This window comes from Macaca thibetana, chromosome 2 (assembly GCF_024542745.1).
Source record: "Macaca thibetana thibetana isolate TM-01 chromosome 2, ASM2454274v1, whole genome shotgun sequence".
In the NCBI taxonomy this organism is placed as follows: domain Eukaryota; kingdom Metazoa; phylum Chordata; class Mammalia; order Primates; family Cercopithecidae; genus Macaca; species Macaca thibetana.
The window spans coordinates 121,127,294-121,199,382 of NC_065579.1; the positions used below are offsets into that span (position 1 = coordinate 121,127,294).

The window sequence follows — 72,089 nt, forward strand, 5'->3', positions numbered from 1 at the left end:
AGTCTTGGTTTTCATACTTCACTGTGGTCTGGGAAATTCCTCAGAAAAATTTATTAAGACAATGTTTCTGTCAGTGGATCATATCAGAAAGTAGGCAATTCTCATTTCAGGGATGAACAAGACAAATGGAGCTTTCCTTACCCAGGGCAGGAATAAAATAGGCAACTTATTATTCAGTAACAAGGCTCAGATTAGAAAAATTGGTTATTATTTTATGGCCCTTAATGAACCAGGTCAAGCAAACTCGATGCCCCCAAGTAACCCTGAAACCAGGTGGTTCCAGCTCTTTAGGCTCCCTTCCCAAAAATTTGTACAGCAGCTTCCTGGAGCTGGCTGGAAGGAGTTGAGACTGTTGGAATTTGGCCTGGGTCTGTAAATCTTTAGCTAACAGGGGCCTAATTCAATACTTTTTTAAAAAATCAAAAGACAATGAGTGTACTCTTAAATCACCCTGGGGTTTGCAATCTTTTTCACGTCTTACTCTCTCTGCAGAAGAAGACCTCCATTTTTCTCACCATCTGCAGCACCTCTCTAGGTGAGCTATAGAATGTGCTGTGCCTTAAAAAAAAGTCTCATTGTCTGAGCCTCTCATACTTGTCTTTCAGCATGCTGATTTGCTCTGGCTACACTTCTGGAAACTGGCAGCCTTAGGGAGGATTTTGTGACCAGTATTATGATTTTGTTGTGAGCTTGCCAGTCCTCTTCTGATTCCGGTTGAGTCAGTCTTGTTGGGTCTTGATGCTTATTCTCTTTTTGTTTACTCCACAGGAGATTTCATCACAGTGCCTCCGGGAATGGACTACATACAATTTTCTGTATAGATGATGGGACTCGATCTTAAAATGTATTCCAAGTATTGGGCAATCCCTCTTCAACCTCCTTCCAAAATAGTACTTTTTAAAAATTATTATTATACTTTAAGTTCTGGGATACATGTGCAGAAAGTGCAGGTCTGTTACATAGGTATACATGTGCTATGGTGGTTTGTTGCACCCTTCAACCCATCATCTAGATTAGGTATTTCTCCTAATGCTGTCCCTCCCCTAGCCTCCCACCCCCTGACAGGCCCCAGTGTGTGATGTTCCCCTCCCTGTGTCCACATGTTCTCATTGTCCCACTCCCACTTATGAGTAAGAACATGCAGTGTTTGGTTTTCTGTTCTTGTGTTAGTTTGCTGAGAATGATGGTTTCCAGCTTCATCCATGTCCCTGCAAAGGATACGAACTCATCCTTTTTTATGGCTGCATAGTATTCCATGGTATATATGTGCCACATTTTCTCTATCCAGTCTGTCATTGATGGGCATTTGGGTTGGTTCCAAGTCTTTGCTATTGTGAACAGTGCTGCAATAAACATACGTGTTCATGCGTCTTTATAGTAGAATGATTTATAATCCTTTGGGTATATACCCAGTAATGGGATTGCTGGGTCAAATGGTATTTCTGGTTCTAGATCCTTAAGAAATTGCCATACTGTCTTCCATAATGGTTGAACTAATTTACACTCCCACAAACAGCGTAAAAGCATTCCTATTTCTCTACATCCTCTCCAGCATCTGTTGTTTCCTGACTTTTTAATGATTGTCATTCTAACTGGCATGAGATGGTATCTCATTGTGGTTTTGATTTGCATCTTCCTAATGACCAGTGATGATGGACTTTTTTTCATACAGTTGTTGGCCACATAAAGGTCTTCTTTTGAGAAGTGTCTGTTCGTATCCTTCACCCATTTTTTGATGGGGTTGTTTTCTTCTTCTAAATTTAAGTTCCTTGTAGATTCTGGATATTAGCCCTTTGTCAGATGGATAGATTGCAAAATTTTTCTCCCATTCTGTAAGTTGCCTGTCCACTCTGATGATAGTTTCTTTTGCTGGGCAGAAGGTCCTTAGTTTAATTAGATCCCATTTGTCAATGTTGGCTTTTGTTGTTATTGCTTTTGGTGTTTTAGTCATGAAGACTTTGCCCATGCCTATGTCCTGAATGGTATTGCCTAGGTTTTCTTCTAGGGTTTTCAAGGTTTTAGGTCTTACATTTAAGCCTTTTATTGACCTTGAGTTAATTTTTGTATAAGGTGTAAAGAAGGGGTCCAGTTTCAGTTTTCTGCATACAGCTAGCCAATTTTCCCAATGCCATTTATTAAATAGGGAATCCTTTCTCTATTGCTTTTGTCAGGTTTGTCAAAGATCAGATGGTTGTAGATGTGTGGCGTTATTTCTGAGGCCTCTGTTCTGTTCCATTGGTCTACATACCTGTTTTGGTACCAGTACCATGCTGTTTTGGTTACTGTAGCCTTGTAGTATAGTTTGAAGTCAAGTAGCACAATGCCTCCAGCTTTGTTCTTTTCGCTCAGGATTGTTTTGGCTATATGGTCTTTTTTTTGTTTCCATATGAAATTTAAAGTAGTTTTTTCTAATTCTGTGAAGAAAGTCAAAGCTAGCTTGATGGGGATAGCATTGAATCTATAAATTACTTTGGGCAGTATGGCCATTTTCACGATATTGATTCTTTCTATCCATGAGCATGGAATGTTTTTCCATTTGTGTCCTCTCTTATTTCGTTGAGCAGTGGTTTGTAGTTCTCCTTGAAGAGGTCCTTCATATCCCTTGTAAGTTGTATTCCTAGGTATGTTATTCTCTTTGTAGTAATTATGAATGGGAGTTCACACAAGATTTGGCTCTCTGTTTGTCTATTATTGGTGTATAGGAATGCTTGTGATTTTTGCACATTGATTTTGTATCCTGAGACTCGGCTGAAGTTGCTTATCAGCTTAAGGAGTTTTTGGGCTGAGATGATGGGATTTTCTAAATATACGATCATGTCTTCTGCAAACAGAGACAATTTGACTTCCTCTCTTCCTATTTTAATACCTTTATTTGTTTCTCTTGCCTGATTGTCCTGGCCAGAACTTCCAATACTATGTTGAATAGGAGTGGTGACAGAGGGCATCTTTGTCTTGTGCCAGTTTTCAAAGGGAATGCTTCCAGCTTTTGCCCATCCAGTATGATATCGGCTGTGGGTTTGTCATTAATAGCTCTTATTATTTTGAGATATGTTCCATCAATATCTAGTTTTATGGAGAGTTTTTAGCATGAAGGGCTGTTGAATTTTATCAAAGGCCTTTTCTACATCTATTGAGATAATCATGTGGTTTTTGTCATTGGTTCTGTTTATGTGATGGATTAAGTTCATTGATTTGTGTATGTTGAACCAGCCTTGCATCCCAGGGATGAAGCTGACTTGATCATGGTGGATAATCGTCTTGATGTGCTGCTGGATTTGGTTTGCCAGTATTTTATTGAGGATTGTTGCATTGATGTTCATCAGGGATACTGGCCTGAAAGTTTCTTTTTTTTGTTGTGTCTCTTCCCATTTTTGGTGTCAGAATGATGCTGGCCTCATAAAATGAGTTAGGGAGGAGTCCCTCTTTTTCAATTGATTGGAAAATTTCAGAAGGAATGGTACCAGTTCCTCTTTGTACATCCGGTAGAATTCAGCTGTCAATCCGTCTGGTCCTGGAATTTTTTTTTTTTTTTTTTTTTTTTTTTTTTTTTTTTTTTTTTTGGTTGGTAGGCTATTAATTGCTGCCTCAGTTTCAGAACTTGTTATTGGTATATTCAGGAATTCAACTTCTTCCTGGTTTAGTCTTGGGAGGTGTATGTGTCCAATAATTTATCAGTTTCTTCTAGATTGTCTATTTGCATAGAGGTGTTTATAGTATTCTCTGACGGTAGTTTGTATTTCTGTGGCATCAGTGGTGATATCCCCTTTTTCATTTTTATTGTGTCTATTTGATTCTTCTCTCTTTTCTTCTTTAATAGTCTGGCTAGTGGTCTATCTATTTTGTTGACGTTTTCTAAAAACCTGCCCCTGGATTCATTGATTTTTTTTCAGGGTTTTTCATGTCTCTATCTCCTGTTCTGCCCTGATCTTAGTTATTGCTTGTCTTTTGGTAGCTTTTGAATTTTTTGTTTTTGCTTCTCTACTTCTTTTAATTGTGATGTTAGGGTGTTGATTTTAGATCTTTTCCACTTAGTCCTGTGGGCAATTAGTGCTATAAATTTCCCTCTAAACCGTGCTTTAGCTGTGTCCCAGAGATTCTGGTACGTTGTGTTTGTTCTCATTGGTTCCAAAGAACTTATTTATTTTTGCCTAATTTTGTTATTTACCCAATAGTCATGCAGGACCAGGTTGTTCAGTTTCCATGTAGTTGTGCAGTTTTGAGTGAGTTTCTTAATCCTGAGTTCTAATTTTATTGCACTGTAGTCTGAGAGACTGTTTGTTATGATTTCCGTTCTTTTGCATTTGCTGAGGAGTGGTATACTTCCAATTATGTGGTCAATTTTAGACTAAGTGTGATGTGCTGAGAAGAATGTGTATTCTATTGATTTGGGGTGGAGAGTTCTGTAGATGTGTATCAGGTTCACTTGGTCCAGAGCTGAGTTCAAGTCCTAAATATCATTGTTAATTTTCTGTCTCATTGATCTAATATTGACAGTGGGGTGTTAAAGTCTCCCACTGATACTGTGTGGGAGTCTAATTCTCTTTGTAGGTCTCTAAGAACTTGCTTTATGAATATGGGTGCTCCTGTATTGGGTGCATATATATTTAGGATAGTTAGCTCTTCTTGCATTGATCCTTTTCCCATTATGTAATGGTTTTCTTTGTCTTTTTTTTTATCTTTGTTGGTTTAAAGTCTGTTTTATCAGAGACTAGGATTGCAACCCCTGCTTTTTTTTTTGCTTTCCATTTGCTTGGTAAACATTCCTCCATCCATTTATTTTGAGCCTATATGTGTCTTTGCATGTGAGATGGGTCTCCTGAATGCAGCACACTGATGGGTCTTGATTCTTTATTCAATATGCCAGTCTGTGTCTTTTAACTGGGATATTTAGCCCATTTACATTTAAGGTTAATATTGCTATGTTTAAATTTGATCTTGTCATTATGATGTTAGCTGGTTATTTTCCCCGTTAGTTGATGCAATTTCTTCATAGCGTTGATGGTCTTTACCATTTGGCATGTTTTTACAGTGGCTGGTACCGGTTGTTCCTTTCCATGTTTAGTGCTTCATTCAGGAGCTCTTGTAAGGCAGGTCTGGTGGTGACAAAATTTCCAGCATTTGCTTCTCTGTAAAGGATTTTATTTCTCCTTCACGTATGAAGCTTAGTTTGGCTGGATATGAAATTCTGGGTTGAAAATTCTTTTATGAATGTTGAATATTGGTCCCCACTCTCTTCTGCCTTGTAGGGTTTCTGCAGAGAGATCTGCTGTTAGTCTGATGGGCTTCCCTTTGAGGGTAACCCAACTTTCTGACTGCCCTTAACATATTTCTTGTCATTTCAACCTGGTGAATCTGACAATTGTGTGTTTTGGGGTTGCTCTTCTCGAGGAGTATCTTTGTGGTGTTCTTTGTATTTCCTGAATTTGAATGTTGTCCTGTCATGCTAGGTTGGGGAAGTTCTCCTGAATAATATCCTGAAGAGTGTTTTCCCACTTGTTTCTATTCTCCCCGTCACTTTCAGGTACACAAATCAAATGTAGGTTTGGCCTTTTCACATAGTCCCATATTTCTTGGAGGCTTTGTTTGTTCTTTTTCATTCTTTTTTCTCTAATCTTGTCTTCATGCTTTATTTCATTAAGTTGATCTTCAATCTCTGATATGCTTTCTTCCACTTGATCGATTCTGCTATTGGTACTTGTGTATGGTTCATGGAGTTCTCATGCTGTGTTTTTCAGCTCCATCAGGTCATTTATGTTCTTCTCTAAACTGGTTATTCTACTTAGCAATTCCTCTAACCTTTTCCCAAGGTTTTTAGCTTCCCTGCATTGGGTTAGAACATGCTCCTTTAGCTCAGAGGAGTTTGTTATTATCCACCTTCTGAAGCCTACTTTGGTTAGTTTGTCAAACTTATTCTCCGTCCAGTTTTGTTCCCTTGCTAGTGAGGAGTTGTGATCCTTTGGAGGAGAAGAGCCATTCCGGTTTTTGGAATTTTCAGCCTTTTTGCGCTGGTTTTTCCTTATCTTCATGAATTTACCTACCTTTGGTCTTTGATGTTGGTAACCTTCGGATGGGGTTTTTGTGTGGACGTCTTTTTTGTTGATGTTGATGTTATTCCTTTCTGTTTGTTAATTTTCCTTCTAACATTCAGGCCCCTCTGCTGTGGATCTGCTGGAGTTTGCTGGAGGTCCACTCCAGACCCTGTTTGTCTGGGTATCACCAGCAGAAGCTGCAGAACAGCAAAGATTGCTGCCTGTTTCTACTTCTGGAAGCTTTGTCCCAGAGTGGCACCCACCAGATGCCAGCCAGAGTTCTCCTGTACGAGGTGTCTGTCGACTCCTGCTGGGAGGTGTCTCCAAGTTAGGAAGCACGGGGGTCAGGGACCCACTTGAGGAGGCAGTCTGTCCCCTAGCAGAGCTTGAGCACTATGCTTGGAGATCCACTGCTCTCTTCAGAGCCAGCAGGCAGGAACATTTAAGTCTGCTGAAGCTGCACCCAGAGCTGCCTCTTCCCCCAGGTGCTCTGTGCCAGGGAGATGGGAGTTTTATCTATAAGTGCCTGACTGGAGTGCCTGCCTTTCTTTCAGGGATGCCCTTCCCAGAGAGGAGGAATCTAGAGAGGCAGTCTGGCTACAGCAGCGTTGCCACGCTGCAGTGGGCTCTGTCCAGTACGAATTTCCCAGTGGCTTTGTTTACACTGTGAGGGGAAAACTGCCTACTCAAGCCTCAGTAATGGCAGGCGTATCTCCCCCCATCAAGCTCCAACATGCCAGGTTGACTTCAGACTGCTGTGCTGGCAGTGAGAATTTCAAGCCGGTGGATCTTAGCTGGCTAGGCTCCATGGGGGTGGGATCTGCTGAACTAGACCACTTGGCTCCTTGGCTTCCAACACCTTTCCAGGGGAGTGAACAGTTTTGTTTCGCTGGCATTGCAGGCACCACTGGGTTATGAAAACTAATTCTTGCAGCCAGCTTGGTGTCTGCCCAAACGGCCACCCAGGTTTGTGCTTGAAACCCAGGGCCGTGGTGGTGTAGGCACCAAAGGAATCTCCTGGTCTGTGGGTTGTGAAGACCATGGGGAAAACATAGTATCTGGGCCGGAGTGCACTGTTCCTCACAGCACAGTCCCTCGTGGTTTCCCTTGTCTAGGGGAGGGAGTTCCCCAACCCCTTGCACTTCCCAAGTAAGGTGACACCCCACCCTGTTTTGGCTCGCCCCCCCGTGGGCTGCACCCACCGTCTAACCAGTCCCAATGAGATGAGCTGGGCACCTCAGTTGGAAATGCAGAAATCACCAGCCTTCTGTGTTGATCTCCCTGGGAACTGCAGACCTGAGCTGTTCCTATTAGGCCATCTTGCCAGCCCAGTAATCCAAAATAGTACTTATATATACATATGTATTTTTTTAACCTGCTTTCAATGGCAGGTTTTACCTCCCCTGCATATAAAAGAAGTTTGTGCTGGATCTTCTGGCCCTGAATTAAGAGTGACGTGATTGGAGAGGTAGTGAGTGCCTTTCTTGGGAAGTTTGTTTCCCATCCTTTGGGTGAGTTGGTTCCATCATGAAGATGGTAGTCTTGTAACCAATTTGAGAAGGAACCATTCCGGTTTAACAGCTGGACTCAAACAGTACGGATTTGGTGACGTGACTGCCATTGGCTAGCCCTTGGGTTAGATTCTCCAATCCAGGTCTCCATGAGAGCTGGAATCTTTTACCACTTGAGGGTCTGCAGTATAATAAAGAATAACTCTTCCAGCCAGCAGATCAGATCTCCAGAGATAGGGGTTTTCCTACTCAGAGGAACAGAACAGGGAGGCCTTTTATCATTAATCAACATCAAGTGTATTGTGGGAAGTCCCAGTCAGTGTTTCGGGGCCTACAAATACCAAGTCTGGGCGAATTCCAAGCCCCAAGGGATCCTGGAGCAAGGTTGCTTCAGTCCATTTGAAATCTTTTCCAAGAACATGAAGAACGTCTTCAGGTGAGCCTAGTCCCCCTTTCTTGAGTTGCAGTTGTGAAGATTGATATCTTGGTCTTGGCTCATGCTCCCATTTTTCTTTTCTGCTGTTACTATTCCTCTAGGAGAGATTCAAGTTTTCTTATCTGGTTTTGGAAACAATGAGTTCAGGCTATCTCTGCATTTTAGTTCAAAAATATAGTATCTGAGAATGAATTTACAGGATGAAATTCCTAGCATGTGTCAACAGTGAGATGCCCTTTTCTCAGTTCTAAATTTTGTGACCCTGTGATGGCTCCCTATTCCACTCAGGGTAAAAGCTAAAGTCCTTACAGGGACTTCAAGACTCAAAACTCCTGACCTTGTGCATTCTGACCTCATCTATGGATTCCCGCCCCTGCACCCCCGCTTATCCTTGCTGTTTCTTGAGCATACCAGGGATGTGCCTGCCTCAGAGCCTTTGCTTTAGCAGTTCCCTCTGCCCCCAGATATCCACATGGCCCACTCCTTTATCTCTAACAGCTCACGTTTCAGTGAGGCCTTCCCTGACTCTGTTTAACACTGCAACCTGCCTTTCCAGTCCTCCCAGCACTCCTGACTGCCCTACTGTGGTGTGCTTATTATTTTCCAAAGTACTTAGAAATATTATGTTACCTAATTATTTTCACGCCATTGTTTTTCTCCCATATGCCAGAATGGAAACTCCATAAGAGAAGCAATTTTTGTCTGCTGTGTTCACTGATAAATCCCACATGCCTAGAACAGTGTCATTGTGCAGGGTACACAGAAGGGTCTCAACAAATATATGGTAAGTCTTCCATTCACATCATTGATAGGTTCTTAGGAAATGACTTGAGATAATTTTATCATAGGCCAATTGATAAACAAGAATTAAGTTTCTACAGCATATTTCTGGTCACAAAAACCTCACCAAACTTCTAAATAAAGACCAAGACACCTCTGATATTAAACATTGAAATAAATGTGAGTTATACATACATTTAGGAAAGATTCATAAAAACAAGTAAGATAATGATTTACCCACTTATTCCAGTTGAGGGTCTTGGGTGGCCAGAGCCCATCCTGGCAGCTCAGAGCAAATGACAGAAACCCACTCTGGACAGGTTGCCCTCCCATTGTGGGGCACACTCACACACCCACACTCACACACCCACACTGGGAGTGTAGATATGCCACTTAACCTAACATGTACAGGTTTGGGATGTGGGAGGAAACTGGAGGGCCCGGAGAAAACCTACACAGAAACGAGAATGTGTAGACCCCACACAGTGGCCCTGGCTGGGATGTGATATTTTCTTATTGACATCCTAACTAAATGACATCGAACTAAATGACATTCGAGGATTTGGTGTGTGCATGTATGTATGTGTATATAAATACACAGATATGTGTGTATATTTATGTGTATGTATATTGACATGTATGTAAATATACACAAATGTAGATAATATCTCTACATATATGTAACTATACACATATGTAAATATATGTGGATATATGTGTGTATAAATATAAACATATTTAAAATAATTCAGTTTCTTCAAGCTAGGTCTTTTACCTTAAAGCAGCCTCTTCGGTGGTAGGAAAATTCAGAACCCTGGAGATTTATAAGGACAGAGTTCTGTGGTTCATATTGGGGCTAGCCTGGTTAAAAAAGAGAAAAGAAAAATAAAAACCTTCTGCATTTGTTAAGAGGATAATGTGTCAAGAACACATAGTAAATACTGTTCTTAATAAGGGAATTGGCATTAGGGGCACCCACTGAAGACCCAGTCCACTTTAGGGATAGTGTGGATTATGGTAATTCATCTATGGAGTGTGTATTGGCATATAAGCAACCGAAAACTCAACTCACACTAGTCTTTAGAAATAAAAAGATTTAACCACTGGCCCATTTCATCTGTAGGTATCTACCCAAGAGAAATAAAAACACATGTCCACAAAAGACTTATACAAGAATCTTCATAGCAGTTTTCTTCATAGAACACAAAAACTGGAAACATCCCAGGTATCTATCAGTAGAAGAACAGCTGAACTGTAGTCTCTTCATAAATGGAATACTTCTCAGCAACAAAAAGAAATAAGCTACATGTAACAATATGAACGAATCCAAAAACTATTATGCTAAGAGAAACCTTACACAAAAAATACATACTATGTGATTCCACACATATGAAATTTAAAAATGGACAAAACTATGTGGAAAAATATTGGAAAAGTAGTTGCCTCTAAAGGTTTCGGATGGGGGATGATCAAGAAGAAACATTCCAAGGTGACGGTAATGTTCTATATCTTTGTAGGGGTTTGGGTTACATAGATGTATACATTTGTCAAAACGTAGAAACTTGTCGGCCCGGTGTAGTGGCTCACACCTGTAATCCTAGCACTTTGAGAGGCCAAGGTAGGAGGATTGCTTGAGCCCAGGAGTTCAAGACCAGTTTAGGCACTAGACCCTGTCTCTTCAAAAAAATTTTAAAGAATTAGCCAAGCATGATGGTGTACACCTGTAGTCCCAGCTACTTGGGAGGCTGAGGCAGGAGGATCACTTGAGCCTGGGAGGCTGATGATGCAGTGAGCTGTGATCTTGCCACTGCACTCCAGCCTGGGCAACAGAGAGAGACACTGTCTCAAAAACAAAAACAAAAATGTTAGCAAATTGCAACTAAGTTTTGTGCATTTCATGGCATACAAATTTTACTTCAAAAGATAAAATTATAAATAAATATTGATCTCCACTTAATAACATGGATGCTAAAGTATTTAGTTAGTGATGTGGATGCTGTAGTATTCTTGTCAGACACACCATCTGAAGCACAATAGCATATAGCATATAATTTTTTTTCTTGAATTATTAGTCTTTATTTTGCCTTCATTTTTAAAAAAATTTATTTTTTATTATACTTTAAGTTCTAGGATACATGTGCACAACGTGCAGATTTATTACATATGTATACATGTGCCATGTTGGTGTGCTGCACCCATTAACTCATCATTTACACTAGGTATATCTCCTAATAATATAGCATAATAATTTTCAAATGCATCCATGCTGTTACATGGAGCTCATTCCTTTTTTTTGCTGAGAAGGATTCCATTGTATATACAGTAAACTGCATGCAATTTACTTTGAAATGTATCAAAAATAAGTTGAATTGATGGACTGAGAGAAGGATGGACATATGGATAGATATATGATCATGAAAGTATGGCAAAATATAAAAGATAGCCTTTAAGTATTCACTGAAAAAGTCTTTAGACTGCTGTATGTTGAAACGATTCATGATATAATATTGAAAAAAAGATGAAGTGAAATTACTTGCTCTTGTAACCAAGAAGCTGAGAGGATAGCCAGGCTGCTGGCAGGAATTCAAACCAGACCTTTTCAGAGAGCTATAGGTGCCCCAGCAAGCCCCAATTTCTCCCGACAATATGAACAAGCTCACCACTGCACCGGCCTGAAGAACCATCAGGACTAATTTCATCATATCCCGTATATCATTCTCTGTCAGAGACACCATATGAAGCTCACTAACCACAGAATAGCTATTATCATCTGGGTCCTGCCCACCCCTCCCCTACAAGTAAACTCTTCTGTGCCCCTGGAACTCATGGTGTGTTCTCAGCAAAGCCCCCACATCTTCCACCTCTTCTCTGAATGTCTTTTCACCTTCTTGCTCCAACTGAAAACTGATTCTCCCTTAAGGATGCTGCTTCCCGGACAACCCTCTCGAATGTGGCTGCTTTTTTCACAGCTGCTGGACCTGGAGGGTACAGGTATCCTCCTTGCTTGTTGCCTCTTCCTGGTCATTCTTCTCTCCCCAAGCTTTGCAGCTCATGCCATCACACCAGACCATTTTCCCCCAAGAGGAGTAACCTAGACAACTAGTTAATACCTTCCTCTCTTGCCAACATGCATTCCTTGCTTGTCACTGTTAGCTGAAGACCGTGAGTCCAGTTTGACTGAGAAAATATTTACTCACCTATGTTTTTGCTCTGTGCTATTACTTCTGTCCTGTTACTATGGATAAACCATTCCTGTTCTTTTCTAGGATGGATTTTTCCACTTTGTACTGAATTCCACCTACTCTCATCATTCACAAACATTGCTCAAGAAAATTGCTCCCTGTCTATTGCTCCCTCTCCCCACACTTGGCTCTCTCTTTCCCCTTTGCGTTATTTTCCTATATTACATTTACCACCACCCACACGTGGCTCTCTCTATCCCCCTTTGCGTTATTTTCCTATATTACATTTACCACCACCTTGTATGTTATTTATTTACTACCAACTTTTCCACAAGGGGCATTTACCTGGAGTTAACCTGGGATTTCAGGAGGTCTTTGGCTAGGAAAATAATCGTATCATTGTTTTGACTATCTTCTAACTGAAATTGAGCATTTCCTTTAATTATGAGTAGAGATGGAAAACTCCATGACTTAGCAGTGCCTGTGACCTGTTATCAACAAGAAGTCGCAGATGTGTTTCCTATCACATTACAATTGTTGACAATACCTTGAAATATAAATTGTGCTGATTGCTTTGAAATTGTGGTAGTCGTTAGGCACATGCAGGTAGATGGCGTGTGACTGCAGCCTTCCTTTTTAGAGATCCTCATGAGGTGCAGCTGGCAGATTAGAGCGCAGCTCTATGCCTGGTTGTCATTCAGTCACCAAATTGTGTTGGTGTTAGTGACCCAGACACCTCATTGCTTTTTAGTATTTCCTACTTACAATGTTTATCAATACATTGAAGGAATGAGTTGTGTCTATTGTTTGTTTAAACTGAAGTAAGACTGGGCAGTTCAAATGAGAATTCTTAATTCTCCATAAGGGCACATGGCATTTTACAACAAGGATAGTGTGCAGGCTAAGAATAAACATTCAAATATATTTGATGGTTGAAATAATTACTGAAGTATGCTCTTTAACATTGCTAACAGACTGCACAGTCACACAGGTCAAGCACAGTGTGGCAAGTTACTGAATTTGAATATAATTTGTTTTCTTTGAATTCTACATATTTTATTTTACGCATTTGAAAATATTGTTTTAAGAAAGGATCTACAGACTGTATGAAACTGCCATGGGAGTCCATGGCACAAGAAGAGGTTAAAATCCCGTACTAGAACGCAAGCTCCAAGACTTTTTCTCTTATGTTCTTGGAAATTGCTCATCTCTTCTGCTCAAGAGTCTACCACATGGTGGAATTTGATTAATTTCAAGAATAACCTAAGGCCAGATAGGACTCGGTTATTTACATCCTCTCCTCACCCTAGCATTCAGCTCCTCGCTTTCCCTGAGAGCCACCTTTCCTTTACTCACCATAGGTGGCATATTCATTAAAGGAATTGCATCCCTTTGAATGACTGAAGATAACATTCCTGAAAATCCTGCCAGCAGGTAAGGGATTCTAGACACAATGCCAGACCTTCAATACGTCCCTGTTAGGAGGCAACAGCATTAAAAAGCCAAAACCTCAAACTGAAACATTCTAACAAGAAACAAACCTGACAATAACAACTCATACTTTGGAGACTTGCATGTAGTTTTTATACCCCCCATGAAAGAAACATCACATTGTATTCTGAATTGACATTTTTGCCGTTTGAAAAACACTGAGACAAACTACGTTCTCAGAACAAATCTCAAGACTTCCGAAATGATGAATTTTTCTCTACTGAAAAGTCCTCCCTTCTGGCACCAGAGGAAGGCTCTTAGGGCGCCCCTTGCTCTTCTATTTGGATTTTAAAAATGTGACTTCTTCCTCTGTTGAGAGAAAAAGTCATAGAAAAAACAGTTTTAAACACTGTGGTTCATTTCAAGAATTACAACCAAAATGCACGCATTAATATGCTACAGCAAGACTTAAGTGGTGACTACACCACTACTCCAGTTATGTGTAGGCTTTCCAATGTACAATGTCATCTTCCCAACCACAATAAGCAGTTCCAAACAGATCAAAAGGACCCAGTAATGGCAGTACTTTCTTTTTCTTTTTCTTTTTTCTTTTTTCTTTTTTTTTTTTGAGACAGTTTCACTCTGTTGTCCAGGCTGGAGTGCAGTGGTATGATCTTGGCTCACTGCGGCAACCTCTGCCTCCCAGGTTCAAGCAATTCTCCTGCCTCAGCCTCCCGAGTAGCTTACAGGTACTTGCCACCACGCCTGGCTAATTTTTGTATTTTTAGTAGAGATGGGGTTTCTCCATGTTGGCCAGGCTGGTCTTGAACTCCTGACTTCAAGTGATCTGCTCACTTTGGCCTCCCAAAGTGCTGGGATTACAGGCACGAGCCACTATGCCCAGCTGACAGTACCTAGTTTCTTATGATGGGAAAAAATGATGGGAAAGGAGCTTTTCTAAAGAAAATCACATTAAACCTGATAAATATCTGATTAATAGCGTCCTGATATCTGATTAATAAACTCCCTAGGGTCTATTTTTAAAAATACCTATATTTTCTTATAAACATTTCAAGAACAGAGAACTAACATCTACTGATTTTGTATTACTTCCAGGTGGAGGGCTTGTTGCCTGACAAATATCCCATTTGAATTTTCCCAACAACCCAATGAAGGGTTGCAACATTAGGGAGGGTCAAGCTTAGAGGGGTTAGGTGATCTCCCCAAAATTTCCATCATAACACGTAGCTCGTGAGCTCATGGAATTTCCCCAAATTTAGCATTTCATACCATCTTTGTGGTTCTATTATTTGCTCAATATTATTCTTTAAATTGACTGGCTTAAAAGATGAAATAAATTTATTCAAAAAGCTAACTTTGCATTGTTGCTGGTAATGAAGAAATAATATCACTTGCCATAGGTTGAAGGTGATTGGAAAAATAAATACAATGAAAAGAGGAACGTGTCAGCACATTGCAGCCAAATGTGGTTGTCAGTAAACATCCAGGGCCCAAGTCTGACTCTCTGCTTAAACTGGAAGCTTGCAAGGATTGGAGGTATAATAAAGCCATAATTAGTAGCAAAAAGAGAGGTTGTCCTTGGATAGTCAGAAGGAATGAGAGAGAAGTGAAAAGAAAAGAACTCCCCAACCATGTAATTCAATGTTATTTAATTCCATGACCCAGAACCATCTAAAATCATCTCCTGAACCACTGGCGGTACTTGTCTCCTGCTTGGGAAAACATGATACAACATACTCTATTGTAGATAGCTTTGACAGATGTTGTTGGCAGATTCCTTTGGCCCATGCAGGATGCCATCTGAAATTTTTATACCATTCCTTTGCATGCAGCTGGCTTCTGAACTCAGCCTGAGGTCTTTCTATGGCCCATAGGATCCTGCATGGCTAGCATGCAGGAGGGCCAGGCCTGGAGTGCAGAGTTAAATCCCCAAGAATAGCCATCAAATCATGAATTGGTGGATAAATACCCCTGCTTCCTTATACTTTGTCTGGCCGAGTGTAAGGATTGTTCTATGCAGTCTCTCAAAGAGTCTTCTGCACAAATGAGCCCCCGATGCCCACAGCAGCAACCTGCTCATTCACATTTTCTACATTACTTTTCCTCATTTCCTAGTCTCATTCTCCGACTTCTTCATTGTCTTGCCTGGGATTTCCTCCCCAGATGAATTGCTTTCACCTAAATCCTTTCCTAAGAGTTTGCTTTTAGAGAATACAACCAAAGAGTATATCTTCCGGCTTTGCATCTAAAAATGAAAAAACAAAGAAAGAAAGAAATAACATAAAACAAAGCTATCTACTTGGTATTGTTTCCTGATAATCACGTCCAATCCTGTACTACTCTTATTCTTAAAACGGTGAGGCAAATCCAGATGTAGAAGCAGCCAGGGAGAAGGACTAACCTCTTAGAAACTTTCCAATAATGAAGACTTTGTAGACTCTTAGTGCAAGCCCCCATAGTCATCTTTGATGATTCAACCTTTCTTCTCATTGTGGAAAATCGAAAATTGATGTTTAATATGGCCTAGTAACCACAGTGGATATGCTGAGATCTTCTTTTCATTCTGGTCTTTAGACAGTTTAGGGGAGAGTTTGATTACATCCTATCTTTCTTATGGAGATTGAACTGGTTGTTGAGTGGATTTTCTGATGATAAATTTCAAAGAAACTCCTCTGTCAGGAAAGGGAGAATAACCGATTATTCATTTTAACTAAAATGGAAGAGCTTTGCTGACAATGTGTAGACTTGACTTTAGAGTACAATATGAAAAGAATTTCATACATACCTTTAGAATATTGTCTGCAGAAGTTATATAACAAATGTATTACTAGATCCACACATAAGCCCATTTTGAGATGGCACCCCTTTTCCTTTTAAAGAAACAAAACAACACAAATATGCTTGAAACTCTCTTTTACTTCTTCCATTCCTATTCCCTTTGTTTCCCAGATGGACTTTGTTTTTCTCCTGGATTTTATTTTTGTCATTCTTAAGGATGTTTTAATACTTTTACTTACACAGATGGTATCACAGACTATAGTATTGCTTTGAATGTCTTTAAACTTTATAGAAGTGGATTATTCTGTTTACATCAGTCTGCAACTTGATTTTTTACTTGATATTATAGAGACTTATCCATGTTTATATGTAGCTAAATGCTCCCTCATCTTAACTGCTATAAAACATTCCACTATATGAACAAACCAAAATTTGTTTTTCCATTTTCCAGTCGATGAACATGTAGATTGTTTCCAGTGTTTTCTTATAACAAACAATGCCTCTACAAGATATTCTTGAACATGAAAATTTGTGCATGTATGCAGAAATTTATCATAAGGTACATGCCTAGAAGTAGAAATACTAGGTTATATACCATGTGCAGCTTCAACTTTATTAGAGACTGCCAAGTTGCTCTTTAAAGACCTATTTATAATCCATTAGCATATTTGAAATTTCTCTTTCTTCTACATTCTTGCCCACATTTGGTGTGGACAGACTAAAATTTTTTGCCAACCTGAGGGCTCTGAATAGTATTTTATCTTTGTTTCAATTTGCATTTTCCTAATTCCTAGTGATGAAAAGGGATTATTTATATGTCTTGGATGATAATTATTTGTGGGTTTTCATATACATTGCAAATATTTCCTCCTAGTCAGTGAGCTTCTCTGCATCTTATTTTTGGTGTCCTTGGATGACTGGAAGTTCTGAATTTTAGTGTAGTCAATTTAATCAGTCTCTTTATAATTAGTGCATTTTGTGTATTGTTTAGGAAATCCTTCCCTACCCCGAAGTCATTCATACATCCTTCTACATAATATCCTGAAAATGTTATAATTTTACCTACAGTTAGTTCTAAAATCCACCTGGAATTAGAATAGAGAATTTGTATTTAAATTTTTTCCTTATGGATACCCAAATGTCCCAACACTATTTATTGAAAAGATTGCCATTTCCCTACTGCTCTGTATGGCCACATTTATCATAAATCAAGTATGCATATGTCCAAGGGAATATCTCCAGATTCTCAAGTCTGTTTTGTTGATCTATCTATCTGTGTCCTAATTCCACAATGTTTTTTTACTCTAGCTGTATAATCTTATTATTTGCCAGTGCAAATAGCTCCCTCCACATCCCACTTTCTTCTTATTTGTGACTGCCCTGACTTTACGTAGCGGTTTCCTTTAGGATGAATGAACTTTAGGATGAGCTCGGTTTGTTCTACGAAAAGTCCTGTTAAAATGGTACTCAAAATTTTTGAATTTATAATTTGGGGATAATTTACATTTGTATGACATTGAGGCATCCTATCCATAAATATTTCTTCATTTATTTCAGTGTTCTTTTAAGCATTTCAACAGCAGTTTATCATTGCTTTTCTATGGGTATCATGTTTCTCAAGTTCTGTCCAAAGGGAGGAGAAATAGACCCCACCTCTTAATGGCAAGTGGCAGGCTTCTGGCAAAGTATGCGGCTCCAGAAATACTTCTGTGGCTATTCTTGGAAAATACACTTTGCTACTGCCTATCCTCTGGCCACAGTAATTTATGTCCTTGTCATATGCAAAAGAAAACCCCTACCTTCTCCCCTACAGTCTGCAAAGCTCAGGCTCACAGTCTAAGATCTTGCCAGTAAGATCACGTTCACGTCCACCTGAAGCTCCTTAAGCTTGGTTCCTCAAAGAGAGCTTCTGGAGACAGTTCTTGTTTATCTTAAGATTTGTCACCTCAAGAAATAATTTGCAGCCGGGCGTGGGGGCTCACTCCTGTAATCCCGGCATTTTGGGAGGCTGAGATGGGTGGATCCCCTGAGGTCAGGAGTTCGAGACGAGTCTGGCCAATGTGGTGAAACCCTGTCTCTACTAAAAATTTTTTAAAAATTAGCTGGGCATGGTGGCGGGCGCCTGTAATCCCAGCTACTCGGGAGGCTGAGGCAGGAGAATGGCGTGAAACCGGCAGGCAGACCTTGCAGTGAGCCGAGATTGCGCCACTGCACTCCAGCTTGGGTGACAGAGCAAGACTCCATTTAAAAAAAAAATAAAAATTAGCTGGGTGTGATGGTGAGCACCTGTAATCCCAGCTACTTGGGAGCCTGAGGCAGGAGAATCACTTGGACCTGGGAGGCGGAGGTTGCAGTGAGCCGAGATCGTGCCATTGCACTCCAGCCTGGGGGACAAGAGTGAAACTCTGTCTCAAAAAAAAAAGAAGAAAAAAAAAAGGAACAATTTGCTTGTTCCCTAGAGATGCAACATGTAATGGTGAAACAAGCATAACTACCATCGAGCATCCTTTTCAAAAAAGGCGAAACAGGAGGCACTCAGGAATCTGTAACCATTTTGAAATCCAGCCAGGTTCCTGTTGCCAGTTCCTTGGTGAGGGTACAGTCCTACTGCCTGTATATAATTCACTGTGGCTCTGCGTTATGCCCTCCATATCCTCTTTCCTTCTCCATAAAAAGTGGCCCATTTTGCAGTTGAATAGTTTTCTCAGTCAGCTTCCTGCATGTAAAATGTTGATTAAAGCATCTTTTTTGTGTAAGCTGATATAATTATTTTAAAAACCTTGTGGATTTCTTATGAATTGATTTCTGATACACTCCATCAGACAAAAGCTACATCCACAAATCTTGCAAAGATTTTCCACCTTGGGCTTGCTATAAAGCTGCAGAAGGACTCCTTAAATTCTTAAGAGTTCTAGTGGTTAACAGAGAAAATCTATGAAGCACTTCTTGACGATCTTTATAGGTCCCTTCGTCTGAACTAAACAGTTCTTGAGGCACTGCCCTAGGTATTTCTGAGGTTTTAACAAATAATATTATGGGTATAATCTTTAATCTTTGCTCGGAAGCCCTCTCTTAATTTCAGAATATTAGAGAGGCTGGGATTAAATAAGAGTTTATTTTTGAACACTGCAAGTCCTGGTTCCTATATTTTCTCTAAATTTTACTTGAAGAGTAAATAATTCCTTTTATAAAAGGTCATCTTTTTCCTCTCGTATTTAGTATAGACAATGTGAAGAAGCCAAGAAGAAACTTCTTTAGCTAGATCATCTGATTAATTAGCTATGTCTTCGATTTTCTCAATGATTGTGGGAACAGTGTTGCTAAACTTTCTCCCACTACTAACAAGGATTTCCTTTCTCCCAGTTTCCAATAACATTTTCCTCACTTTTAGTTAAGCCCTAATTAACAGCTTCATCAAGGGTTATGAGGCTTCCTCTAACAACCTCTTTAAGATCCTTTAGACTTTCACTAACACTCTCCTTAGAGTTCTTTTCTGCCCACTACTTTGTCCCAAAGCCACTCTCACATGGTTTTTTATTGCCACCACATCTTACTTTGACACAAAAAATATGATCCAATGCTATGGCTGTATACAAATTACTCCAGAAAACGGTGCCATAAATATTCATTTATTTCACTCATGAATCTGTAACACAGATAGGTCTTGGTAGAGGTAGCTTCTGTCTACTCCATTGGCCTTGGCTGGGGTTGCTTGAAGGCTGTGGGCTGGAACCACTTGATGGCTCACTCACTTCCATGTCTGCTGATTGATGCTGGCTATTCCTGAGACCTTAGCGAGGGTTGCTGAAGGAAAGATCTATGTGCGGTCTGTTCATGTGGCCTTGGCGTCTTTACAAAATGGTGGGTGAGTTCCAAGAGCCAATTTCCCAAAAAAGAGAGCATCAGAAAGAAGCCATATCACCTCCTATGACCTAGTTTCGGAAGTCCACAGCATTATTTATACCACATTCTACTTGTTGAGATAGTTGCAAGTCTTTCCCCAGGGGAAGGAAGACAGACTCCACCTGTTAATGGCAAGTGCAAGTTTCCAAAACATCATGTGGGACCGGAAATATTGGTATGGCCATTTTTGGAAAGACATTTGTTATAGTTACTATTGTATACAGTGTTGTCAGACAGGCTTCTCTAAAGGTGGCATTTGAATACCCATGAAAGTGAGGGAGTGAGTCACATTGTATTTGGGAAAGAATGGTGAAAACAAGTGCAAAGGCCCAGGGGCAGATTATAATGAATGTGTTTGAACTAGTGTGGCTGGAGTCAAGAAGGCAAGAGAGAGAATAGCAGTAGTGGTAAGTACAGAGAAATAGCCAGGGGCTTATTATCAAGGGTCTTGTAAGCCATTGTAAAGACTATAATTTTTATTCCAAGCCATGAGGGAGGGTGGTTAAGAGAAAAGAAATTTTATTGGACTTATATCTTAAAACGATCACTTACCGAGGCACAATGCCCAGGACTTTATAGGGTAGTTGCTATCACTGTGAAGATCAACCACACGGAGATAAATCAGAATGGAGTTTATTGCTACACACCCAGAGTACTCAATTATATTTGAGCCAAGGGATGAGTGATAAACCTTGGGCTCTTGTAAATGTCTTTCTAGAATCTGTATTTGGTTTAAAGTTGCGTTTGTACTTTTTAGGCATTCTTAATAGTGTTTAGCGCTGTCTCCAAGCAAGCATTCTCTGCTTTTGAAAAACCTTTTCTATGTATGGGGTGGCAATTGTACTGGATTGTTCCCTTTTAGCCCCCAGGCTCCACTCTCCCTGCATATCCTGCTGTCTGCCCCAGGAACTATTTCTATGTGTTAGTTCAATAGCCTCCTGGCCCTCTGGCTTTCAGGTAGGTGGCCGAAGGAAAGTTCCAGAAGATAAAAGGGAGAGAAGATAGTAAGATCAGGGTACTACTCATTCCCCAGGTTCCCTCTTTTCTCAACTATATCTTGACAGAAGGTCAAAGCAGCCTGTTCTATGTGACTCTTTTTTAAGTCCTGGTAGCCTCCGTGTCCCCTTCAGGCCTATGGGTGATGACAACTTCACTAGTGCCAGTACCCAGTTTATGCACTATCCCCTGTGGTTTCCTACACTCACACCACTGTAAACAGACTCTTCGCAAATAAAACCTCCTCCTCAAATTATCTTATTTTGTGTGTGCCATCTGCCCCTATTGGGACCCTGAGCTAGTACAGTGATACTGAATCTTTAAAAACTTAAACCAGGGTATTTATGCATTTAATTTTGGTCTGCTTTCTTTTTCTAGTTGTCCTCTTCCCCTCCCCTCCAGTCTTATGAACTGTGAGGGTGTAGGAATATGTATACAGAGCCATATACAGGATTTCAGGAGGTAACTTATCAGGGAGTACAACTCTCCAACCTGGGATATAAAATAAACAAATAGATGTACACCTAGAGGTGCCAATTTGGGCATTAAAATCCATGTGAAACTGGCACACAGATTTTCCTTATGTTAGTGGGAGAAGATTATCTGCTACCACCTTTACTCCCTATTTCCCCACAAAACCATTGAAAGTATATCATCACCTATCAACATTTCATAAAGAAATCTGAGCAGAGGGCTAAAAGAAGTGAACCTTACTTATATCTAATGACAAAACTCTAAAGATGTACGAAAGCTCTGGAACTGGGGTGGGGGCTGGGGAACAAGCTTACAGTCCAAAGCCTTGAAATAAACATTCTGAATCTCCTGCAATCCAGTTTAACATTAGCAGATTGCTCTCACCTGGTTCTTGGGCCTTTACATTTTTCTTTTGGTTTGCTAATTCCCCACCTACCACCTCCATCTTTCTTTTTCTCTTTTCAGAACAGGGCAGTATAGAGAAGATCTAATGGTCAAGTTTTTAAGCACCTGGCACATTTCTACTTTTTATAAAAAGAATATTATTGTACAGCTTTCCTCTTGCCTGAAAAACTGACTTGGACAAAGCCCAGCACTGGTCTCAGTAAGTCCTTACTCAACAATTATTGAAGGAAGGGCTACACTTTCCTAATAGAGGCCAATTTAACATCTGTCTTAAAATAGCATTTGGCTTGCAGGATCTGAGGCAACCTCTTCTCATTCCCCAAGAAAAGACCTGTGAAGACTAATGAAAATGCAAAGACTTAAACAATAAAAAGTCTAATGGGACTAATTCCCTGGAAGGAGTTGGACCAAGAAAAATCTATGCAAAATTTCTCTCATGGCAACCTTAAGCTTGGTGATGCCTGAGCCAGCCAGGATAAAGGTGGGGATGGAGAGCTGCTGAGAGCGTATGCTAGTCTTACTGTAATAGTTAGGAGTACCATTCCCATACTCTGGCTATGTAACAAATTAGTCCAAAACCTAGTGGTTTCGAGCAATGGTAATCCTTTATTATCTCTCATAATTTTTGTAGATAAGGAATTCAAACAGGGCATAGTAACTTCAGCTTGTGTCTGCTCGCTAGTGTCTAGAGCCTCAGGGGAAAGACTCAAAAACTAGAGCCTGGAATCATCTAAAAGCCCATTTACTCACTTTTCTGGTGGTTGATGCTGGCTCTTGATTGGAAGCCTCATTGGGGCTGTCAGCCAGAACACACCTTGTAGGGCCTCTCTGTGTGGCCTGAGCTTCCTTACAACATGGTGGCTAGATTCTAAAAGGGAAGCGTTTGAAGACAGAGGAGAGCTGGGCTGAAATCTTATTGCCTTTTATAATCTGTCCTTGGAAGTCACACAGTGTCACTTCCTTCAAACTCTTGGTCAAGACAGTTAGCAGAGTCTACCCAGGTTCAAAGAGAGGAAACAGACTCCCTGCTGGATGAAGAGGTGTCACAATACTTTGTAAAATGTCATGTGGGATGAGATATATGTTTTGATGCCGCCATCTTTGGAAAAGACAATATGCCAAGATAGGGGCTCTCAGGGTGAGCTGGCCCGGGTTGGAATTCTTGCTGTGCTACTTGCTAACCTTGGGTGAGTATGACCTTGGGCTAGTAAAGACTTGAACTCCCTGTACCTCAATTTCCTCATAGTATTGATGTGAAGATTCAGTGAGGTACATATCAAACAATTAGAATAGTACTTGGCACATGTTAACTGCCTAAAAAGTCAGGTTTTATTATATAATGTAGCTGGGGGATGCTCTGTTCTCACCACCCACTTCCATCTTTTCCTTTCTCTAGTGGGAACGAAGGGTCTTTTAGCATAATAATAAGTTAGATTACACTGTAAGAGATGACTGATACTGGAATAAAAGGGAAGGGATTATTAGTCTCGTACCTTTTCTCATCCAAAGAATCTGAAACCCTTCGCCTGGTCCTGGTCCCTTGGAGGAAACTGCTGACTACAGGGAAAATATGGTCTGCTGCAGATAAGGGCTCCCAAATTAGAGGATCTAGGTTAGAATTTGTGCTCTGTTACTAAGTCTCTGACAATAACAGTTTGCAGGATAGAAGATGAAGTTGAGAAGCTATGGAGAGGCGAGCAGAGGAAGAGAGGGGAAACAGAAAGAAGGAAGACCTCCTGTAACATCTGTGAACCTGGCTGGATGCAGTGGCTCACGCCTGTAATCCAACACTTTGGGAGGCCAAGGTGGGTGAATCACCTGAGGTCAGGAGTTTGAGACCAGCCTGGCCAACATGGTGAAGTCCCATCTCTACTAAGAATACAAAAATCAGCCGGGTGTGGTGGCATGCACCTGTAATCCCAGCTACTCTGGAGGCTGAGGCAGGAGAATCAGCTTGAAGCCAGGAGGTGGAGGTTTCAGTGAGCCGAGATTGCGCCACTGCACTGCAGCCTGGGCAACAGAGCGAGACTCCATCTCAAAATAAAATAAAATAAATCTGTAACCTGATTTGGCCTGGCACAAAAGGCAACGTAGTAGGACTCTGTGTTCATTATAGCCTACTAATGAGAATTTTAAAAATAGATCTAATGGTTGTACTTGCCTGCTTTCTAAACATTATGGGCATAGGGAGGTTGCCTCTCTGCATGTCTGTCCAGAAAAAAACGCACCAAAATAGTAATACTGGCTTTCCTGGGTAAGATTAAAAGTGATTTTTATTTTTGTTTTTTTAAAAAACTTTCCCAAATCTTCTATCATTTCATAATTCAAATAAATGTTAGGGAAAACAATGACCTCCTGATCCACAGCAGCTGTGCCTCCACATCAATAATGCTTCTGAATATCAATTACCAACATGCTCTTGCCAGCATTTCAATGGGAAGAAATGAACTGAACCAACCTCTGTAGCTTGCTTGCTTCCTTCAAGAGAAAGGAAAGTTGGCAGAATTGCTCGTGAACTGGAATCTGCAGAATCACTGTGATGGGGTGACTTACAGAGTGGGGAAGAGGTCTGCTCATGGCCCAGATTAGAGTGACCCTACTGAAATGACTGCCTCAAAAACCCAAGGCCCACCATGTCCACCTATTGAAATTATCTAAAGAATTCAATGAGTTTCCCAGTGACCCAGCTCCCTGTGACTTGAACATGGTTTCTGCTATTTCAATTGAAAGTACCATAGCTCACAGAGCTGGAGGAGGGGTGCGTGAGAGATTGCAGAGCCCAGCCCAGCCACACCCCCACCCCTTCTCTCTGTTGCTAACTGCACACACAGAGGTCCTTAGGGAAGGGGAAATGCAATAAGAAAACACCTGTGAATTCCTTGCAGAACTCCCCCATGGCTACATTCCACCCTTTCCTCTCTTATAAAAGATTCCATTTGCTCCATTTCTGACCCCAGGGCATGGACAAATGGATGGTGGCCTGGTGTGGCTTCTCTGCTCTTGGCTGTGTTCCCCCGCACCAATTAATCACCATACCCCAGCGTGACAGGCCCGGCTCTTTGCTGCAGCTCATCCTCCGGCTGTTCCGGTGATTACTCTAAAGCCTTCCCCAGATGCAAGAATTTCTCAATGTTTTTTTCTTCCCTATTGCTCCATGTGCTGGCTACTGCACCGAAAGGGGCTGTGGTTCCCTCCCACAGAGCTAACTGGTCAGTAAGGAACCCTGAGGACCTAATTTGAGTTCAGGCCCTGTCACCCACTAGTTTTACCATCTTGGACATGTCAGTTGAGATTTGCCTAAGCTTCCTCATCTTTGGAGAGAAGATAATAGCAAGTACTTGGCCATCTTCAAGAAATAATTGTAATAATCTGATGAGGGATTTTAAATTATTTTTTTAAAATCCCTTCTCAGAATTGTGTTTTTAAATAAATAAAATATATAGGACTGCCAGCAAAACCAATTGTATTAAAACACAATTATCAAAGTATTAAATCAATTAATATAAAAATAAATTTCTATTAGTGCATTAAATAAGAAGATTTAGCAGTGGGTCTAAAAACCACAGTGTTTTCAAGCTGGTGATGAGTCTAAATGATACTTTGAGGTATCTACAACAGTAGTGATGTGATATGAAAGTATCTGATTTCATTTGGTGACAAAGTCAAAGTCACAGGTACTGCCAGGACTGTGACTTGTTACTTATGTTCATAATTTTAAAAAATGCTAAGTTTTAGTTAGAGTTCAGTGGGAAAAAAAAAGTTCTCATCCAAGTTTAGTCTCCCTGAAATTGATTCACATATTCCTGTGAGTCCACAGACTCCAGGAATCAAGAAACTCTAATAAAAATGAGATAATGTATGTGAAAATGCTTTGTAAACTGTGTGGTTTGATGAATTTGAAAGATAGAGGAAGATTCTCAAGCCATCTGGTTCAAGTTTCTTTGTGTCTTTAGATTCCTCCTATGTTAGTTTCCTTGAGGAAGTTTTGGGAGTTGTTAGGTTTTGGCAAGAACCATCCTTACAACACAGGCCATTAATACCCACTTGAGGTCTAAAGAATCAGGTCTCAGAGTTAGCCTGTCGTTTTCCCCATCCTCAGGTAAAGCAAGCACGTCTCTAACTGTGGTTCCTAACTCACCACATTAAGATGACCTAGGTGAGTGAGAGGGTGGACAGAGTACATGTTGAAGATGGGGTTCCTCAGGCTCTCCCCCAGTCCTAACAAAGGTGGGCCCAGTGACTTTCTTTTGTCTTTCTTCTATTCCAGATACATTCCGGATTATTCTAATGCACACTCAAGTCTGAAAACCTCTTGATTATGGAAAATTGCTTCTATTATTATCATTTTTGTGTGCAGAAGCAGAGCTTTTGTCTGGGCAGCCCAGAGGGTGGGCATATAAACTTCTGGAAATTTCTCAGCTTGATTATTACCTGAGCTCACATCAGATAAACCGGAATCCATGCTCCCATGGGGACCCGTCATCTTTTAATCAAACATCTACCCCAGTTAGGAGAGTTGGAAAATAAACATCTCCACTCAAGGCGGAATCCCAGTTCCATTATCAGCTTAGTACCACAGGGACCCTTCCAAGAGTCACACACAAGTAAGCAAACCACCAAGAGCCTGTGCCCTGCATGCCACCACAGAGATACCTTCTGGAGTGTCAGAAGAGTGACACCAAAAACCTGAGCTATGCCAGATGTTGAGGGTTAGTGGGGGAGATCAACAGGGACCAAAGGTGGGAGGGAGGTAGAGAAGCCTTACTTCATTTTGGAGATCCTTCCCCAAACATGAAGATCCCATTTCAGGGATCTGTGACACACCAGGCACTCGGCACTTCCAGATGTTTTCTGGTCTCAAAGGCAGGGCAGATGAAAAGAAGAGCACTGGAGGTAGTGCCACTTCTAAGGAGAAGCTGTCTGGTTCATCCTGTGAAAGTATTTCTTTCTCTACTCAAGAGCTTGAAGGGGGCAGGTTGTGGGGGGCAGCGAGAAAAGATTTTTCTCCTTCCAGAGAAAAATGGAAACAGAGCAGGCATAAATGATTTCCATCACGGGGAACTGATGATTTGAGAAGATATTTGCCCTATGCAGATAATGTCGGAGGAAGTCAAAGGTATAGGGTTATTAGAGAGGGACACAAACAAATACTAGGAAGTATTTTTCTCAAATGCCCATTTCTTAAAGATTTCAGCAGGCTTCTGGGAATGTCTGGCACCTTCTCCATATAGCAAAACCAAGAGCGTTTTGAGGGGATTGTTCTGGAACCCTTTCAAAGCTCCTGTTGATGCAGACACTTGCAGATGTCTCCTCCATCTGCCAGGGATTTTGAACACTGGGGAATGTAGCACCATATGCTAGGAGCATGGAGCCCTGTGAGCAGAGTCTAAGAGTTTGGTGTCTGATGTGCACCAAACATCACTTCCACTTTCCCTGCCCCAACGGCCCCTGTCTTTCCACTTGGAGACTGTTCTGCTCTGCAGAGAGAGTCTAGGTGACTTTTTTGCTGGGAGAGAGGTCTCAATTTCTCCCTTTAAAAAAATTTCACACAAGTTACTCTCATTTCCCTGGTTCCTTTGGAAGAAAATGTGCTGAACACTTGGTTCTCTCAAGTGGCCTCCTGACTGCTTTTGGCATATTTCGGGGAGAAACAGAGCTTAAATCAGCCAAATCCTACTGCTACCTGTTTTGGTAAATAAAGTTTTATTAGAACATAGCCATACCCATTGATTTACTTGTTGACCCTAGCTGCTTTTTAGCTACAAAGGCGGAGTTGAGTAGTTGCAACAGGGACTGTATGGAATACAAAGGTGAAAACATTTTCTATTTGGCCCCTTACGGAAAACATTTTCTAACTCCCTGCTTAAATAAAGGAGACAGAGCAGCTAAATAAATGGATCAAAGCTGCTGAAACATGGGTCAGAGTAGCTGAAAAATAGGAACTTCAAAGAATTAAACGAGGACAACTAGATTTCTGATCCTGAGAGCAGAAGAGCAAGAGAAACGGCTGGTTTGCAACACATGAAGGGATACATACTGGGTACTTTTCATGCGCCTGACTACTTTGCCAAGCACTCTACATACATTCTCTCTTTTAAACTCCACAAGTGAGGTACTATGATTGTAATCATTTTACAGCTGTGAAAATGGAGGCCTGAGGCCGGGCGCGGTGGCTCAAGCCTGTAATCCCAGCACTTTGGGAGGCCGAGACGGGCAGATCACGAGGTCAGGAGATGGAGACCATCCTGTCTAACACGGTGAAACCCCGTCTCTATTAAAAAATACAAAAAACTAGCCGGGCGAGGTGGCGGGCGCCTGTAGTCCCAGCTACTAGGGAGGCTGAGGCAGGAGAATGGCGTAAACCCGGGAGGCGGAGCTTGCAGTGAGCTGAGATCCGGCCACTGCACTCCAGCCTGGGCGACAGAGCGAGACTCCGTCTCAAAAAAAAAAAAAAAAAAAAAAAAAAATGGAGGCCTGGAGATGTTGAATCACTTGCTCTGGTCATCCAGCTGACAAGTGGTAGGGTGAAAATTGGAACACAGGGGTGACTTCAGAGCCGAAAGTCTCGACCATGAGGCTATCCTGTTGACAGGTTCCATGTCATAGGAAGCATGCAATGCCTGCTTTTTCAACTTATCAAAGCAGTGGCACCCAAAGTCTTAGCATGGGCTGCAGCTACAGCAGGATCCCAAGAAACCGGGATTCCCTCAGTCTTTGGGAGGCCCCCGAAGCTGCACTGAAAATGTTCTGGTGCAAGGTGGGGAGGGGAAGGCTTCACTGCCCAGTCATAATTGCTTCCCTTGGCTTCATTACTAGGTTTTAAGAGGAGGAAAACCTAATATTGCCAGTCACACTGCTGCTTGCTATTTTGAAAATTTGGTAGGGGATAAGGTTGAAACATCCAACATTTAACCCTGAAACTGGCACACTAAATAACACTTTTTCATGTTTCTGCATGGTCTTTCATCCAAAACTCTCAGACGACTTCACAAGAGGTTACTATTTACTATTATATTACTCCCTTGGGAACTATAATGGAATGTGGCTGCTTCGAGACTCGAAGAGTCCCTTTAAATTGTATAATTTTCTCCTGGCTCTTTCTGGCTAAAGCACGCACTTCACTAATATTTGAAAGAAAAAAATATGGTGAACCTATTTTTTGTTTGTTTGTTTAGATTGGCGTTTGCCTAAATTAGTATTTCAGGCACGGCCTGGGTTCAAAAAACTATTGTTTATGCTACTGGGCATAGTTAAAAGAAAGAAAAAAATACCCTCCAGGGCAAACTAAAAGCCAAATAGCACTCAATCCACAATCTCCTTGTAAGGACTGATGAGTGCCAAAACACAAGACCCAAGTTCAGTGTCAGCAGCAGGGGTGGTGGTCGCAGGCTTAGCTTTTCATTTTAATGGGGAAGTTGGACATCCTCAGATCCCATCAACCAAGAATTACATGTAACTATAATAATTTAATGAGCCCCAACTCTGTATGAGGAGCTGTACCAGTGGCCTCTAAAGGGTGAAGCGTGAAGAGTAAAACTTCTGATTTATGCTTATTTTTCATCTCATCTTGTTAAATTATTCTTGGTTAAATTATTCTTTATAATGTACATATCATGTTCAATAATGCATGACTATGATATAAAAAGCAGATATTCAACAATTTTTAAATGCAGGGGTGTGTAGATAAAACTCACCCTTTTTTTTTTTTTTCTTTTTTTTTTGAGACAGAGTCTCACTCTGTCACCCAGGCTGGAGTGCAGTGGTACGATTTCGGCTTGCTGCAACCTCTGCCTCCCAGGCTCAAGCAATCCTTCCACATCGGCCTCCTGAGTAGCTAGGACTACACGCACGTGCCACCATACCTGGCACATTTTTGTATTTTTTATAGAGATGGGGTCTCACCATGTTGCCCAGGCTGATCGCGAACTCCTGAGCTCAAGGAATTCACCTGACTCAGCCTCCCAAAGTGCTGGGATTACAGACGTAAGCCACCATGCCCGGCCAAAACTCACCCTTTTACATGTCTTATCTCAGCATTTGAGCAGTACTAGACCCTCGGAGTGGCAAACTGGATGCCTGGGTGGACCATCCACTATGGTTAAGTGTCACCGCGTGAAAATGAGGACGCAGCTTGTTCTAATCTTTAGGTTTTTCAAGAGAAGCTGAAAGTTAATTTTTATGTGAAATCTTGTGATGTGTGTGTGAAATCTCACTATATTTAAATACGGGAAACTTTTGAAGGCAACACTGTGCTGGCCAAAAAAACTTCACATCTGTGGACCAGATTTGGCCCGCGGACCACTGGCTTTCAATCTCTACATTGGATGTTATATCAAGATTTCTGTGGTTAGATTTGCAAAATGCAACACAATGGCATCCTTCTTCAATATTCTTGATGAAGGTCAATATTAAATGCTCGGAGAGTAGTGTCAGAATGGAAGCTATTTAGCTTGGTTTAAATGACTACTCGCCCAAATCACCAGCCTGTGGGCCTTCTGTGCTCCTCACATTACAATAACCTATAGAAGTGTGGTTGCTAAGAACATACACTGGGGAAAGCTGCATAGGTCCATTTGATCATGCGCCAGAAACTGTAAAAGGCAGGTATTGCTGTTATTCCCATTTTATGTGTGAAAACAATTGAGGATCTGCAAGGTTAAGAAAATTGCTCAGGGTCATATAGCCAGTGGGGGGACAGGTGCTGTCACTGACTTTAAAACTGAAATGGGCTCAAGCCTGTAATCCCAGCACTTTGGGAGGCCGAGACGGGCAGATCACGAGGTCAGGAGATCAAGACCATCCTGGCTAACACGGTGAAACCCCGTCTCTACTAAAAAATACAAAAAACTAGCCGGGCGAGGTGACGGGCGCCTGTAGTCCCAGCTACTTGGGAGGCTGAGACGGGAGAATGGCGTGAACCCGGGAGGCGGAGCTTGCAGTGAGTTGAGATCCGGCCACTGCACTCCAGCCTGGGCGACAGAGCAAGACTCCGTCTCAAACAAACAAACAAAAAAAAAAAAGACTCCGTCTCAAAAAAAACAAAAAAACAAACAAAAACAAAAAAACTGAAATGGTTTCTACCACATTTCATGACTAGGTCCACATCACCCCTACATCAAAAAACAAAAACAAAAACAAAAAAAAACTGTAGATTTCGCTTTTTCTATGACGGGTACAACAACAATTTTAGGATTCAAGATGTTTATGGTAGGACTCTTTTTTTAAAAACCCCATGCTCTGTTGAAATATTTCAAACGGCACTGGTTTCATCAGCCACATAGGCACAGAGGTCTCATTTTATAATCATGTGCTCTGATAAACAGCATCTCCCCTGAGGAGGCACTGTGGCTTCTCTCCCGATTCCCTGTCCTGCCCTGGGTAATCTGAGGCTTCTGGGCCCTTTTGGGCCCTCCCACTCATCCCTCCCTCCCTGCACTCCATCATCTTTCTCCCCCACCAACACCCAACCCTAGCCCTGGTTTAGCTGGACCTTGGCCATCTCCCTTTGTTGCCTCCACAGTGGGAGGGAACTGGAAGGTGGGGCAGGTCAGGGATCCAGCTGTATGGGAAGGAGGTTTGGGGGACCTTGTATAGAGACAAGACCCTGGACACAGGCTTGGGGGGCTGGGGTGGTTGGGGTGGGGTGAGGGTGAGAAGCAGTGAGGGAGGCCTGAAATGCAGCCTGGCCCCTCTCATACCATTTGGACACCTGATGCAGAATGAGGGCTGCCATTTGGACAGGCTTGAGCCAAACCCCATTCCTGGGAGTGAGGCATCCCTGCTGTGTCTGAACCACCCCACAGAGGATCTTTCATCCCCAAAAGGGAATTCACTACTTTCTTGGCAATCACTTCCAGGCTTAACTAACTACCCTTAACAGGAGCAGGTTCATTCTCAGCTCCAGCAGAAACTCTTCCTGCTTTGTTTTTCTTCAGTATCTCTTGAGAGACCCAGGAGGGATAGGAGTCTCTGCCCTCCACATACTAACCTTTGATAAAATGGAGGGCAACAGAGCAGAGTAACTACGAGCATCACACAGAGCTAAGTTTGAGTCTCAGAGCCTTCACACGCTGTGTGACCTTGGGCAAGTTACATAGCATCTCTGAACCTCAATTTCCTCATCTGTAAAATGGGGTGAAACACAGTATGTTTAAGAGAAACAGAAGCATACATCCATATAAAAACTTGCTCATAAGTACTTATAGCAGCATTATTCATGATAGCCCCAAAGTGTAAACAACTCAAATGTCTATTAAGTGATGAGTGGATAAACAAAATGTGGTATGTCCATACAATGACTACCATGCAGCTATCAAAAAGATGAAGTACTGATACATGTTCCAACATAGATGAATTTTGGAAACATTATGCTCAGTGAAAGAAGTCACATTGTATCTATACATAATATAGACAGGACCCCGATCCCCACAACTTGAGACAGTCAGTGTGGTTTTCAGAAACAGAAGGAAGGGGGCATATTTTCCTGGAGGCACGTTGGCTGGACCTGAAACTCCCCTGTAGCCTCAGTTTCCCTCAAGACCTGCTAACCAGAGACACGAAGGTGGATTACTATCCAATTTCATTTGCTACTGGCTGGACAAATCTCCCTGTTCATTTGTTGTATCAATAAATTAGGGTGGAGTATTAGACACATTATGTGTCTATACACAATATATAACATACTATGATAATGATGATATATCTTTATGGGATTATTACTATACATTGTCATAAGTAATAATATATGTTACATGCCATATAATACATTCAGTTGTATAATATATAATTATTATGAAATATGATATTAGTAGTAGTGTTCACCCTATGACTGGTCTTCCTTTTAACCTTTCTGAATTTGGAATGGTTTCTCCAATTCTTTGAACGTTTGCCGGCCCCTGATATATTTGGAAAGAAAATAGCTCTGAATTTGGAGAAATTAAATTACAGTAATGACTCTAATTCAACTGCCTCGTGTAGCTCAAGCCAGAAGATAGAAAAAATACCCCAGGGCGCTCCTACGGCTGCTCCTGGGAGCCCCGCAAGGGGGCCGGGAGGAAGCGGTGGACACGCTGCTGAGGGTCCCGGCGACACGCCAGGGGGCCCCCGGGGCAGGGCCCTGGCCCGATGCAGATAAAGGGACGTTTCTTCCCAGCCTCTCTGGAATGCCCGGCTGCCTTTTGAAAGGGGATCCCCCGGACTCCGGTCCATATCTGGGGCTTCTCCCTCCTTGCTGTTGATCCGAGAGCGCTGCCGCAGGTGTCCCATTTTCATTAAAATGCACATCAGAGCGCCTACTGGAGCTGGTAACAAAGACAACATTGAAACCGGGTGTCCGCCTTCCGTGGCCAAGCAGGGGGCAGGACAATGATTTCCCCAGGATGTGTTCGCTGCCTGGCGTCCCTACACAGCGCTCCGTCAGGACTCAGTCATGGGTGAATGCCGGGCTTCTGAGAAACCCCAGCTGAGCCGCGTTGCTGCAACTTCAGAACTGTTTCTCCAAGTGAGGGAGGAGGCCTTCTGGAAGGAGGCAACAACAGTTCCCCGATCCCCACAGCTTGAGACCGTCAGTGTGGTTTTCAGAAACAGAACTAAAAGAGCATATTTTTCTGAAGACCCGTTGGCTGGACCTGAAACTCCCCTGTAGCCTCTGTTTCCCTCAAGGCCTGCTAACCAGAGACCTGAAGGTGGATTACTATCCAATTTCATTTGCTATTGACTGGACAAATCTCCCTGTTCATTTGTTGTATCAAGAAATTAGGGTGGGGAAAAAAAGGAAATAGTCTTACTTTGCAGGTATCTTTAGGGTGCCTGGAGGTTGTACCTGACATGGTAACAACTTTCTTATAATGAAATTTGTGTGTCCCAGAACACAGGGCTGATGAGTAGAGGATGGGCTGGACTTCTGGGCTTGTTTTTTTCTGTGCTCCCTTGACTGGGCATTCTTTTTTTTTTTTTTTTTTTTTTTTTTTTTTGAGACAGAGTCTCACTCTGTTGTGGTGCAGTGGCACTATCTCACTGCAACCTCTGCCTCCCAGGTTCAAGTGATTCTCCTGCCTCAACCTCCCAAGTAGCTGAGATTATAGTCATACGCAACCACGCCTGGCTAGTTTTTGTATTTTTAGTAGAGATGGGGTTCCACCATGTTGGCCAGGCTGGTCTTCAACTCCTGACCTCAAGTGATCCGCCTGCGTCAGCCTCCCAAAGTGCTGGGAATACAGGTGTGAGCCACCGTGCTTGCAAAGCATGGTTTGCCCAACCATTCGTGGCAGCTCCGGGTGTATGGTTCACCTCCTCCTCTCCACTGATTTTGAAAACTGAGGCTTAGAGATATTAAGTGACTTTTTCCAAGGTCACATAGCCAGATAGCCACAAAGCTTTACCATTGTCGTCATCCACGGAGGCTGGTTCCAAAGATTGTGGATGCTTTGATGTGAAGTTTGAGGACTAGAACTCCTTTGCTGTGTTGCCTGAGATGTTCCATGGAGCCATTTTTCTCTGGGATTCTGCCATCTTCTCAGGGTGCTGCCAGGAAGTTGAACCCTGGTCCTTGTTCCTGCTGGCCCCATAGGACTCTTCTTCATGCCTCTTCAAGCCTACTCTCAACTGCTACCCTCTTTGCCTCTGCCCTTAAAAAGATAGGCTACCCTGCTTTCTGCTCTGCCACAAAATTTAGTTGGGGCTCCCAAGCCCAGAACTGGCTATCTGCTTAAATGAGGGGAAGAGTAAGGGGAAAATGTATATATAGATTAAAAAATAATGAATATGTAAAACTATTCTTCCCTAGGACAGGAATGGCTGGGTCATACTGTTAGTGTATGTGTAACTTTCTAGAAAACTGCCAAAGTGTTTGCCAAAGTGGCTGTGCCATTTTGCATTCCCATCCACATATACGAGAGTTCCAGTTGCTCTGTATCCTTGTCAGCAGTATTGTCAGCTTTTTAAAAAGGCACTTCAGTACCTGTGTGGTGGAATCTCATTGTGGTTTTTATTTCATTTCCCTAATGTCTAATAGAGTTGTGCCTCTTTTTATGGGCTTATTTGCCATCTGTAGATCTGCTTTGATGCAGTGTCTCTTCAAACCTTTTGCCCATTTTTAAACTGGATTGTTTTCTTATGATTGAGTTTTGACAGTTCTTTATATATAGTCATGTGCCACATGACAACATTTCAGTCAATGACGGACTGCCTATACGATGGTGGTCCGGTAAGAATATAATGAAGCTGAAGAATTCCTATTGCCTAGTTAGGTCATGGCCATCCTAGCATTGTAGTGCAGTGCATTGTTCATGTGTTTGTGGTGAGGCTGGTGTAAACAAAGCTACTGAGCTGCCACTTGTATAAAGTCTAGCACATAAAATTAAGTGCAGTACATAATACTTGATAATAAATGACTATGTTACTGGTTTATATATTTAATATACTATACTTTTTATTATTATTTTAGAGTATACTCCTACTTTAAAAAAATTTAATTGTGAAACACTTTCAGGCAGGTCCTTCAGGAGGTATTCCAGAAGGCATTGTCATCACAGGAGACGACAGCTCCCTGCATGTTATTGCCACTGAAGACCTTCCAGAGGGACAAGATGTGGAGGTGGAAGACAATGATATTGATGATCTTGACCCTGGGTAGGCCTAGGGTGTGTTTGTGTCTTAGTTTTTAATTAAAAAAAATTTAAAGAGTACAAATGTAGTTTTTAAAATAGAAAAAAAGCTTATAGAATAAGGATATAAAGAAAGAAAATATCTTTGTATAGCTTTACAAAAAGCCAAAAGGTTACAGTAAGCTAAGGTTAATTTATTACTGAAGAATGAAAAACAATTTAAATAAGTTTAGTGTAGCCTTAGTGTGCGGTGTTTATAAAGTCTACAGTGTACAAAGTGTACAGTCATGTCCGAGGCCTTCACATTCATTCACCGCTCACTCACTGACTCATCCAGAGAAACTTTAGTCCTGCAAGCTCCTTTCATGGTAAGTGCACGATACAGGTGTACCATTGTTTCTCCTTTATACTATAGTTTTAGTGTGTCTTTTCTATCTTTAGGTGTGTTCAGGTACACAAATGCTTACCATTGTGTTACAGTTGTCTAGGGTATTCAGGATAGTAACATGCTGTACAGGTTTGAGCCAAGGAACAATGGGCTATACCATATAGCCTTGGTGTGTAGCAGGCTATACCATGTAGGTTTGTGGAAGTGCACTCTACGATGCCTGCACATTGACAAAACTGCCTAGCAGCCTGTTTCTCAGATGTAGCCCCCTTGTTAAGTGGCACATGACTGTTCTAGATACAAGTCCTTTATCAGTTATGTGTTTCATATATAGTTTCTCCCAGTCTGTGGCTTGTCTTTTCATTGTTGTCTGAAGTTTGGCTACTTTCTTCTCTGCATCTCTCAGCTGCAGGACTGTTTTATTCTCTCCTCACCACCTATCACTTTCTGAAATGATTTTGTTTACTACAGACCACCCCTAACCAGAATGCAAGTTCCACAAGGCCAGTGACCTCATCTATCTGAATCACCACTGTATTCTCAAGGCTTAGATCTGTGCCTGGCACGTAGTAGGCACACAAGAAATAATTGTTGAATAAATAGTGATAACATCTACTAACAGGAAAGCAGTTTGGAGATTTCTCAAAGGACTAAAACTAGAACCACCATTCGACCCAGCAATCCCACTACTGGGTATATGCCCAAAGGAAAAGAAATCATTCTATAAGAAAGACATGCTCTCGTATGTTAATCACAGCGCTATTCACAATAACAAAGACATATGGAATCAACCTGGGTGCCCATCAGTGGTGGACTGGATAAAGAAAATATGGTACATATACACCATGGAATACCTCATGGCCATAAAAAAGAATGAAATAATGACCTTTGCAGCAACATGGATACAAGCTGGAGCCATTATCCTAAGAGATTAATGCAGAAACAGAAAACCAAATATAACATGCTCTCATAAGTGGAAGCTAAACACTGGGCCAGGGACATACACATGAACAATTGATACTGAGTACTATAAGTATCTATTGACAGGAGAGAGGGAGGAAGACAAGGACTGAAAAACTATCTACTGGGTACTATGTTCACTATCTGAGAGACCCAAACCTTAGCATTATGCAATATACCTAGGTAACAAACCTGTATATGTACCCCTGAATCTAAAATAAAAGTTGAAATGTTTAAAAGGATGCAGTTTAAAAAAATAGTGTAAAAGTAATATGAGAACTTTTAGCACTACCTCTTCAATTTTTATGTTAATTCAAAACTGTTCTACGCAATGTCTATTAATTTTTTAAAATCTGGCAGCACTGTTTCAGAAAAAGATCCATTTTAGCTAACGTCTAACAATTAAATTTCTGAACTAATATTATACTGAGATGTTTACTATTAAAAGTGAACCACATATTAAAAATTGTCAGTATAGCTATATGTCTGTAGTTGTAGCACTACTGATTGACTTAATAAACTTAAATTTGCATGCATGAAATAAAAGAAGAATACAGTATAGCAAAAAACAAAACAACAACAACAAAACCAAAACATCTGCTAATACTTCCTGAGTGCTTATTAGGCTGTAGGTACTCAGCTGTTTACTTCTCATGGTTTACATCATTTAACCCTCAGAATAACACTATGAGGTAACTTCTATTATTACTTCTACTTAATAAGGATGTGATAATAATAATAAAGGCTGTGCTGTTTGGAGCTCTTAGCTCTAAATCTTCCATCCTCTGCCATCACGTGATGCTGCAGCTGATACCAACAAACCTAATTTCTGTTTTGCCAGCTGCTCTTTGTTAGGTCACCAATAGGAGGCACTAGAGGGAGCTTGCAGGTGGAGAGGAAAGGGACTCATCCCTCTTGGTCTGGCTTGCTGTTGCAGTCGGGATCTCTCCAGCATCAGGGGTTTAAAGCTGGCAAGTCCTTGGTTCCAGGAGCAGTAGCTCGTTCCAAGTTGCAGTTTTTCCCACTATCAGAACCAGGTGCATCAAACTCTCTCAGAGATGCTGGCACCAGCAGGTATCCCCTCCTCCGAGATCCAGCATTGTCGGGTCCCTCTCCCAAGCCTTTTACCTTCTCTCCCCGTTTCTACCCTCATTTCTCTTTTAAGGTTTTCCGTTAAGTTTTAACAATCCTGACCTCTTTGTTCCTCCAACAGCTGGGGTGGTAGCAGCTTCCTGCGATTACTTCCCGTGTAATACTCTGGGCTCCTTTTTTGCCTTTTCAGTTTTCTAAGACATGTTTAATAATACTTGGTGTTAAACTCTAATACAATAAGTGGGATCTTGACTAACACAGGAAACTAAGCACAGAGAATTAACAATGTCAAACGGACAGCACAGCAGGAGTGAGATGCTTACACAATTAGCTTCAATAAAAGGAAGAAAGCGAGAAATGCCCCTAGAGAGGAACAAACAAAAGAAAACGGTAATTTGGCAGGATCTATTAAAATCTATTACAATGTATCCCCAGAGAATGGGAACATACTATATGGTTTGGGCAGCTCCTACTTACACTGGGGAGACAATCTAATAAATGTCCTTTTCATCACTGTTTAAGACCCAACCCAGCTATGGCTTCCTCCACGTAAGCTGCGGTGGCAGACACTCTTGGATGCTTCCCAGTACCAAGAGGCTCCTTCTTCCTAGCTGGTGTTTAATGACAGAGGGTAGGAAAGCCAGAATCCTGCTGTCACTGTCACTGTCAGTGTCCCATCAGGAAGTACACAGGGGAGGGCAAGGACTTATGACCCAGTTCTGGGCAATGAAATATAAGAGGAAATCTCTGGAGGAGGCATCTGAGAAAAAATTATTTTCAGACATGCAGAGTGTCCTTCATTAAGCTCCCCAACCTTTTTTGCTTCCCTGGCTACCTTCTGCTTCCTGCCCTTGAATGTGGTTGAGACACCAGAAACTGTGGCTGCCATGTTGGACTATGACAAGCCCAAAGATGAAGGATGACTGGAAAGGACAGGGGGAATCTGTATTAGTCACAGTTCTTCAGAGAAACAGAACCATTAGGAGATTATCTATCTATCTATCTTTGAGTTTTGTTGTTGTTTTTTCACAGATGGGGTCTCTCTGTCACCCAGGCTGAAGTGCAGTAACTTGAGCATAGCTCCTATCAGCCTCAAACTTCCGGACTCAAGCGATCCTCCCATCTCAGCCTCCCAAGTTGCTAGGACTACAGGTGCATGCCACCATGCCTAGCTAATTTATTTTAATTTTTGTAGAGTTGAGGTGTCACTATGTTGCCCAGGCTGGCCTCAAACTCTTGGCCTCAAGCAATCCTCCTCCTCTGCCTCCCAAAGTGCTGGGATTACAGGTGTAAGCCACTGCCCCTGATCTGAGAGATATTTATTAAAAGGCATGGCTCACACGATTATGGTGGCTGAGAGTCCCAAGATCTGCCATCTGTAAGGTAGAGACCCAGGAAAGCCCGTGGTGTACATAGTTCAAAGGCCTGAGGGGCAGGTAGCTGATGGTATAGATTCCAGTCGGAATCTGAAGGCCTGAGAACCAGCACACCAAGGGCAGGAGACGATTCATGTCCCAGCTCAAGTCGTCAGGCAGAGGAAGGGTAAATCTAGCCCTTGTCTGTCTTTTTATTCTATTCAGGCCCTCAGCAGATTGGTGATACCCATTCACATTGGGGAGGGCCACCGGCTTTACTCAGTCCAATACAAATGCTTATTTCTCACAGACATGCCCCAAAATAACATTTATATCTGGGCATCCTTTGGCCTAGCCAAGGTAACCCATAAAATTAACCATCACAGAACTATATCCTCAGTGACATTGTTGAGATGAATGCGGTACATCATTGTACCATTAACATTTGATTTTTTGCTAAGAAACGAAACCTTATGGTTTAAGTCACTGTTACTTCATTTGTTTCTTGCAGCTGAATGCATTATACCCGGTACAGCTTCTAGCCCCTCAGCTGGGAGTATCTTAATTTTCTCTTGATTTACCAATCCTTTTTTGAATTTCCCTATGATTTTGCTTTACAGCCTCACTAACTTTCTTTCATATATTAAAAAGATTTGTAAATACATCTTCTTTGCTCTACTAGACTTGAAGCTATTAAGGCCAGGTGCTCTAATTCATCTGGGTATTCCACAGGATTTCTAGGAGAGTACCTAACATACCTAAAAAATCCATGTGTACATCGTGTAACTACATATGTGAGTTACAGCTACAACTTATATTCAGTTTACAATTGTGTTGTGAGAAGAATCTTAGTTAAAAGCACCAACTCTGGATTCAGATAGAACTGACTTCAAATGTTGACTCTACCCCTTATTAGCAAGGTAACCTAGGGTAAATCCTGACCATCTCTACATTTCACCATCCTCCAACGCCCAATTCAAATATTTTCTCTACGTGAAACTACCTGTGCTCTCTCCCTCCCAAATTTGAAAGTATTATTTCCCTCTTAACCCATCACTCCCTTTTCTGAAATATAGACTTTTAAATTAATTTTTACATAAGTATGATCATTCTATATGTATTTTTCTGCTACTTGATTTTTTTCCGCGTAATATGTCTTGAAAATCCTTTTTTAGTTCAACATGTATGGATCTACCTTATCTCCATAGTATTCAATACTACAGATTTATCAAAATTTATTTATTTTTCCATTAATGAATATTTCTGTTGTTTCTAATTTGTGCACATTAGGTACAATTTCACTATTAATGTGCATGCTTCTTTCTACCAATGTGCAAGTATTTCTCTCAGGGAGACACAAAGATGTAGAATGACTGGTAGAGATAAGCACATTTAGAAATTTAACAGACTGTACTAATGCCTTCTAATTTGGTTGTTAACAATAGTCAAATGTTAAAATCATTTGACTACTCTTTCTTTGATTTTACTTAACTTTTCAGATTCTGTAACAATAAGAATAAGAGGCCTTTCAACTGGTCAGAACCACTTGTCCTGGTTTTTCACCCATCATCCTCCACGCTCCACTCCCCATCTGTGGGGCAGTTTCGTAGATGAGATGGAAGAGTCTGGGCACAGTGGCTCATGCTGTAATCCCAGCACTTTGGGAGGCCAAGGCGGGCAGATCACTTGAGCCCAGGAGTTCAAGACCAGCCTGTGCAACATGGTGAAACCTCGTCTCTACTAAAAATACAAAACTTAGCTAGGCATGGTGGTGCACGCCTGTAATCCCAGCTACTTGGGAGGCTGAGGCAAGAGAATCGCTTGAACCCAGGAGGCAGGGGTTGCAGTGAGTCAAGATCAGGCCTCTGCACTCTAGCCTGGGCAACAGAGTGAGACTTGGTCTCAAAAAAAAAAAAGATGAGATGAGATGTAAGGGCATAGGCTTTGCAGTCCACCAAGTGGCTCCGACTGGCTGTGTGACCAGGGAAATGTTGCCAGACTTCTTTAAGCTGATGTTTCCATTATCTGTGACACTGCAAGAGAAGAATTCCAGAGGACTGAGGAGACTGAAATAACGCTTAACCAGCCTCTTTGCCTTACGACCATCTTCTCTTTTCCCTCCTTTCCTCCACCCTCTCCTGTCACCTCGGAGACCTTGGGACACTTACATTTATACTCAAAATCATGACTGGTAAAGTGAGTCTGAAATAAAAAATGATCTTCTATAGAGAATTTTATTCTCTGAGCTTCTACAACAGGGGTGGACATGCTACATTCATCTCTAAATCAGGCTAACATCTGAGTCAATCCTACCCATAGTAAGTCCCCAATTAACAACTCTGGCAAGACGAATGGATTCTATTTTAACTACAGCAGTTCCTGGGTAACGCTTTTGGTGGGGATCTAGGACTTTTTAAAAACTAAAAACAACTAATTCCTATTTACCACTTTGACAATATGATATTCGAGGTTAATCTAGGGATGCAAATTTCTGACCAAATCCAAAGAAATTGATACCAGTATTAAGAACAGACAGAACAGGTCGCGGTGGCTCAGGCCTATAATCCCAGCACTTTGGGAGGCCGAGGCGGGCAGATCACAAGGTCAGGAGATCGAGACCATCCTGGCTAACACAGTGAAACTCCATCTCTACTAAAAACACACACACACAAAATAGCTGGGTGTGTTGGCATGCACCTGTAGTCCCAGCTACTAGGAGGCTGAGGGAGGAGAATTGCTTGAACCCGAGAGGCGGAGGTTGCAGTGAGCCCAGATTGCACCACTGCACTCCAGCCTGGGCAACAGAGGGAGGCTCCATCTCAAAAAAAAAAAAAAAAAAAAAAAAAAAAAGAGAACAGACAGGATGAGGGTCAAAAGAATTCTGTGCAATGCCAAGGAGAAGGAAGTGCTGAGAAAACATAATGCCATGTGTTGGAGAGGTCAGACTCGGGAATCAAACTGATTAATGGGTATGCTAAAGAAGAGCAGATAGAGTTCTTTAGAAATTCAACTAGAGTAGAATCATCTCAGTGTCAAGTGCCATATTAACATCAAGTAAAAGGGTTTGGATAAAAATACTACTTTATAGTTCTTCCAATTCTGTGGACCATGTACTTGGTCTGGGAAGGATTACCTTCAAGCAGATGAAACGCATAGATTCTTCATGAAAGAAACCATGACATAAAAAAAGAAATCAACAACGTTTCAGTTAAGTAAAGATTGCTTAGGTAGAGGTAAAAACAATTTAGCATATTATAAAAAACTCCTTGTTGGCATTTTAATAGCCTTCATATTAAAAATCATTACTTCCCCTAAGGAGAAAGGTTTTAGCATGTGTTATGAACATGAAACTGTAAGAGGTTTCTGGATTTTGGACAGAGGCAAACCCAAGGATAGATGAAAGGGATCAATATAGTTCTCAAAAGAATTTAAGTGCCACTAAGTCTCCCTTGACTTTAGTAAACTTCTAGCAAATGCCTCCCAATGATGATAATAAGTATAGAACAAGTCTATCATTTTGGGAACGTTTTCTTTTTAAAGATTATTATGGCACTAGAACTAATGCTTATGAAATTTTAGATGATGATCCAGGCAGAACGATAATGTTGGGTAAACGATTTTCTTCCCATCTTTGAGTCTCTGCCACTCTAGCATCACATGTATTTTATGGATCCGTCAACAGTACCTTCCTTTTCTTTCAGAGTACAAAGATTAAATGAACTTCTTCCTTGAACACACACAGATGGCTTACCAGTTGGCGGTTTTGATTGTATCTTTAAGTCTCTACTTGCAACTCCTCAGAACTTATCTAAAAATCATCACCAAAGCTGCAAATTCAGATTTTCAGATCAGGAAATATTACCTGACTTACGAGTCGTACACATGGGGTATAACTGACAAAGCCTCATCACTCATCATAGGTTCACCCATTCTCCTTCCCTGTTCACAGCTCAAAAACCTCATTTAAGATGAGATTAGAACAACACAGCTTCATTAACCTTGGCAACCTGGCAGACTGCATTGGCCTTCAACCCAGGACCAGCCAGTGAGCCTGGTGCTGGCTGCTGTAGTGATCCATGTGTCATTCTCCTGAACGCAAAGCCGCAGACTGAATTTCTTTTGGCGAAATTCCATTCCAGGCAAACACCTGGATTCACCCCAGTGATTGGACCTGTGCAGGCATTTGTCTATCCTCTGAGAATTACTCTGCAAATGCTGGAAGAATCAGGGTTTAGGAAGCTCCAAATCCAAAATGAAAAATGAGACCTGGTTTATGTGCTACAAATTGGAAAGACTTTACTACTTGTGATATCTGTGGGTCCTTAATCAGAATACTTTAATTTCCCCCTTCCCTTTTTTCTTCTGTTTGACTTTGAATTCTGTTTCAAAGTTTCTAAGTCAACAATAAAATCAACTGAACTTAGAACAACTTCCTGTTCCTGACAGGAAGAAAAAAAGAAATCTCTTTTGTTTCTCCAGTGGTGGGGGAGGAAATGAACCTCCCAGGGAAAGAAAAATCCTCTGGCTATATTTCTCTGGCTTGAGAAAGAGCAGAACAAGAAGGAGGGTCTTCTGATTTTGAATCCATTGCAAATACTGGAGTTACAAGTCCAGTTGTCTATAGCAGCCAGGCAGATAAACGGTTACTGCTCACCAGTCTATAAGCTCCCCTGTATTTTCCAGTCTCCGTTGCATTTAGGTTAGGACCATGTGACTAGTTATGGCCAATGGGCTGTTAGGGGAAGCTGCTTGTATCACTTCCAGCGGGCATGCCTTCTCCATCTCCTTCCTCTGCTGTGGTGCCTTTGGAGGTCACATCTTCCACGTAAGAGGGAGCTATCTGGCCTTTGACCTATAGTCCACATTACATAAAGTAGAAATAAATCTTTAGCATAAGGCCACCGAGATTTTCGAGATTTGTCTAGAGCAGCTGCTACTCAAATACAACATCTTGGATAAGACACACTTTATCAAATATAAAGACACGTTCTTCACTGTCTCAAGAAAATATTCTGTCTGCTATATTTCTTAAATAAACTAACAATGATAGTGGCTAATATTTATTTTATACTCACAATGTTCCTTTATTATCCCCAGTTTACACATGAGGAAACTGAGACACAGAGAGGCTAACTCTTGCCTGATGTCACATAGTAAGTACAAGTAGGGTTCTCAGATTTGGTAAATAAAAATACATGAGATATAATTATACTAAACATTATTCATTGTTTATCTGAAATTCATATTTAACTGTGTTTTCTATATTTTATCAGGCAACTCAACTGACAGGCTACCAGATTTGGGCCGAGATAGTCTGACTTTTGAATCCACAAGCTTAATTGTATGTTACCAGCTACTTCTCAGATTATTTTTAATTTTACATTTTTATTAAAAATATGGGTAAAATAAATATTTTATTTTTCTTTCAATTCTATTTTTTGAAAACAGACATAAACAGAACAAGCACAAAGATAAATAGCTACTGTGTTGGAGCTACAACATCAGACATACAATAGGGATTGGTGGGGACTGTGGCAAGTTGGAGATCATATACTTCATACACAGAGAGCAGTCACTACTATGCTATTATAGATAGTCGCCACGTGGGAACCCAGGCTTCTTCTAAAAGAAGTCAGAAATCTAGATTTTTGTACTAAATCTTCCCATTTTAAAATGCTGGTAACTAAAAAAAAAAAAAAAAAAAAAAAAAAAAAAAAAATTTATAACCCTGCATTGGTCTACACAATTCTAGAGAAAAAGAACAGCTCTGGAGACCGAAATAAACTTGTGGGTCATCAGGTTGTGATCTCTGTATTCACATGAAGAATCTCTTTAAGCCACTGTTGCATTTGTCTTTAGGTTGCTGGGAAGCCTCTATTTCTGCATAGCCTTCTTCCTATGGAGGAGCCAGTCCTAGGATTGCAATTGAAAACTCCAAATCATGATTAGGTATATATTTGATTTCAATCAATGGCTTATAGTTTGTGGTTTGGATTGTGTTTTCAAGTCCCTACTTGCAACTCAAAGCCTCTGCTAGGACAAGACATTGTGCTAAGCACTATAGAACTATAGATATGAGCAAGTTTCAGTGCTCATCTTCTCTCCTATCTCATAAGTCAGAACAAGACAAACTAGTACAATGCCATAACAGATTGGGGACAGGCAGTTAAGAAAGGGACAGACTTAGCATGAAGTATATATGAACAAAGGAGAGGCATCTGGGTGAGTCCATTTGGAAAGTCTTCATTAAGAAGGTGACACTTATAAAAGACCATAATAGAGCAGGATTTTAGTAAACTGAAGGAAGGGGGTGGTGAGAGAAAAGGGAACAGTATAAATGAGGGTCTACACTTGAGACAGTTTTCAGCTTGGCTTCTGTAGAAAATACTTTTAGAAGGTGGAGCAGTATCAGGTTGGAAAAGTAGGTTGAGGGCTTCAAATGCTAGAAAAAAGGAAGATTAAAATCAAAATAGCATACTCTCATGATATACCTTCATATCATCTACTAGCATGTTACTTTTTTTTTTTTTTTTTTTTTTGAGACAGAGTCTCGCTGTCACCCAGGCTGGAGTGCAGTGGCGAGAGCTTGGCTCACTGCAAGCTCCGCCTCCCAGGTTCACACCATTCTCCTGCCTTAGCCTCCCGAGTAGGTGGGACTACAGGCACCTGCCACCACAGGCATCAGCCACATGCTAATTTTTTGCATTTTTAGTAGAGACAGGGTTTCACCGTGTTAGCCGAGATGGTCTCGATCTTCTGACCTCATGATCTGCCTGCCTTGGCCTCCCAAAGTGCTGGGATTACAGGCCTGAGCCACCGCACCCAGCCTAGCATGTTAGATTTTTATATTCCAAAGCCCTCGCTGATATTTTCTCAATTTGTTCACATGGACAAATAACATAGGTATTACTAGCTCTATTTTACATCTAGGAAAATTGAGTCAGAGAGGTTACCTAGCTTTCCCAAGTTATCAGGAAATCAGAGTGAAGGATAAGATTAACATGCAGATTATCTAAGTTAAAGGTTCACAAACTGTCTGTAAAGGTCCAGATGGTAAATGCTTTCATCTTTGTGGGTCATGTAGTCTCCATTGCAACTTCTTAACTCTGACATTTCCAGGAGAAAGTAGTCAAACAATATGTGAATGAATGGGCATGGCTGCGTTCCAATAAAACTTTATTTACAAAAACAGGCAGCAGACCAACTTTGGTCATGACTGTAGTTCACTGACATCTGGTCTAAGTTTTGTCATAACGTGGTTCCATAGGTGCTATGGGAATTTCCTTTGTTCATTGTAGTGTTCTCTGTGCCTAAAATAGGGCCTGAATTATAACAAGGGCTTAATATGTGTTTCTTGACTTTACAAAGTCACATTCCTGAAACTTTACACATGAACAACCAGATTTAATACATTTGGTCTGGAAGTCATCCTTTCTACAGCCGTCCCCCTCTATTATTCAATTGCACCCAGTCCTAGTGATGTTACTTTTAAATACCATTCTCCACATCCACTTCTGCCACTGTCACTTCTTGCCTGAATTATTTCAGCAGACTCTTGGTCTCCACATATAGTCACCCTTTCACCATCTAATTCAGACTCATCAGGGGAGCCCAATCTGCACAGCAGGTACTCCCTACTGAAAACTCCTCAATGGACTCTCACTTTATTTTGAATAAAAGCCAAACTGTTAGTCTGAGGAGTCCACTTACAATCCAAAGAGCTCCTGATAACTCTCTAGTCTCATCTGTGACATACCCTGTACCCACCATCACTCTAATCTCTGTGGTCTGTTCTCAGAGAATATGGATCTCTTTCCTGCCACAGGGCCTTTGCACAGACCATTCCTCTCCTTCATTTCACCTTCCTCCATTTATCTAGTTGATTCTCCTTTAGTGTCCAAAGCTCAGCTGCCTTCTTCCCTCTCTCAGATGGGACACCTTGTCTATCACAATCTCACAATAACCTCACTTACTACATTGTAACCAATTACGAATTATCTGATGCATTGTTTGATGCCTATCTTCCTGTCACTTTGCTCACTAGTATACAGACTATTACCAGCACAGTGTCTTCCATGTAGTAGGTACCCAATACGTACTTGTTGAGTGGAAGCATAACATGACAAAATTTTAGTTTTGGAGAAAATCTTAGAAGCCATCTACTTGACTCTTCTGCCTCACGCAACATTCTCAACAATTTAAGGGTGTCGATAAGGTGCAGGGCTTGTCCTGGGCTTCAGCAATCTAAAGCAGCCCTATTTTTCTGTACTTGCTACACCCTAACAAGCACTGTTTTGAAAAATGCTACTCGCAATTCCCAAAAGTATTCAAGTTTACAGTAACTGTGTATATCTCTCCTCTGGTGAGTGATTCCCCCCACCCCATCTTCCACTTCATAATTTCCCAAATTTCTTATAACGATCAGGTGTTGCTTTTATGAATAAAAGTTCTATAAAGTTACTTTTACTTTGAATGTATATAGGGTCTTTTCAGTGATTTCTATATTGTCTTTCAGTGATGCTTATTAAAAAATTAATGATTGGCTAGGTGTGGTGGCTTATGCCTGTAATCCCAGAACTTTGGGAGGCCGAGGTGGGTGGATCACTTAAGTCAAAAGTTTGAGACCAGCCTGGCCAACATGGTGAAACCTCGTCTCTACTAAAAATGCAAAAATTATCCGGGCATGGTGGTGCATTCTCGTAATCCCAGCTACTTGGGAGACTGAGGCAGGAGAACCTGGGAGGTTAAACCTGGGAGGCAGAGGTTGCAGTGAGCCAAGATTGCACCATTGCACTCTAGCCTGGGAGACAAGAGCGAAACTTCATCTCAAAAAAAAAAAAAAAAGAAAATTAACGATTTAATGTTTGATTATGAAATACATCAAATGTAAAAAACAGTATTTTAAAGAGATATTGGAGGAAAACAATCCCACCAAAGTATTTTCTCTATTCTCATATAGCCAATACACAACACTTCATCTCTGGTCACCAAAATGTGTTCTCCCCACCAGAACTAATTAGTTCTCCAGTGGACTCTGTGGGAATTCTCTTGCAGACACCAGTGGGATGTTCTCCAATTCAATTCAATTCTGACACTATCTACCTGGAGATAGCATCAGATCCCATTCATTGAGGGCTCAGCCCACAAGACTGCCCCCAACTTCCAGTGCCAATGGCAAACCTCAAGTTGTTTTACCTGTGCCTCTGACCAACTGGCTATCAGTCAGTGTTCCCATGACCCTGCCTGGGGGTTCCCTTAATTTGCTAGAGCAGCTTACAGAACTCAGGAAAATACTTACATGCATTGGTTTATTATAGAAGATTTCACAACGGATATAGATGAAGAGATGCATAGGTCAAGGCATGCCGGAAGGGGCATGGAGTTTTTATGCCCTCCCATGGCGAGCCGCCTTTTAGGAACTTCCAGGTATTAGCTATCCAGAAGCTCTCTGAACCCTGTCCTTTTGGGTTTTTAAGAAGACTTCATTATATAGTCAGGATTGATTAAACCACTGGACAATTTAACCTTCAGCCCTTTTCTCTCCCTGGAGATTGGGGGGTGGGGCTGACCCTCTAATTGTGGCTTGGTCTGCCTGATGACCATCTCCCATCCTGAAGCTACCCAGCAAGCCCCAGACCGCCAATCATCTCATTAGCATACAAAAGACACTCATCACTCTGGAGAGTCTGAGGATTTTAGGAGCTACATGACAGAAAACTGGGTGAAGACCAGATATATATTTCACAATATTACATCTATGAAAAAATAAGACCGTATCCACAACTCAAGCCTGAAGATTTGAAAAGACCTGGCTTTTTGTTTTACTCTTAATAACAAAAGGAGGCCACGCGCGGTGGCTCATGCCTGTAATCCCAGCACTTTGGGAGGGCGAGGCAGGTGGATCACGAGGTCAGGAGTTTGAGACCACCCTGGCCAAGATGGTGAAACCCCATTTCTACTAAAATACAAAAATTAGCCGGGCGCGGTGGCAGGTGCCTGTAATCCCAGCTACGCAGGAGGCTGAGGCAGGAGAATTGCTTGGACCCAGGAAGCAGAGGTTGCAGTGAGCCGACATCATACCACTATACTTTAGCCTGGGTGACAGAGCAAGACTCCATTTCGAAAAAATATATATATAATAATAATAATAAAATAAGTTGTTATATTGAATTCCATTTTTCAGATGGACAGTAAGCAAAGAGTTTATATAACTCTTCCATGGTGATACAGTCAGAAAAGGGAAGAAACTAGGATTGTACTCAACACAACCCACATGGTGTATCGTTTTATATTCTCCCAGACTCTGTGATGCACAGAGTAGCTCTAATTTTCCCTTTACAATATTGCTGAAAGGTGGTGGAGGCTAAAGTCTTTTTGAGAGCATCATATAAATTGACCTTGAATGGAGTGCATTCTTGATGTCTTCTCTTGAGACATCATCAAATATAATGATTCTTTGGGGAAAGACACTATTACTTTTTTCTCACAAATGGAAAATCTGAAACAGAAGCAAAGTGCATGGCTCTCTTTGGATGTTCGTGTTAAGTAGCTGACTTCTAGGCCTGCTAGCCTTTTAGTATTTCATCAGTGTTTAGTTGTATGTACAGGGAAAATGTCAGTTCTGGACTTTAAATTTCAGATATTAATACTTCCTTAAATGAACTAAAGGGCAAAGGGAATATTCTTCATTGGCGATCCATTCTCCCCTTTCTGTAATCTATTTTTCATTAGCCACAAGTCAAGGGCCAGTTTGTGAAATGCTTGTTTGGGTATCTTGCAATCTCATTGGAAGTGCTGAGAAGTCAAGACAGCCTCTAGGAGTGTATGGGAAAGGTGCTGATAAGTGCTAAGTGCAGCTACTTTGAACTGCACAATTCCCCTCACTGGGCATGCATTGCTAAACACACTAGTGCCACCTATTGGAAAAAATATATTTTAATTAAAATAAAGTTGCAGGCTTAAAGTCTGCAATACTGAAAGATGCCTCTCTAGGATGGCAATTTCCTCTGCCAAAGTAAAACAAAGTTAAGCCAGCTCACTGAAGGAAACTTAGGTGATCTCTAGGTATTTTGTTTTGGAAAGAAAGGCTTTCATTTTTCAACCTGATAGCAAAGAAAATATTAAATATTCATGAAATACTAGACCAACAAACACCATAGATCAGGAATGGGCTTTTCTACAGTTGTTGCAGGACTACCCCTGATGGGGCTGAGTTTCCTGGAGTCTGAGCATAGAGGGTCCTTCACACGGGCTGAGTGGGTTTTCTTTTCTCATGTCTGTTATAGAAGAACCCAGAAATCTGGAGAAGAGAAAGGAATTGCCACAGGGAACTTAGTTCACTTTTTTGTTTGTTTTTTGAAACAGGGTCTTGCTCTGTTGCCCAGGCTAGAGTGCAGTAGTGTGATAATAGCTCATTGCAGACTCAAGCAATCTTCTCACTTCAGCTTCCCAAGCAGCTGGGGCTACAGGTGTGCACCACCATGCCTGGCTAATTTTTAGATTTTTTTGTACAGATGAGGTCTTTCTGCATTGCCCAGGCTGGTCTCAAATCCTGGCCTCAAGCAATCCTCCCGCCTCAGCCTCCTGAAGTACTGAGATTACAGATGTGAGCCACTGTTTGCCTTTTTACAGAAGGGGACAAAAAGGTATCTTTTAAAATTTTTCTTCTACTATTCAAGAACATAATTTATTTGGTTACAAAACATGAAATGTTGCTCCTCCCTGTCTCCCAAAGTATTTACTGAAACATTGTTAACAGAGTAGTATGAAATTTGTACAAACAGCCCTCGATGAGGAAAAGTGGTACAAAGAAGGTAAGCAACTAATAGGACAATACATATATATGATGTGCTGTGTGTAAAGTAAAAGAACAAGGAGGAGGAGGAGGAGGAAGAGGAAGGGGAGGGGAGAGAAGGAGGAGGGCAGGAGGAGAAAGAGAAGAAGACATAATAATGTTAGCAAACAGCATACACATTTCCCTGGAAAAAGGCAAAAATAAAACAAAACAAAAAGTCTATTAATGGAAGTTGCATTGAGGGACAAGGAGGTAAGAAGAAAGGGAGGGCTTTGCTTTCAAGTTTATATTTCTGTATTTCTAAGTTTCTCTGATTACACAGAACTGTATTATTTGTGTTGATTAAGGGAAAAAAAATGCCAAGGCAAAACTAATCTATGCTGTGAGTTCAGCTCAAGATTGCCCTTGGAGGTGGGTCATGCCTAGAAGGCACCAAAGAGACTTGGAGGAGGGTTGATGATGTTTTCTCTTGATCTGGGAGCTGGTACCAGCAACAAAGGTGTGTTCAGTGTGTGAAGATTCATCAAGCTCTACGCTTTTGATTTGTACATATTTCTGCATGTGTTAAGCTGGGGAAAAAAGGTCCAAAAATGATGCCAAGAGAAATTCTTGGGCAGTAAGATTATAGCCCATTTGTTTTCTCTTTCTCTGTATTAAATTAATACATGTTATAAAAATAAATAAAAATAGAATAAACTCCATATTTTTTTTCTCCAAATGTGTGTTTCAAATACATCTGTTTTTACATTGCTGTAGTCGACGGCGTTAGAAAAACTAAATAACATCTGTGCTGAAGGTTTCCTTTGCAAGAGCAGAAGGAGGTCTCCTTGGAGGAAGCCTGGGATCCAGCTTTGCTGGCTTAGTCTGGTCTCAGATGTCTTCGTAGGAAGATACCTCAGGCCCCAGCCGGGCTCAATGCCCATATGCCCAAGCTTTCGATACCAATGCAAAAGCTTCTGTGTTCTTTAATGGGAGGCTATTCAGCAGCCAGCAGGCCCAGCACCTACATTCTGAATCAGGCAAATTCTTCTTTCCCTCTCTGGCAAGAGGACCTCAATTGCTCCCTGTCTGCAGGAATTCACCAGTTCAGATTACCTGTTTACCAGCGAACATTTGATGGGCTGCCAGATACCTTGGCAGATAAGTATTCAAATGACTATGCCTGTCATTACCTTTATTTGGAGGAGCCACAGTATCCCCCTGCAGCTGGTAAACAAGTGCCCTGAATTTCCCATCAGCTTCTGATAAGGTTGCGGGATCACTGAAGACCCAGGTAGGGTTATAAGGCAACCGTTGTGCTTGACAAATAGCACGCTCCCACTAGTGGTTTTTTGTTTTTGTTTTTTTGTTTTTTTGGTTTTTTTGCATTTACAGAATTATCAGTTGTGCTAAATGCATAGATGAGAACTTTAATCTTGTTTCACTTAGATGGCAGATAAAGTTTGTGTGAAACCAGTAAGGGCTTTTTCTGTCACCTCAAAGAAAGAAGTATTAGGGGCTAAGTGCTTTGCTTTTGTAATTTTCCATTATGTTATCCTTTTCTTTTAAAAACCAACTGAATCAAGAACACATGATTAAATTATCATGTGTCCTTATTGATGTCAATGAGCATTCCACAGGGGTTTAAAGATTTACATATCTGAAAACCTGGGGTAGAAAAGGAAAAAAAAAAAAAGCTAGAATTTAAATAGAATAATGATCTATTTCCTGGGATGGTTTCCTAATTTTCTCTTGAAAACCATGTGGAAAATTGACTTTATTTTAGTAATAGAAAGGAGTCATAGCAGAGACTATAACAATAGTAATTATAGCAGCTGTCATTTGTTGAACACCTACTACGCTCCATGTGTTAAGTTCTGCTTTAGTATGTGTTAGTTCAATTTCCACCATGTGTTGTCCTTACTATACAAGAGAGAAATAAGTCCTGAGACATTTCTTTGCAATATCATACAGGTTATATGCAAGTAGCAGAAAAAGAATGCAACCTCAGATCTTTTCTAGTCTGACACCTGCTTTCTTTCTCTGTACGTTATGTTGATGTATTGGTATGTCCCTTGCATTTGCAGATAAACAATTTGAGGCTAACAATGGGCTTATCAGCTACACACTTGTGGTAAACATAGGGACTGACTACTTCACAGCCAACTGTAGGAGGTTAACCTAGGAGACAGAGTCTAGCTCTAGTTCAAGGGGTCTTGATGAATCTTGGTTGTTAGTGAAGTCATTCTAGATTCTCATGGGCACAAAGAGACTGAAGAATGGATTCTAACAGTCTGATGATAATCTCTGTGATGATGGCGGTGGGCTGTTTTACAGAATGCAAACCTACTAGCTAAGATGGGAAGAGCTGGCTCAAGCCATATCAGAGAGGTTAGGGAAGCCATGTGAGGAGAGAATTCCATCTTTAGGGGGACTGGGGAGATGGTGATTTTGGTGGGAACCTACCTTAAATATCCAACATAAAAACACACAATCCCAGGCCAAACTATTTATGTTCTCCAAGGCACTCAATTTATTCATTTTATACATTTAGAAGAGACAGAGATCTGAAGTGAACAGAAGTGTGTTAATCTAGAAATGGTGTATTTTTAGGGTTGTGGTCATTTTTGATAGAGGCTGGCTATTTATGAAAAGGCGAAGTGGGAAAACAAATATTCATTCCACTTAATCATTTCTTGGGGAATGGGACTTGTATGTGTACATATTTTACAGTATTTTCATCTTTGCTTAGCTTGGCATCCAACCCAGCAGCGGGGCAGATTTTGAAGTCAAGTAGTAATGTGGTCCCATAAGTGGCCAGAGGAATACTGCTGTCCACAGAAAGATGACAGTTTTGAACAGTGGATTCCCCAAACGCAAGAGGTCATATGAGGCAGACTTTACAAAGTTTACATAACAAAGAGCAATTCTGTTAACTAAAATGATTAATTCCCGTCAGTACACATCAAACAGAACTGTTACAAAACATTATTGTCTGAGTTCCCATTGCATAGTAAGGGTTTTTCACAAGTTCTATTTCCAATAACTCTTTTCACAAAGCCAGAGCTTCTTTTTTTTTTTTTTTTTTTCTTTTTGAGGGGGTGGAGGTAGCAGACATTAATTTCCAGAGGAATCTATGAATGGGGACTGAGTAGGCTGCCGTCTTAAGTGTGAGATATGTCGCGCTGATGTTGTGGCAGGAAAAAGACAACAGCCCTTCTGAGGAACGGGGGCCTTCCAGGGATCCGGGATGGATGAAGAATGCCCCGGCAGTACAAAGGCTGATTGTCCTTCTCTTCAGAGACAATGGGGTATTTAAAAGGCTCACGGCATCAAAATGCTAACTTAGTCCTTTAAGACATTTTCAGTTTTATGTCTCACCGCTGACAGTAAGCATGAGTAGAAAAAGCCTTTTTTTGTGAAATCTCTTGCAAAGAAGTAGGCAGTTTTATTGTGGAGACACTATTTGCCTGCAAGTATAGTTACTCTTGAAAGGCCTCACAATCAAATGAGCCTGTTTTCTGCTTCTTAAGAAGTAGCAGCAAGAATACAAAAAAAGCAGTGAACTTTCAAATTCAGAAAGAAGGTCTGGACTTGAGGGCTGATTCTGCCAGTTATTTGGGTGACTGAGTCTGACATCTACAATTTTCTTATTTGTAAAGAATAATAACTGCCCTCGAGCCAGTTTCTCAGGGTTGTTGTGAAAATTCAAAGTAACAATGTATGCCAAGGTGGTTTCCTATGAAGAGTTTCAGAAACACAAATGACCAATATCAGTAATGTTCCTACATGGCCTATTCTCTCCCTTAGAAGATTTTGAACAGGAGAATTTCAACACGTAAGTTAGGACCTTTTTCCTTTGAATAATCCCCTTCTTAGGCTACTGAGTCTCTTCAGTTTCCTGGTCATCGGGTTAAATTTTCTACTCCAATGAAACTGCAATAATAGGAACAACAGTGAGTTTTGGGTTGGCAGACATGTAAATTCTAAACAGATCCTTAAACTGTTCTCATTTTCCAAAGCTGGTATATTGCACACCAATATACTTTCTTTTTATTTCCTCTGGCCAAAAAGTGAATTGTCAAGTAAAAGTGAATTGTCAAGATCAGCGTAACTTTCTACACAAAAATGACCCGCACTGTCTTAGGATCTAGGGTCTAAGGCCTCAGTTACAAAAATAAATTGTAAAGCCAGAAGAAAATATGTCACAATAACAATTAGAGGCCAGGCACGGTGGCTCACACCTGTAATCCCACCACTTTAGGAAGCCAAGGTGGGCGGATCACCTGAGGTCGGGAGTTTGAGACCAGCCTGACCAACATGGAGAAACCCCATCTCTACTAAAAATACAAAAATTAACTGGGTGTGGTGGCACATGCCTGTAATCCCAGCTACTTGGGAGACTCAGGCAGGAGAATCACTTGAACCTGGGAGGCGGAGGTTGCAGTGAGCCGAGATTGAGCCATTGCACTCCAGCCTGGGCAATAAGAGCAAAACTCCGTTTCAAACAAAACAAAACAGAACAAAACAATTAGAAGCTGTACAATTTTCTTTAGGTGGCAAAATATGTATGAACAGCTACATGGCAACCAAACTGCACATTAAATTTGGGTGTATTTTCCTTATACGTTGTGTTCTTTACATTTACAGAGTTTTGGGGGAGGGGGACAAAGAGTTATTTACGAGTTTTCCACAAATTGTTTTCTTTTCCCCTTCACTTTCTTTGGTCAGTCATTTCTAAGAATCAACTAGAGATAACACGCCAGACCCCAAACTTATTTTTGGCAGAAATGCACCATCCTTGCATGGACGCTAGATGGAAAAACAGAGTTTTCTACTTAGATTTCTAGAATGGGTTATAGTAGGTACCTGGGAGAGGTTACACAAATTGTTCAACATTCTTGCTCTAGTAGAAATGTTTTTGAGGAGTCCCCGTGGTCAGCATTAGAAATTACCCATAGGGCCCCAAAGACAGATCCTCCCCTTTCTAAGAAGGATTGCAGACATTTGAGTTGAGCTTTCTTGAGAGGTTTACGCAGCACACTCCAATGTTCAGGACAGGGAGTAAAGAAAACATTTTGCTTGAGAAGCTTCCAGACCCCTGGGGTGACTTGTAGGATAACAGTTTGGTTGGGGCCGGGCGCGGTGGCTCATGCCTGTAATCCCAGCACTTTGGGAGGCCAAGGTGGGCGGATCACAAGGTCAGGAGATCGAGACCATCCTGGCTAACACAGTGAAACCCCGTCTCTATTAAAAATACAAAAAAATTAGCTGGGCGAGGTGGCGGGTGCCTGTAGTCCCAGCTACTTGGGAGGCTGAGGCAGGAGAATGGTGTGAACCCGGGAGGCGGAGTTGCAGTGAGCCAAGATCACGCCACTGTACTCCAGCCTGGGCGACAGAGCGAGACTCCGTCTCAAAAAAAAAGAAAAAAAAAAAAGAGTTTGGTTGGGATCCTAAAAGGTGGTAGATGTTCAGCTCACATGGACTAAGTGTTACAGGGCTGGCTTGCAGCCTGGGTAATGGCTGAACCTGTGAATGATGGAAGTTGGCTTCATGACATGCCCTGTTAAGTCCAGACTGTAGACTCCACCTGACACTGCCCCCTAGGGCTTAACTCGCCAGGTCAATGCTCCCCCTTGTGGTGATTTCTGGAGCTGTTATCAGCTATTTCCTAGGTGGCTCTCAGACAAGTGAGGGTGCTTGAAAACACATGGTCTGGGAATACATATTGGTGCCTCTCAAACTCAAGAAGGGGTGGTGACATTCCAGTTACATGTCTGTTCCAAAGAGCGCATATGCTCTTCTCTAACTTTTAGGGTTTTTTGAGAAAAAGTTCACACTAGCTGCTTTTAAATTATCTTGCCTTTGAAATCCTTACCTGAACTTCTCCCACCTAGAAAATATCTTTCACTGGTGACATCTCTTGTTTTGGGTGAGTGGAGATGAAATGACGCATGGCTTGAGTGATTACAGTGTGATGTCCGCACCAGGTGTAACGTGGGCTGAACAGCTTGACATGTGTTTTCGTGAAACCAAAGTATAACCTTCCCAAACTTAACCTCTTTGTTTCTGTTAACACAGTCTTACCTACCAACGTATTTTAAATGGTTCTTATGTATAGTTTAAAAGACTATAGGTTATAGCTCTGCAGGGGGCACCTATCTCATGGGTATTTAAAAACAGAAGCAGCTTCCTTTAAAAGTGGAATCAGTTATCAAATATATAATTTTTATGGGGCCACCTCCTCCAAGTACTCATTCTGTTTGCCTTTAAGCAATATCTTCCAGTATTTGTAACAGTTGTTCTCAGCAGCACAAAGACCTTAGTAGATGAGAGATAAAGCATGAGTTTGGTCTATGACCTTGATTACAACATGTTGCGGTGTGATGATAAATAGTAACAATTCCTATGTAACAAACATCTAGTATCAGGGTTACTAGATGTAATACATGTTTATTTAAATCAAGCCAAAATAATTACTAAGTACCTACTATGTGTAGGACAAGCATAAGTGCCTTAGTAAACATTGTTTTTTATGCTATACACCATTTTAACAAGTTCCAATCAATATTTGCTTTCCATTCATTAGCATTGAAAGTTCTTTCAGCATGCCATCTAATCACACCTAAGTATTTGCCTTTTTCCAGGCTTAACAAAACATTTTAGACACAGACTATCAAAGAGCGAGGACTGTACAAATGTCTCCTTCTGATAATAGAACTCGTTGGCGACTTCAGTGGCCCCAGGTCCTGGGAAAGTTTCCACTGCCTCCCTGGTGCCCTCCTTCCCACATGACTGCAGGAACATGGAGTAGCTCCAAAGACGGAGACCAAGGTGACCGGCCTTGCCCCTCCAGCACAAGTCCCTCAAGGATCTTTGTGCCAGTGACATGGGGTGGGGGCTTTATGTTCCTCTACTCTCTATTGTCTCCTAGGCCAATCCCTTTGTATTACAGATGAGGAAACCGAGGCTCCAAGAGAGGTGACTTGTGTAAGGTCACACTGCTAGTACATCACTGTGCCAGCCCCAGAGCCGTGGACCTGGGACTCCCATCTCTATGTTCTTTTCTTTTCATTAATCGAAATCATCTTAATCTTTCAGATTTCTAGATGAACCAGAAATCCTTTCTTGCCCCTGAGCTTTAGTTTACAAACTGTTTCCTCTATGTGCAGTCCCACTATCTTATATCACCCTTGTACCTTCACCTTTCACAAGTGACTGGATTATTCTTAAGATCCTGGTTAAAACATCACTTCTTCTAAGATGCCCTTCCTGACCTTCCAAGTCTGAGTCAGGTGCCCTTCCAGTGCATTATCCTGTCATTCGCTACTGATGCCAATCCCGGCATTTGTTACCTGTGGAGCAGTCATCGAGATCTCCAGCACACCACAGGCTCATTGCAGACAGGAACATATGTCATGTCATGGTTGCATCCCTGATGTTTAGCACAGTGTCTGGGACTCACTAAATAAATAATGAATGGATAAATGGATTACTGGGCAAGTATTCTCTCTTAAAAAAGTGAGAGTTAAAGAAGATCCAGTTTGTGCAGGTGGAGAACTGGTAGAAGAGGGGATAGGGGGAGCCAGGTGTGGCAGCATGTGACCATAAATTCTAGCAACTCAGGAAGCTGATATGGGAGGATCGCTTGAGGCCAGGAGTTCAAGATTACAGTGAACCATAATCATGCCACTGCAGTCAAGCCTGGGCAGCCGAGTAAGACCAGTCTCTTAAAAAAAAAAAAAAAAAAAAAAAAAAAAAAAAAAAGCTGGTGGGGTGGGTCTGTGATGCCTAGACTCCAACTGATCCTCTCTGTGCTTATCCTCGTGTGAAATTTACGATGTCTGTTCTTCAAATTTGTATGATTTTTAATTTCTGGAGAGGCCTGCAACAAAGCCATGAGTAGTTTAGTATTGAAATGCTTAAGAGAACCCCCCCCCCCCAACAATTTCTCTCTGGGTCTGCTGGAGGACTCTTCCCAGAATAGGCCCAGCAAGGGCCTTCCGTTTTCTTTGTTTTGTTTTTTGCTTTTGAGACAGAGTCTCACTCTGTTGCCCAGGCTGGAGTGTGGTGGCACAGTCTTGGCTCACTGCAACCTCCCAGGTTCAAGCGATTCTCCTGCCTCGGCCTCCCCAGTAGCTGGGAATACAGGCATGTGCCACCACGCCTGGCTAATTTTTGTAATTTTAGTAGAGACAGGGGTTCACCATGTTGGCCAGGCTGGTCTTGAACTCCTGACCTCAAGTGATCTGCTCACCTAGGTCTCCCAAAGTGCTGAAATTATAGGCATGAGCCACTGTGCCCAGCCCAAGAAAGGGCCTTTTTAAAGATTCCCCTGCGATCAGGGAGGAGTTGGGCCTTTTATCTGCAAGTGTGATTAGTTGAAGTCTTTTTTACCCCTTGCAGATGGCTGCCAAGGGTTTGTTTCACTCCAACTCACTGCCATGGTGCAGCTCACATGGGAAAGGAAAGAGAAGTGTATTCCTGTGCTAACATAACCCAGGAGCCCAGGGAGTTCTAATGGTGGGCAGCTTAGTGTGTTACCAGAGGCATTGACTTCCCAGGACACCTCTGGGGCCAATTGACTGGCATTGCAGTCATGAGCAGCTTTTCTAGCAGAACTCTGGACTTGGGTTTGGAGGGTGGTGTTTCCCGCTATGCCTGGAGTAGGTGCCTTGCTCTGGAGATCAATGACTGTGGGCTTAGATATCTCCAGGGCAACAAGGCTCTTTCCCCAGTGATGAACTTTGCACTAATCGCATTTGCTGCTCTGTATGCTGCACAGTGGTCTACCACCAGGCCCAGAGCCCAGCTTGAAACGTCAGGGCCATGACAGGATTCACTGAAATAGAACCATCACTTAATACTATGGTTTTGGGGAAAAAGCAATTATTCCTTCCCCTAACTAAATGACCTTCCATGCTTCCCTTTTTGCATCAGTTTCCTCATCTGTAAAATAACACATTTGAATGAAATCACCTTCAAAGTTCATCTTACAACTGAAATTATTTGATTTTTATAACCTGAGTCTGTAGTTCCTCTCTTAGAACATTTATTCTAAAATGGTAGTTTCCCAATCCATGTAGACATGCTCAAGATATCCCAAAGGAGGAGGTCCTTAAAGCCCAAACTTACTGGCCATCAAGGTCTTATCATCCTACAGTCAACTTATTATTTTGCAATAAAACAACCCAACCCCTGGCCCCTACCTGTGCCTGTGCACATACAAGATGTCCAGCTTCCCACAGAGTCCTCCCCACAAATATCTGTGGGAGCAAGTTTACCCCCATGGTATCTGAGAAGCTTCAAGCACCAGTCTTGGCTCTCCTGAGCAGGGAGCTCTTTGCAGGTGGTGGCTGCCCGGCCTCCAGGCACTATAAAGAACTTGGCCTGTTTCTCAGGGAAGGAAGCATTCCTTCTGATCTGCCGAAAACTGCAGCTCCCTGCCGAGAGAGACACACTGAGCCCTCTGTGCACAAAAACTGTGCATGAGCCTGGTAGAAGGAGAAAAGAATAACTTTTTCATTTTTGTGATGTTCTGTTAAAGAGGCCTGACATGGTTTGGCTGTGTCCCTACCCAAATCTCATCTTGAATTGTAACTCACATAATTCCCACATATTGTGGGAGGGACCTAGTGGGAGATAATTGAATCGTGGGGGTTAATTCCATACGAATAATTGAATCAGTATGGAATCTCCCGTACTGTTCTCATGGTAGTGAATAAGTCTCGCAAGAGCTGATGGTTTTATAAGGGGAATCCCCTTTTGCTTGTCTCTCATTCTCTCGCCTGCTGCCACGTAAGATGTGCCTTTCGCCTTCCACCATGATTGTGAGGCCTCCCCAGCCATGTGGAACTGTGAGTATTCTAAACCTCCTTTTCTTTATAAATTGCCCAGTCTTGGGTATATCTTTATCAGCAGGGTGAAAATGAACTAATACAAGGCTCTAAACAGGCATTTTCAACTAATTTGACCTAAAATGTAGGGAAATGGCACTTCCAGTGTTTACCAGAGTCCCTCTCTCTTGAAGCTAGACATGTCCTCAGAGGGCTCCTCCGGAGATGAGTCCCTGGAGTAACGGTCAACAAGCTTTCCCTGGAATCGTTTCAGTTCTCTGATTACTAGGTTTATTATTTAGTTTATTGTGCCACTTATCTTTTTATTTTGAGGGGAGTCCTCTTGGAGGAAGCAAAAAAGCCCAGAATCAGAGAAAATGCGGGGCTCCTTCATCAGTGTGTCAGACAGGCCCCCAGCATATTTGGGTGGACGTGGGCATGACACAGGTTCAAGAGAGAGCCTGGCTGCATAAAGACCTTTGTACTCTTAGCAGCCCAGTGGTCATTTCTCCAATCTGGACTTTATTTCTCCTTTATCCTGTTCTAATAAATCACTGATTTTGCTTAGTGATTTTCCTCTAGTGATGGATGGAACAAGAACCGGTTTTATGCATTTGACTGCAGGCATTGGTTTTGTTCACTCACTCAGTACTCTAGGGGCCTTCAGACAGGATCTCAAGGACACTGCCCCTGCCCTAAGGCAACAGGAGTTGTGGAAGTGGAAGGAGTGTATGGAAGATGGCCACAAGTTTCAGGAGGTTCAGTCCCAGAGATGCTCTAGAGCAGAAGTCCCCAACTTTTTGGCTCCAGGGACAGGTTTCGTGGAAGGCAATTTTTCCAGGGATTGGGGTCAGGGGGCATGGTTTCAGGATGAAGTTGTTCCACTTCAGATCATCAGGCATTAGTTAGGTTCTCATAAGGAGCGCACAACCTAGATCCCTCGAATGCATAGCTCACAATTGGGTTTGTGCTCCTATGAGAATCTACTGCTGCTGCGAATCTGACAGGAGGTGAAGCTCAGGTGGTAATGCTCGCGCACCTGCTGCTCACCTCCTGCTGGGCAGCGCAGTTCCAGTGCCTAACAGGCCACAGACTGGTACTGGTCCATAACCAGGGGTGTGGGGAGAGTGGGGCGGGAGGGAGGGGGTTGGGGATCCCTGCTCTAGATGAACAGCCTTTCTGCTTAATTCATTCTTTCAACAAATATTCATCAAATGTCCACTCTACGCCAATTACAGGCTACATTATTGTTCTAGGCACCAGGGATAGTGGTGAACAAGATGTGCTGAAATCCAATGGGCAATGGGTAGGGGGGAAGTTCTTGCTGTTGGACCCCAGAGCTAGACAAATCATTTAAGAAGTATTAAACTGCAAAGTTGAAAGACTACCCACGTGTAGTATTTCACAACTCAGCTATTCCAGAACTGCTAATACAGGGCCTTGGAACGTATGGCCCTAGGTGACCACATTGACCACATATAATTTGGAGCTTATTAGACAGAAATCTCTGATTTCTGAGAGAGAAGAGATACATCCTTTAGGAAGGGAGCCTAGGAAATCACTTTTTTCGGAGTCCTTAAAGAGGTCTAGATATCAGCCTAGGGCCACAAATGCTGACACCTTGTCCTGCTTATGCCAGGCTGTGTCATTGGTAAATAGGGCATGGGTTTCCAGCCTGCTTTCTGGCAGTGGGAATGCGGGTGCTTTGGAGGTTCCTGCCACTAATGACCAGTGGCCTGGATTTAAAAGATGAGGGGGGAGGGTAAAGTCTCCACCTACGGAACAGGATTTATCCAACTGACACGTACGGAAATGAAATTTAACCCCACAGCCCTGACTCAACAGATATGAGAGCTGCTTATTGCAACCTCAAAGTTCCCTTGCTTTGTGGAACTGTTCACAAAGTGATATAAGCAATTTAAAATAAGGGGGATTCAAGGACAAATAAGCTTGCAAAATGCTTTTGCCTGATCAAAATTCAGCAATTGCTTTACTGCACGACTTTACAGAGCCGTTCATGTGAACACGTACTTTTGTGACACACTGTGGTGGGGGACAGGAAAGAGAGTTTGGCACAATTTGCAAACATATTTGGGCACAAGGACCCTTCCCTAGAGGTGCACCCCATGGGGCTAGTGTTCTTGGAAACTGCTTTGGAAAGCATTGGTTTAGGATGATGTTGTCACCAGGCTTGACCTGTCATTCAGCAAAATTAAGGGTGATAGTTGCCCTTTCTCTTCTTACTAAGACTTGCATTTTAATTTGAAGTCACTGATTTTTTTTTTTTTTTTTTTTTTTTTTTTTTTTTTTTTTTTGGGACGGAGTCTCGCTCTGTCGCCCAGGCTGGAGTGCAGTGGCCGGATCTCAGCTCACTGCAAGCTCCGCCTCCCGGGTTCACGCCATTCTCCTGCCTCAGCCTCCCTAGTAGCTGGGACTACAGGCGCCCGCCACCTCGCCCGGCTAGTTTTTTGTATTTTTTTTTAGTAGAGACGGGGTTTCACCATGTTAGCCAGGATGGTCTCGATCTCCTGACCTCGTGATCCACCCGTCTCGGCCTCCCAAAGTGCTGGGATTACAGGCTTGAGCCACCGCGCCCGGCCAGCATTTTAATCTTTTTAAAACTACCACACTGCTCATGAGAGAAAATACCTTAAGTCAAACAAAACATAATGAAAAACAAATAACAACAACTAACAACAATCCCTTTAGTCTCTTAAATTTCAAAAATACATGTTCTTATTAGGTTTAATAAGGGTCACCAAAAAAAAAAAACTTACTTTTGGGTAAGATAGTTGTTGTTTTTTCTTTTTTTCTTTTTTTTTGTTTTGAGATGGAGTCCTCCTCTGTCGCCCAGGCTGGAGTGCAGTGGCACGATTTCGGGCTCACTGCAAACTCTGCCTCCCGGGTTCACGCCATTCTCCTGCCTCAGCCTCCCCGAGTAGCTGGGACTACAGGCACCCACCACCACGCCCGGCTAATTTTTCATATTTTCAGTAGAGACTGGGTTTCACCGTGTTAGCCAGGATGGTCTTGAACTCCTGACCTCGTGATCCGCCCGCCTCAGCCTCCCAAAGTGCTGGGACTACAGGCGTGAGCCACTGTGCCTGGACTGTTTTTTCTTTTAAAAAGCATTTGCTATTTGCACTGTAGGGAATTTAATTTTTAGAGTTAGCTAAAGTTCTCTATATATCCATCAAATTTATAGCTATTTATTACTATCTATCTATCTATAGTGTTTATGTGGTCTATAAGGTAAAGTATGTAACTCTAAGAAAGAATTAACAATAACAAATTCTGAGCCTCTAATGAAGACATTCAGAAAGGACCTACTCACCTTATTAAAAAATAAACCCATTTTTCTCCCTGTGTGAATTCAGGCTCTGCTACTTATTAATTATGTGACTTTGGGCGTATTACACCAGCTGTCTCTGAGCTTCAGTTTCTTCATCTGTGAAATGGGTTTGTTGAGATTGAAAGAGATGATGTATGCAAAAGAATTAACAAGGCACACAGAGACTTGAAATGGTAAAAAACAAACAAAAAAAAGACATTTTTTAAAGGAGGAAATATAGTACAAATTTATCTATTTAAAACATTTAAAATTATATTTAAATTATAACTATTAATATATTATTAAATGTTTGTTGGGCTTGCAGCAATTCCAAGATGATGTTTCCTGGGCCCTAATCTCGGAGATTCTAATTCAGATGGCCTGGGACCCTGCATCTTTAAGAAGCTTCCCCAGTTACTTGGCTGTGTGGGCTACACTTTGGGAGAAACTAGGTTGGAGGTTAAGAAATAATAGTAGGTGATGGGAAACATTTGACTAGAGCTTTAGATATGGTGCACTTGACTACATGCAGATTTAAAGTAGCCAATGTAATTTTGAAAAAGAGTTTAAAAACCGTGCTTTATTATAAAATGTTTCTAGGCAGCTTGGGCCATAATGGCCATTACTGAATAAGTGGATGTGGTGGGTGAAACAGTTCAACTGTGACTTTCTCTATTATTGTCCTTTGATGACAGATAATACATTTCTTATATCACACGTTTATCTGCTTGGGGAGGAAAAGAGATTGGTCAATATTTGCAGTTTCAGGGACATTTTGCATCTGCTTTATATGTTGAGTTTTATGATATATAATGTTATAAAACATTTTATTCCATAAACACAGTTAACAAGGCAGATTAGATTGGCCCTTCTGACAGATTAGATAGGCTTTTTTTTTAGCCTTTGAGGAAATGCAGCAAGAGCACAGGGGACACAGTTGTTAAAATGTCGTCTGAATAAAAGGTTCTGGGACTAGCCTCCAACTCCACCAGCAGCCATGAGGAAATGAAGGAGTCCTCGGGGCATTTCCAGAGGATTTCTACCTATGAACAGGCGTTACTCCTCTGCACCGTGCAGGGAAACAGCAGTCCCTTTTCTGCCTTGTGCAAAGGTGACATACGATTAACCAAGAAAAGGAGTTACTTTTGTGAACTCTGAGATTATTCACCACCCAGAGTGAATCCTAGGTTTCCTTAATTAAAAAACAAAAAAAGTTCTAAAATCAGCTCCTTTCTATTCAGCTACACACCTTTGCTTTTCTCACCACCTAAAACTGGAGTGCTTAAATTTTGAGAGAACTGGACTATTAAGTATGAGTGAATTTGTATGTTTTCAGAATATTTGTCTACTTGATCAGTGAGAGGAGAAAGGGACATCATGTCTTGTGTGGCTGATGCTGTTTCCCTGGTATTTGGTGTAAAATATAAACCCAAATTAATCTCATAACAGCCAGTTTTCTAGATGAGGAAATTGAGACATAGAGAGGTTAAGTAACCTGCTCCGGGTCACATAGCTAATAAATGACGAAAGTACATTCAAACCCAGGTGGTGAGGCTGCAGAATCAATCTTAACCACTGTTCTATATTCCTTCTTAACATATTAATATTACTAATATACTAAGATTCATAGGGTTTCAGAGAGATTGCACTGGATACGTGAGAGTATAAGAATCAAGGTTTAAGAGGAGTGAATAATAGTTCAATCAAATTATTTATAAATGGATGTCCTTCAACTTCCAGCATGCCTCTCCCTATTTCTCCTTCAATTAAGTCTCCTTCATATTAAGTCTTGATGGACTGAGTTCTAATCACTCCTGGAAGGGCAAGTGATAGTGGAGACAATTAATAACAACAAAATAATGATAGCAAAATAGTAATGGTAACAGTAACTGCTAACATGTATTGTGTATTTACTATTTGAATGCCTCCCTGCAGACTCCACACTGAGCATTTTGCATATGTCATCTCCTTTAATCTTCCCCACAAGCCTGTTTCACAGATGAAGAAACTAAAGCTCAGAGGCACCTGGTGTACGTAATATGCTCCAAGTCACATTGCTAATAAGTAGTGAAACCTGAATTCACCTGGGGGAAAAAGAGGTTTATTTTCTAATAAGGTGAGTAGGTCCTTTCTGAATATCTTTTTTAGGGGCTTAGAATTTATATTTAGAACAGGGACAGCTTGTTTTTCAGCTTGTCACTTGATTCAGTGTGGTCATACTTTGTGCTATTCACCAAATATTCTCAGGTTTTTACCTTCTGAGCACTTAGAAAGATTACATAATTCCCTCCTCCTTGCCCCTTCTGCCCACCCTTGTGACTAGGAGATCTGGCAACAAGTGGTGAGAAACAGTTTCGTGTGTTGCTTCTGGCCAGGGCTGGATAATTCTAAGCTTGCTTTCCCTGGGCAACGTTTCAGGTGGGAACTGTCCTCTCAGCCTGGGCCTAGAGAGAACTTGGCCCCGTTGCAGAGGGAGAATTGTGTGAGTGAGAAGGAAACCTGGCATGTTTTATTTGGGATCATTGTAGATTTCGAGAAAGTTGCAAAAATAGGATGCAGTGTTCCAGGAACCCTTCATCCAGCTTCCCCCAGTGGTGACATGGTACATGACTGTAGTATGATATTAACCAGGAAACTGACGTTGGTATAGCACTATTAGCTAGACTAAAGACTTTATGCAGTTTTTTTCCAGTTTTTAGAGGCAGTCCTTTGTGTGTAGGGGGAGTGGGGGAGCGGGAGGTACCATGTGATTTGGTCACATGTACAGCTTAACCCTGTCATTGTAAGGTTTTGATGTTATTATCACAGCAGAGATTCCCTACCCTGCCTGATCCACCCAGCCTCTTCCACATTCAGGTGTGACCTTAAAGGCCACCTAATTCCTGGAAAGTCGTCTTTTGGCCAGAAATTACTGATTAAAGTGTTTCTTCTGGTCATTTGGGAGATCAGAGGTGATTCTGGGATGGTAGAAGGGGTTGGGGGAAACATGCGTAATTTTTCCTTTGCTTTTAGTTATTTAGAAAATAATTTATGTTACTTGAATTGGTTTGGGAAAGTGAGGCTTCTTGAGAAATGAATGCCTGGGAAATGTGGTGTTTAACAGACCTGATAATAATGTGAGAAGAAGGGTGGCGGCAGAAGCATAGATGGGCTTATTCTGTCGAAGGCGAGAAAAAAAAAAGATTTTAATGCCAACACTCCCCACATGATGTGAATGCACACACCAATTAGAGACTCCATTTCTTGTTCTCATCCACACAGCCTGGCAAAATATTCTGAAAGCATGATAAGCAAGGAAAGATTTGTGCTGCCACAACATTACCATTTTCCTTCTCCAGTACTGTAATTTTGGTGGCAATTCTTCAAATGACCAATCTACTTGGAAAATTACGTTTTTTTCTTTTGCCTTGGAGAACTGTCATCTCAGATTATTTTGATCAACTCTTTAGCAGTAAACTCAGGACATGGAAACAACCAATTTGCAGATAATGTCATATAGAATTTAAGTCTGAACAAGCAGAAAAAATTGGTTAAGAGTCTGAAGCCATATTTAAACCTCCATTCACTGACTGGCTGTATTGATTGAATTCTTTAACCATTGTTTTATGTATACTTTTAATTGAAAGTTTTTCTGGCTATCATTGAAGGTTCACATTTAGGCATAAGAAATAATACAGAGAGACTGATTCTGTATCCCTGTTATCCAGTTTCCCCCAATGTTGACATTTTGCAGAACTACAGTATAATTTTAAACCACGTAATTGACATAGATATAATCCACCAATCATATTCAGATTTTTTTCAGTTTTACTTGGACTCATTTGTGCTGCTGTGTTTGTATTTAGTTCTATATAATTTTTCACATTGTAGGTTAATATATTCACCACAACAGTCAAGGCAGAGAACAGTTCCATCACCACAAGGATCCCCCATGTTGACTTTTTACAACCACATCCAACTCCCTCCCTCTCTTCATCCTCCTCCTATGGTTTCTTATCTCCCTAGCGACCACTAATCTGTTCTCAGTTTCTAAAATTTTTATCATTTCATAAATGTTCTATAAATGGAGTCACTAGTGTGTAATTTTTTGGGCTTTTTTTTTTTTCTCACTTAACATGACTCCCTGGAGACTCATCCAAGTTGCTGCAATATTGATAGTCTGTTCTTCTTTACTACTAAGTAGTATTCCCTGGTGTATTTGTCCATTCTTGCACTGCTATAAAGAAATACCTGAGACTGGGGAATTAATAAAGAAAAGGGGTTTAATTGGTTCATGGTTCCACAGGCTGTCCAGGAAGCATGATTCTGGCATCTGCTCAGGTTCTGAAGAAGCCTCAGGAAACTTATAATCATGGTGGAAGGCGAAAGGGGAGCCAGCATGTCTCATGGCTGGAGCAGCAAGAGGGAGAGCAGGGAGGTGCTACACACTTTTAAACAACCAGATCTCGATCTCTGTCTCTCTCTCTCGATCTCTGTCTCTCTCTCTCTCTCTCTCTCTCTCTCTCTCTCACACACACACACACACACTCACTCACGATCGTGACAACAGCACCAAGGGGATGATGTTAAACCATTCATGAAGGACCACCCCCATGATCCAATCGCCTCCCACCAGGTCCCACCTCCAATACTGGGGATTACAATTTGACGTGAGATTTGAGTGGGGATGCAGATCCAAACCACATCACCTGGTATGGACGGATGCACCACAGCTTGTTTATCCACTTGGTGAAGGACATCTGGGTTGTTTCCAGTTTGAGACTGTATGAATAAAGCTGCTATGCCCATTCCTGTTGAGGTTTTCATGTGGATATAAAGTTTTTTATTTCTCTGGAATAAATACTTAAAAGTATGATTGGGCTTTCTGGTTACTATATTTAGTTAATGAGAAACTGCCAAACTGTTTACCAGAGGGAGGGCACCACGTTACATTGTCATTAGCAATATACGAGTGATCCAGTTTTTCCTCATGCTCCCTAGCATTTGGTGCTGTTGCTCTTTTTATTTTAGCTATTCTGACAGGTGGGTAGTGGTAACTCATTAACCCGCATTTCTCTGATGGCTAATGAGCTTGGACATGTTTTCATATGCTGTTCTGTACATCATTTTCGTGAAAATGTCTATTTCTGTGTTTTATTCATTTTGTAATTGGATTGTTTATTTTTTTTCCTGTTGAATTTCGAGAGCTCTTTATATATTTATTTGCCTCCCATTCTGTAGCTTGTCTTCCCACCTGCTTTAACTAGGCTTTCTCTAAGGAAACATTTGCCTTAGAGTTTAAAGGTATGTTTCTGAGGCATTAAAATAACTATGTTTATTTTTTCTTAGTAATGTAACTTTTTTTTTTTTTTTTTTGAGACAGAGTTTAGCTCTTGTTGTCCAGGCTGGAGTGCAATGGCGCGATCTCAGCTCACCACAACCTCTGCCTCCTGGGTTCAAGTGATTCTCCTGCCTCAGCCTCCCAAGTAGCTGGGATTATAGGCATGCGCCACCATGCCCGGCTAATTTTTGGTACTTTTAGTAGAGATGGGGTTTCTCCATATTGGTCAGGCTGGTCTCAAACTCCCGACCTCAGGTGATTTGCCTGCCTCAGCTTCCCAAGTGCTGGGATTACAGGCGTGAGCCACTTTGCCCGGCCTAACTTTTTTTTTTTTTTTTTTAAAGATAGGGTCTTACTCTGTTGCCCAGGCTTGAGTGCAGTGGTGTAATCACAGCTCACAGCAGCCTTGAACTTTTGGGCTCAAGCAATCCTCCGACCACAGTCTCCCAAGTAGCTGAGACTACAAGTACGCGCCACCATGCCTGGCTAATATTTTTGTATTTTGTTGTAGAGATGGGATTTCACCATGTCGCCCAGGCTGGTTTCAAACTCGTGGGCTCAAGTGATCTGCCTGCCTCAGCCTTCCAAAGCGCTGTAATTAAACGTGTGAGCCAACACACCCGGCCAGTAATTTAACATTTATTGCTGTTTAAAATGCTTTTTGTTTCTCTTTCAGATCTGTAACTATAGAATGAAGAGATTCTTTTTTCCTCTTAGGAGATTATTAGGGACATAGCTTCAGAAGAGAATGAGAAATTACTCTGTGTGAGTTTAACATGCTGTCTCAGCATCAGCAAACAATGAAGACTCTTCTAGTACAGAAAAAGAAAATGGGCAGAATTTTGGCGGAGAAAATATGCTAGTCTCCAAGACTTTTGTAGATACAGTCTGTGTAAAGGGAAGAAAATGGGACATTTGAAGAAAGAAGAATCTGGTAGCCTTAAACAACTGGTAAAGGTCTAGTTATCTGGAAGCTGAGGAACTGAGGGCCCCGGGTCCATCCCAGCCACTACCTGGGAAGGAAAATTGGTTCAAAAGAAGCAGTGACAGAAGCCAGTCTCTGCTGAAGCATTTAAACTGCTCTGGAGTTTACAGGGTATGTTTGCAGAGAGTTTATTTAACCTGTCTGACTTTGTATTTCAATTTTCTGTCTTCTAATTTAGGCTTAAGATTCTTAAAATAGGCCGGGCATGGTCATTCACGCCTGTAATCCTAGCACTTTGGGAGGCCATGGTGGGTGGATCATGAGACCAAGAGATTGAGACCATCTTGGCCAACATGGTGAAAACTTGTCTCTACTAAAAATACAAAAATTAGCTGTGTGTGATGGTGCACGCCTGTAGTCCCAGTAACTTGGGAGGCTGAGGCAGGAGAATCGCTTGAACCCTGGAAGTGGAGGTTGCAGTGAGCCAAGATGGCGCCACTACACTCCAGCCTGGCGACAGAATGAGACTCTGTCTAAAAAAAAAAAAAAAAAAAAAAAAAAAATTCTTAAAATATGTCGTATTAGACTGAGTGCTGGAAAAAAATCCAATTTGTGATACAATACTTCTCATATACTCCATGAAAATGTAAACACATATACATTTATATACTGTGTATCTAAATGATTTTAGTACTTCTAAACTGTATTAATAATGAAAGTTGCATGATATTTGTGAAAGTTATTCTAACAATTTTCTCACTATTTAAAAGACTCAAAGAGATTGTGTTATCTTACTATATTTTCCATTCTTTCTCAATGTGAAGACTGACCTCTAGTGTTCTGTTCTTTTAAGAATTAATAGACTAAGTCTAGTAGTGATTAGATACTTGGATACAAATTGTTTCAAAGATCAGTTTTACAAATATTTGTTACATATCTACCATGTGCTACAACCTGGTGATTAAGATCTTCCTCTTTCTATGACTGCCTCAAAGCACCCTCCTTCCTTTGAAGTACCTCTGTTTGGTATGCATTACATATTATGGAACTAAGACAATATTACGGAACTAAGAGTAAAAAATAAGTGGTGGCACATCAGTAAGTTAAATCAAGAGACAGAGAAAAACATGCACTATCTTGTTTATATCCAGCCATGTGTTGCTTAATGATGGGGGTATGTTCTGAGAACTGCATTGTTCAATCATTTCGTCATTGTACAAACATCACAGAGTGTATTTACACAAAACTAGATGGTCTACTACACACCTAGGCTATGCAGTATAGCCTATTGATCCTAGGCTACAGAACTGTACAGCATATGACAGTCCTAAATACTATAGGCAATCGTAATATAATGGTATTTGTGTATCTAGACATACCTAAATGTAGAAAAGGTACAGTAAAAATGCAGTATAAAAGATAAATAATGATACAGCTGTAAAAGGCACTTATTATGAATGGAGCTTGCAGGATTAGAAGTTGCCCTGAGTGAGGGGAACATCACACACCGGGGCCTGTCAGGGGGTGTGGGGACTAGGGGAGGGATAGCATTAGGAGAA

General features: G+C 41.5%; 1 long non-coding RNA gene across 1 annotated transcript; it reads left to right on the top strand.

Annotated features, from left to right (window-relative positions):
- The first annotated feature begins 451 nt into the window (after positions 1 to 451).
- Positions 452 to 25,210, top strand: LOC126948882 (uncharacterized). Its single transcript, XR_007723563.1, has 3 exons — positions 452 to 535; positions 23,601 to 23,751; positions 24,904 to 25,210. It is a non-coding gene; the product is annotated as an uncharacterized LOC126948882 (long non-coding RNA).
- Positions 25,211 to 72,089: the final 46,879 nt, after the last annotated feature.